General features: G+C 46.7%; 4 protein-coding genes and 1 long non-coding RNA gene across 6 annotated transcripts in view; 2 read left to right on the top strand and 3 right to left on the bottom strand.

The window, feature by feature from the left end:
• The window catches only part of LOC123093100 (uncharacterized), a 6,148-nt gene extending 3,526 nt beyond the window's left edge, over window positions 1-2,622 (top strand). Inside the window, exons 3-4 of one of the 2 annotated variants that reach the window (XR_006445044.1) lie at window positions 1,089-1,196; window positions 2,253-2,622. This is a non-coding gene — a long non-coding RNA (uncharacterized lncRNA). Of the gene's footprint in view, window positions 1-1,088; window positions 1,529-2,252 lie in introns of those variants that run through there. The other variant, XR_006445043.1, reaches the window with a different exon arrangement.
• Window positions 2,623-27,017: 24,395 nt separating this feature from the next.
• Window positions 27,018-29,139, top strand: LOC542931 (40S ribosomal protein S3a). The gene is made up of 6 exons (XM_044515008.1): window positions 27,018-27,183; window positions 27,304-27,409; window positions 27,954-28,091; window positions 28,172-28,357; window positions 28,456-28,656; window positions 28,782-29,139. Exons 1-6 carry the CDS (start codon window positions 27,125-27,127, stop codon window positions 28,881-28,883), a joined length of 792 nt encoding a protein of 263 aa, XP_044370943.1. The 5' UTR covers window positions 27,018-27,124; the 3' UTR covers window positions 28,884-29,139.
• Window positions 29,140-30,293: 1,154 nt separating this feature from the next.
• LOC123093099 (protein NPGR1) lies at window positions 30,294-36,190 on the bottom strand. The gene is made up of 6 exons (XM_044515007.1): window positions 35,953-36,190; window positions 33,797-34,099; window positions 33,437-33,713; window positions 31,925-33,141; window positions 31,694-31,841; window positions 30,294-30,850 (listed from the first exon to the last, which is right to left on the bottom strand). Exons 2-6 carry the CDS (start codon window positions 33,998-34,000, stop codon window positions 30,516-30,518), a joined length of 2,181 nt encoding a protein of 726 aa, XP_044370942.1. The 5' UTR covers window positions 34,001-34,099; window positions 35,953-36,190; the 3' UTR covers window positions 30,294-30,515.
• Window positions 36,191-38,929: 2,739 nt separating this feature from the next.
• On the bottom strand, window positions 38,930-45,129 carry LOC123093097 (surfeit locus protein 1). Its single transcript, XM_044515005.1, has 6 exons — window positions 44,909-45,129; window positions 44,697-44,800; window positions 44,353-44,597; window positions 43,111-43,288; window positions 40,077-40,360; window positions 38,930-39,253 (listed from the first exon to the last, which is right to left on the bottom strand). Exons 1-6 carry the CDS (start codon window positions 45,042-45,044, stop codon window positions 39,184-39,186), a joined length of 1,017 nt encoding a protein of 338 aa, XP_044370940.1. The 5' UTR covers window positions 45,045-45,129; the 3' UTR covers window positions 38,930-39,183.
• A 679-nt stretch (window positions 45,130-45,808) lies between these two features.
• Window positions 45,809-50,239, bottom strand: LOC123093098 (ADP-ribosylation factor-like protein 8a). The gene is made up of 5 exons (XM_044515006.1): window positions 49,940-50,239; window positions 48,633-48,714; window positions 48,403-48,557; window positions 46,251-46,412; window positions 45,809-46,164 (listed from the first exon to the last, which is right to left on the bottom strand). The coding sequence occupies exons 1-5, from the start codon at window positions 49,975-49,977 to the stop codon at window positions 46,047-46,049; spliced, it is 555 nt and encodes a 184-aa protein (XP_044370941.1). The 5' UTR covers window positions 49,978-50,239; the 3' UTR covers window positions 45,809-46,046.
• Window positions 50,240-70,971: the final 20,732 nt, after the last annotated feature.

Below are 70,971 nucleotides of genomic sequence, written 5' to 3'. Positions count from 1 at the left end.
GTGGTGAGAGGAGGATAGAGATACCCAATTGCCATGGGGACCAGAGATCAGCTGAGGTCACATAGTTTGTCTCGGCATTACAATGTGAGGTAAAGGAAGGAAATAAAGCGATGTTAGAATATTACAATCATATATCCAAACATATTTTGTGCAGTTGACCAATGGTGTTGTTTCATCGATTTTTACTTCTCTAGAACCACCTGATTTATTGGCACAATGCCTCGGGACATGCACAGTGAAGCAAACCAAATCAAACTGTAGCTGCATCTACAAAAAAATCATATCGCTCTTGATGTGGCAAGCTTTATCAAGTTCAATTACGCAGTACATCAGGCAAATCTGCAACCCCACAAACCACGAATGATGCAGCAAAAGTTTGTAATCCAAAAATTGATTGAGATTTCTTATTTTAGTTGGTTAGTTGCATCAGTGACATATCTCTAGAGATGTTGCATATTTTTGGACGATTGTTGGAAAATACCTTTATGTTATACCTTTCTGCTAAAATTTGTATTATTTTTCAAAGTAGACTCTGCGCTAGGTGGGGGTGTCATCCTCCATTTTTATGGCCATGACAAATGACAGTATCGGGATGCTATTTAACTTTGACTTTTGTCGACATGTGTTTTGATGCTACTTCAATTCTTTAGCGTATCGCGATGAGGCTGATACTGTTGGTTGTACACTGAAGGTTGAAAATGTTAACTGTTTTGAATAGACTATTTCAATATATTGGCACAGATTAGCAACAATACTTACTATGGTAATTACAATGCCATAGAATTTCTGAATTATTAGAATATTTTGCACTATTACACATTATTTAATAATCGGTGCAATCTAATGTTAATCCACCTAAATTTGTAATAGCTAAAATTTCTAACATGCCTCACGTCTTCATGTTTCTAGCTTCAAATCCTTAAAAACAAATTGTTCTACAACTCTCTATCTTGCTAGAATGGACTTGTTACCCATATATGTGTATCTACCTGAGAGCAAACTTTACATACTTAAAAAATGTACCTTTTGTCGTCAGAATCTAACTACATTTTTTGTTTATGACGATAAATATTTTCTGCCTGGAGCAGAAGGTTATAGGGGTGGCCCGATATCATGGAGACTTGGAGAGGCGCCGTGCTCGGTCCAGTGAGGAGCTCCGGGTCAACACTGTGGCTGCGTGGTGGGCATGAACCATGGTGACTGCCTTCCGGCTTTATTCTGTTGGCTCATATATTTGCCGCTGGCTATTCTTACAGAATCATGAATTAGACTTAGGAGAATTGGCATGTCATCACATGAAAAATTTTAAACTATGAGGTGCTACAGGTAAACATGGTGAATTCACACTTTTAAACTGCCTGGTGATTTTTTAAATCTCAGGCAATCAGAACATATGCATTTTCTTTGTTTCTCGCTTCATGTTTTGTCATGGACTACATGAGTTTCATGTATACCAGAATGTTTCCAAACCTGTGATTAACAAGTTCTGTTCCACTTCTAAATTACAAATATCTTATTGATGCTACCATATTGGTGAGTGTACTTGATGGTGATATTTTTTACCTCTTAAATGTTGAAATTTAGTTAATATTCCTATATGTTGAAAGTAGTAATAGTCCTTAGTTTTCATAGTGGTTCATGATCTTGGTGGTGCCTTTTTTCTTTGTTCTACTAACAAAAAAGGACGCATTCTATGTGAAATATTTGTGGTTTCGGAAATAAATTATGTTGTAAATCATCATTAACATGGCATGTGATTGCATCTTGCACTACTTTCAGCCAGCGAGTTGTCTAAACAATAAAGTAAACATGTGAATGTGATATATGGTGTCGTAACTAATGTGTGTTGGAAATAGATGTTCTGATCACTAGCATGATTTTGGATTGAATCTAAAATTTGTTTCAGTTTGTAAGCTAATCTAAAATAGGTAAAAGGCATATTAGGAGAGAAAACATTGTTATTTGCAACTTTACTCTCTTCAGGTCGCCGTTTTGTAAAGTAGTTTTGCCATCTTAGGACATGTGAGGAAATGCATATTTGGCCATTATTCAAACGAACATTTAGACCTCAATGTCCTATCTCGTTTCTTACAGTTCCTCATTATGCTAGCTCACAAATTAAGGGGGAAAGGAAGTGGTGTAGATATACAATTTAATCTCTACTATTAAAGGGGAGTACATTTAGTTTTATTAGTCACATCCCTCTCTCCCTCGTACGTAGATTTTTTTACAAATAAATGTTTCGATCGCAGGTTTTGTCATCCTTGAACCGGTCTGCCCTCAAACGAACCCCTTAGATGCAGCCAACACCTTGTAGCCCACACATTACTCTCTTCAGGTCGCCGTTTTGGACCGTGTAGCGGTGTCGCCCGAGAGCCACGCGACTACCATATCGCCCCTCTGGGAGAGCCATATTAGGGTGGATCTGGGCCCATGCCCGACGAAGAGGGGGTGGCGGAGGGAAGGACTGCTGGTGGTGGCAGTCATTTGGTGGCGACGACTGGTGAAGCGTGGAAAAGGTCGGAGAGGTGGACCATTAGGGGAATGTCAGTGACACCGCCGCTGCTTTCTCTCCTTCTCGAGACACCATCTTTGTGAGCAAAGGAGACCGTGTTGCTATCTCTGTTTTGTCACGGAATGTAAGCAACATCACAAGTTTTGCTATTCATCTCATGTTGAAATCGACAAAAGTTATTTTAGAAGAAAACATGTGAAAGGATGGCATAATATATATCATTTTGTATATTATGTCAGCAAAAACACATTGTGGTGTTTGCCCTCGGTTACGATGATGTGCATTTTTTGGCATCGAGAATAAGCTTGGGACACTATGGATGGGTGAAGAGGGAGTGGGCGATACCGTGAAGCGAAGGGGAGATGGCGGTGAGAGGAAGGTACATGTTGAATGCCATGGCGCCGAGGGGAGGAAGCAATGAGAAGTTTTGGAGGGGAGAGGTTTTGGAGGGGAGAGATGACGGCGGCGATGCCCGTGGCAAGGAGAGCAAGCGGATGGAATGTGGTGTGAGTGTGAGCATTGCGTCATACTATGAGAGAGTGAATTGTATTTTCCAAGACGAGAAGAAAAGGTGCGTGTTTTCTTTTTTAGGGAAAGGAACTATTTGCTATAAAAGTCATTTTGAAAAATAATTACCAACAAATGATTTACAGTTGAGCATACAGTTTATCAAAATTGGGTTGCGAATCACTCCACAAAGTATCATGATGCCACTAACTCCGACTAAAAATGGTCACTTGCTTGCATCCAGGACCAATGAATATATATTGTCTTAATATTTTAATATGTGTATATATGTTCACTTTTGTAGATTGGAGATAAAAATTGATGGCTTATTCTTTTAATATGTATACTTCTATATATTTTTATTTGTGCAACATATGAGAGAGATGGAGATGCATTATGTCATCGTTCAAAAAGAATCCATTGACAAGGTATCGAGACGATGTCGTTGGAAGGGGCCAAAAATTCACTGAGTTTTATAAAAAATATAAGTATGTATAAGCAATCAATACAAAAATTAGATGGTCCGTGGCAACGCACGGGCATTGTACTAGTAGGAGTAGAGATGTGAGTCCATGGATTATACGCACTCTCACATTTCCACAATTTGCTAGCCTCTTCGGTATCGTGCATTGTCCTTTTCTCACCTTGAGATGTAGTGCAAACTTCACCGGTGCATCCAAACCCCGTGATATGATACGCTCTACAAACATAAACCTCCTTATATCTTCCTCAAAACAGCCACCATATCTACCTATTATGGCATATCCATATAGTCATTTCAAGATATATTGCCATGCAACTTCCACCGTTCTGGTTTATTATGACACACATCATCATTGTCATAATGATTAGCATGATCATATAGCTGACGTAGTATTTGTGGCTCAGCCACCGTTCATATTTTTTTATACATGATTTGCTAGATCATTGCACATCCTGGTACACTGTCGTAGGCATTCATATAAAGTCATATCTTGTTCTAGTATCGAGTTGTAATTTTCTTTTGAGTTGTAAGTAAACAAAAGTGTGATGATCACCATATTCATTATTAGAGCATTGTCCCAAGTGAGGAAATAAAAAAAGGCCAAAAAAGCCCATAAAAAAGAGGGGCCAAAAAGAGCCCAACAAAAAAAGAGAAAAGGAAAAAAAAAGTAAAAAAGTAAAAGAAAAAAGAAAAAGAGAGAAAAAGAGATAAGGGGAAATGTTACTATCCTTTTCACACTTGTGCTTCAAAGTAGCACCATGTTTTTCACATGGAGAGTCTCCTATGCTTTCAATTGCATATAACTAGTGGGAATTTTTCATTATAGAACTTGACTTGTATATTCCAACAATGGGCTTCCTTAAATGCCCTAGGTCATCATGAGCAAGCAAGTTGGATGCACACCCACTTCATTTTATTTTTGAACTTTCATACACTTATAACTCTTAGTGTATCTGTTGCATGGCAATTCCTACTCCTCGCATTGACATCAACTGATGGGCATCTCTATAGCCCATTGATGTGAGACTTTATCCTTTTTGTCTTCTCCATATCAACCTCTATCACCATACTCTATTCCAATCATAGTGATATATCCATGGCTTGCACTCATGTATTGCGTGAGAGTAGAAAATGTTGAAGCGCGTTAAAAAGTATGAATCAATTGCTTGGCTAACACCGGGGTTGTGTACGATTTATACTTTGTGTTCAGAAGATGGAGCATGACAGCTCCATATGATTTTGTAGGGATAAGTTTCTTTACCGTTGATATTTTGAAAGACATGACTGTTTATTGGTATGCCTTATCATTATTGTTTTTATGTCAAACTATAGACTATTGCTTTGAATCATTCGGATCTTAATATTCATGCCACAAAAGAGAGATTACATGATGAACATGTTAGGTAGCATTCCACATCAAAATTTTTTGTTTTTATCATCTACTTACTCGAGGACGAGCAGAAATGAAGCTTGGGGATGCTTGATACGTCTCCAGCGTATCTATAATTTTTTATTGTTCCATGCTATTATAGTATCAATCTTGGATTTTTTATATGCAATTATATGTCATTATATATATATATATCATTTTTGGGGACTAACCTAACAATTTAGTGCCCGGTGCCAGTTGCTATTTTTTTACCTATTTTTGGTTTTCTAGAATATCAGTACCAAACGAAGTTTAAATGCCATGAAACTTTTTGGAGATTTTTTTCTAGACATAAGAGACATTGGAAGCTTCGAAGAGGGGTAGATGAAGGAGGGGCCCATGAGGCACCAGAGCGCGCCTAGGAGGGTAGGCACGCCCTAGTGGCTCACGGGGCCCACATTCACCTGTTTGACCTAATTCCGCCTCTATAAATTCTCTAAAATCAGGAAACCAATAGAGAGCCACCCGAAATACTTTTCCCGTCGTTGCAAGCTTCTATTCTCGAGAGATCTCATCTGGAGGCCTTTTCTGGTACTCTACTGGAGGGGGAATCCACCATGGAGGGGCTCCACACCAACCTTGTTGCCCTTACGATGATGTGTATGTAGTTTTACAACAGATCTACATGTCCATAGTTAGTAGCTAGATGGCTTATTCTATCTCTTTGATCTTCAATACAATGTACTCCTCGATGTTCTTGGAGTTCTATTCAATGTAATCACTTTTTGAGGTGTGTTTGTTGGGATACGATAAATTGTGAGTTTATAATCAGATTATCCATGAATATTATTTGAGTGTTTTCTGAACTCTTTTATGCATGATTATTATAGTTTTGTATTTCTCTCTGATCGATTTGGCCTGGCCAACTAGATTGATTTTTTTTTGCAATGGGAGAGGTGCTTTGTGATGGATTCTGTGACAAAAAGGGACATGACAAATATTTATATTGTTGCCATTAAGGATAAATAGACGAGGTTTATTCATGAGTGAGTTTACTTTGTCTACATCATGTCATCTTGCTTAAGGTGTTACTCCATTCTTTATGAACTTAATATTCTAGATGCATGCTGGATAGCGGTCGATGTGTGGAGTAATAGTAGTAGATGCAGGCAGGAGTCCGTCTACTTGTCTCGAACGTGATGCCTATATAAATGATCATCGCCATGGATATCGTCATGATTATTTGTGTTTCTATCAGTTGCCTAGTAGTAATTTGTTTAACCACCGTATGCTATCTTCAAGGGAGAAGCCTTTAGTGAAAACTATGGCCCCGGGTCTACTTTTATCATATATTAAAAAATACCTTACTGCAATTTTTTATTTATTTTATTTTGTATTTTAATTATCTATCTATCACTACGAGATTTGATCCTTGCAATTAACCGTCGAGGGATTGACAACCCATTGTTTGCGTTGTGTGCAAGTATTTGTTATTTTGTGTGTAGGTACTGCTAACGAGGTGTTGCTTGGTTCTCCTACTAGACTGATAACCTTAGTTCTTAACTGGGGGAAATACTTATTATCTGTATTGTACTGCATCATCCTCTCATCTTTGAGGAAATCCCAACGCAGCTCACAAGTAGCACACACACATAATGAGTTCATATCTGAAATCACGACACTTGAACCCCTTGTGACAAACGTTAAGAATATCAAAGTCATAGGGACATCAATATCATGACATAGAAGAAACTAGGGATCAAACCCTAACAAATCTGACATCTGTTACATAGTAGATCTCATCCAATTCCAGTCAGCCCCATGTGCCTACAGCGAGATTACTCACACATGAGATGGGAGATCACGATGGTGTTGATGAAGGTGGCGACGAATTCCTCTCTCCTTAGGCCCATGACATACTCCATATTAGCTACCAGACAAATAACAGAGGTGGCGGCATCTCCGTATAATGACAAAATCTGAGAAAAATACATGATCATTTTAGGGTAGACGGGAACTTATAGCCAAAGCAGAGTGTAAGCTGGTGCATGAGGGCCCCACGCCCCCTGGGGCACATGCCTTCCTGGTGGCCCCCTCTGGGTGTCCTTCTGGCTCTGTGGCTCTCTTCCCCCCCCCCCCCTCCCCCAAAAAAATTGAGTGCAATTTTTGGGCGATTCCGGACAACTTTATTTTCCGCACAAAAATAACACCAAGGGTAATTCTATGGAAAACAACGTAAGTCCGGGTTAGTTTTATCCAAATCATGCAAGTTAGAGGACAAAAACATAGCAAAAAAGTGCTCAGAAAAGTTGATGTGGTTGAGGCGTATCACTCACAATCTCAGATCAAGTAAACCAACTAACTATATCACAGACAACATCAACCGTTGTTAGCTTACTTACCAATTGACGACAAAAGAAAAATCTAGCAACAATTCTTTTGCCGCCTTCCAATCCAAAACACAAAATATCGCACATGTAAAGTTGTCATAGGGCAAAGTGGACAATATTCTCCAAAGCGGATGACATAGTTAACGCACATCTAATGGCGACTTTATTATTTTTTGTTTATTTTGAGGAAATACGTATGTTTTTTTTTTACAAATCCATGTTGTTGCATGTTGAATCCACACGCGTCGTTTGGGCCGCTACTGTAGCCCATGTCCATTTATATGTAGCTTGATTCGTCGCTTCACAACGGACACAAAGGTCCTTGGATCATGTGCCCTTTGCATGTTTGCCAAGGCTAAATTGCATGTGTATGTGATAAAAAATGTAAGACAAGAATTTGTTTCTCTTTGGCCAATTACAAAACTTGGTATTTTTTGTCTCACTAGTGGTGAAAATCCAACTGATCGACAAACGGCCTTCCCTTGGTCCTGTTGTAATTGCACTGGCGATACATTTGCGGCTGGGCACGGACACTTGTAGTTGCAAGTCTAGTGATGGACATGCAATTGACCGGCAGTGACACCTACAGTGCAATCTAGTGGTGACACCTGCAGTGCAACCTAGTGGTTGACACACAACTATACGACGAAAGACTCCAAAAAACTATTCGACAAAAACATCATGTTAGGAGCATGAAGTGCATTCTAGTGGTGACACGTGCAACCGCGGGTCTAGTGGTGGACATGCGAGTGGCCGATACAACCCCGTCTCCTCCTAGTGCAATCGTAGTTGCTCTAGGGGTCTGGTGGTGGATATGTAATTGGCCGACGATGGCACTAACAACTGCAAGTCTAGCAGTAGCTAGGCACACAACTGTTCGACATGAAGCCCGCAATGGGGCATGCAATTCCAGTTTAGTGGAGACACTTGCACTCATGTTGCACTGGCCAACAACAAACACCCCTCTTGCCCGACCTAGTTGTAGCCTGGTGTCGACCCTTGCAATCCTGTTGCAACTGACCAACAACAACACCCCCGGTCCCGTTGCAATCGTGTTGGGCCATGCATTTGCACTCGTTTAGCAACACCTGCAGTTGCATGTCTAATGGTGGGCATGCAACGAGCGACAATCCCACCTCCAATGCTTGCAGCTGTAATCCAGTGATGGACATGGGACTAGTGACAAGCCCTTAGTTGCGACCGCATCGTACCCATTGTAGTTTCATGATATGTATGCCGTATGCAGTTGCATGCAGGGTGTAACATTGACAGTTGCATTTCCATGCGTGGACATGCAACTGACCTCGATGTTTTTTTTCATAAAACTTGGAAAGACATTCCCCCCCATAGTGTGTCGTCTTAGTTTTTCTGTTCTCGTGCGATGGAAGAAAAAAGATATAAAAAACATGATAAATGTGTTTGTCCCCCCTCCCATTTTTGATCACGTGTGATGGTAGAAAAAATGAAAACAAAATGATTTGATTGTGTGTGTGTGTATAGCAAAAAAGCAAAGGGGAACCAAAAATGGAAATATAAAATGAATAGTACAACCCACAACAATAAAACGCAAAGAGAAATCTTGAGTCAAGGGCCCATAACACTCGGTGGACATGATGTAACACATCCCATGTACTCCCTCCGTTCCTAAATATAAGTCTTTTTAGAGATTTCACTAAAAACTATATACGGATGTATGTAGACATATTTTAGAGTATACATTCACTCATTTTGCTCCGTATGTAGTCTATAGTGTAATCTCTAGAAAGACTTATATTTAGGAACGGAGGGAGTATTAAGCTACGGTAACCCCTCTCTAATTATGCTAAGTCACTGTTGTGGTTAACAGTGTTTGATCAACATGAGTCCATATCTCATTTCAAAGTCTCCATCTGAATTAAATTCAAACATAAAGTCCAGAAATTACTTCACTAAACACTAGGAGAAAAATGTTCATAATATTACAAATAATCATTGAGTAATTGTCGTGGTGAAGCCAACATTTTATAAAGATATTAAATGCCCTAAAATAATTAAAATAGGGGCCAAAACAATATTTCAAATGCCTTTTCTAAATTATGAAAATGCAAACTATTTTAAATAAATGCCAAACTTTTGTGGCAGTGGCCTAAATTGCAATGCTAATTATGGTGCAAGTGTCATATTTTATGAAAATAAAATACTATTGAAAATTAAATACAAAACAAAATAAGTAAAAGAAAACAGAAAAGGAAATAAAAAAGAAAATAAAAGTAAAAGGCCAAAGTGCACTGTGCACTTACCGGCCTGCCCAGCACAGTGCGGCCCAGCCCACGTCGCCCGACCTTTCTTCAACCTCCTGCTCCTCCCCATCGCGCTGGAGCTCGCTCGTCCGTTCCCGCGCCGATCTCCACACGTCGGCCATCCACCGACCCTGCGCGCGGATAAGGAGGCCACCCTGGTGCCATAGGCTAACCCTAGCGCCCTTCCCCTCTCTCCCTCGCTCGTCCTCTCTCCCGCGCCCGGCACCGAGCCACTGCCGCCATGGCCACCCTCGACCTCGCGCTCATCGAGCTCCTCGCGCCCTAGAAGCATGCCCGATTGAACCGCCGCCATCCGCTACTTCGACTCCGCCCCCTGGATCCAGTCCGAAACCCCTGCCTCGACGTCGACGCAGTCTTCCCCAACATTTGGTCACCGCCCTCTGCCGCCTCGATTTGCTCCACTGAGTCCTCCCCGAGCCCGTTGTGCTCCTCTATAGGGCCACTGCAAGCCCCCCTCCGTTACCCCTCTCTTTGCCACTCGGATTCGGGTTGTTGGCTTGTCACACCGTGTAGCATGCCGCCATCGTGCACTATCGTTGGCCGGATAAGTGCATTGATTGCTCCATGCGTCGCTTGGACGCCGCCCGTGCCCGCAGATCGACGGATCTTCCCCCTAGCCCCAGGTCCGAGCTCGACCGAGCTCGGGCCGCCGCCGCTCATCGCTGTAGTGCTCTGCTCCGACCTCCTCCACTCGCACGGCTCACTCTGCTGGATGCGCGCTGCTCCGCCGAGTCAAACGCGCCCCTCCGCCATCCCTATGGTCGCGGGAGGGTGAGACCCGTGCGTCGCCGCCACTCCAGTAGTTCGTTGCTGGCGCGCGCATGTTTGAACCCCCGCCGGAGCCACTGACAAGTGGGCCGCGATCGCCAGTTAGTTAATTAGGGGCCTAACCACCTATTAGCACTAACCCGAAACCTAATCCTATTGACTCATCGGCCCCAAGCCTTGATTAAACCCCCCTTTTAATTAACCCATAGTTAAGCCCTCTGTCACTTACCGGTGGGGCCCTATCACTGTTCCAATGGATAGGGCCGGCTCAGTCACCCTGTTGACTTGGCAAGGGGGCCAACCAGTCAGCAGAGCTGACTCAGCAAGGGAGGCCCACCAGTCAGGCTCTGCTGACTGAGACCCAGTCTGCCTCCCTGGTACACTTATGTGTACACAGAGCTATGTGCCTTTAGCATTTAATATTTAATATACTTTCGAATTATTTTAATTATAGAAATTTCAGAAAATGTTTAAATCTTTGAAAAATCATATAAAATAATCTATAATTCAGATGAAAATAACTTATATGTAAAATTTGCTCAGAAAAATGTGACGAATCCGAATATGCTATCCATTCATCTGTCACATGCCTCTAACATGATTAACATGGATCCTTTCCCTCCAATTCATTTGTCCAAAAACTGCCAAACACCGGCAAAACATTCCCAGATGTTTTCCCGCTTAGTTTGTAATGTGTATCACTGCGTTAGGTCACCCCTAGCACTCATATTGGCATGCCATGCATCGTGATGCATTTGATTGCTTTATATTTATTGTTTCTTCCCCCTCTTATCTCCAATAGACCCCGAGACTGACGCTACTCCAGAGTACGGCTATGCCCCTGACGTTCAATCCCTTTCAGCAGAGCTTCCAGGCAAGCAAAACCCCCTTGATCATTCCTATATCGCCCATTCTTTTCTCTCTCATGCTTGCATTAGAAATTTATATTGTATTTGATTGCTCCTATTCTGATGCATAGCCTGATCTTGTAACCTGCTATTGTTACCTACCTGTTTATCCTATATGCTTAGTATAGGTTGGTTTGTGATCCATTAGTGACCGCTCACCTTGTCCCTATTGCCCCTACTTCATCACCGATGACTCGATCAGCATGATCGATGTCCAAAGCCCGACACATCATCTCACACCCTCTTGACTCTGTAGATCTACTATCGAGTGTCAAGGGTAATACCTCATATAGCACTCCTGATGATATCTCTGTAGTGTAGCTAATCGAGCGTGGATTACGAAGGGTGATTCCTTCTTCACCACTCCTGATGACGACTTTGTCGTGCAACACCTCAAGTGCGAATCCTTTGAGGGTGATTCCTCCAAGTCACCTTGACAGTTACATCGAATGGAATCTATCGAGGGTGATTCCTCGGATTCCCCCTTGATGTTATGGACACACGGTTACTTTGACTTTACCCCATAACCATGTTGAAGTCGGGTCGGCCCCAAGGGGTACCCGCGAGAGAAATGTGAAGTCGGGTTGACCGTGAAGGTACCTGCGAGTGATGTGGAGTAGGGTTGACCAGGAGGGTATCCGCGAGATAATTACACGGCACAACTAGGCATTCTTGGCCCTTGTCGTAAGTCCGCGAGACGAGGCGACGGGACCACAGATCGTGGATCATTGATCGTCTCCGCACTCTCCCAAGACACTCACGTTTTGGATATGTGATCCGAGTAGGCCTCTAACCTTTTCGCACTGACCACCACGAGAGAATAAGTATGGGAACTCTACGTCATACATTTCTTCCGAAAGCTCTTTAGATGCCACAATTGAGCGGCACGCGCTCGTGTGGTCCGTCTAAGCACCTGCTTTGTATAAAGAGGTAGCCGGGACTGATCCCGGTCGTCCTCACAACGTGCATGATTGCAAAGGACGATTGGCCCATGACCCCTTCGCATTTAGGATGTAGATGTTGGAAATATGCCCTAGAGGCAATAATAAAAGTATTATTATATTTCATTGTTCATGATAATTGTCTGTTATTCATGCTATAACTGTATTATCCGGAAATCGTAATACACGTGTGAATACATAGACCACAATATGTCCCTGGTGAGCCTCTAGTTGACTAGCTCGTTATGATCAACAGATAGTCATGGTTTCCTGGCTATGGACATTGGATGTCGTTGATAACGGGATCACATCATTAGGAGAATGATGTGATGGACAAGACCCAATCCTAAGCATAGCACAAAGATCGTGTAGTTCGTTTGCTAGAGCTTTGCCAATGTCAAGTATCTCTTCCTTAGACCATGAGATCGTGTAACTCCCGGATACCGTAAGAGTGCTTTGGGTGATTATAAAGGTGCACTACAGGTATCTCCGAAAGTGTCTGTTGGGTTGACACGGATCGAGACTGGGATTTGTCACTCCGTATGACGGAGAGGTATCTCTGGGCCCACTCGATAATGCATCATCATAATGAGCTCAAGGTGACCAAGGTGTTGGCCACGGGATCATGCATTACGGTACGAGTAAAGTGACTTGCCGGTAACGAGACTGAACAAGGTATTGGGACACCGACGATCGAGTCTCGGGCAAGTAACGTACCGATTGACAAAGGGAATTGTATACAGGGTTTGATCGAAACCTCGACATCGTGGTTCAACCGATGAAATCATTGAGGAGCATGTGGGAGCCAACATGGGTATCCAGACCCCGCTATTGGTTATTGCCCGAGAGTCGTCTCGGTCATGTCTGCGTGTCTCCCGAACCCGTAGGGTCTACACACTTAAGGTTCGGTGACGCTAGGGTTGTATGAATATGAGTATGCAGCATACCAAATGTTGTTCGGAGTCCCGGATGAGATCCCGCACGTCACGAGGAGTTCCGAAATGGTCCGGAGGTAAAGATTTATATATAGGAAGTCTTATTTTGGTCGCCGGAAAAGTTTCGCACTTTATCGGTATTGTACCAGGAGTGCCGAAAGGGGTCCGGGGGTCCACCGGGGGGGTCCACCTGCCCCGGGGGGCCACATGGGCTGTAGGGGGTGCGCCTTGGCCTATATGGGCCAAGGGCACCAGCCCCTAGAGGCCCATGCGCCTAGAGATAAGAGAGAGGGGAGAGTCCTAAAGGGGGAAGGCACCTCCGAGGTGCCTTGGGGAGGATGGACTCCTCCCCCCCTCTTGGCCGCACCCCTTCCTTGGAGGAAGGGGCAAGGCTACGCCCCCCCCCTCTCCCTTGCCCATATATAAAGGGAGGGGAGGGAGGGGCAGCCGCACCAAGCAGCCCTGGCGCCTCCCTCCTCCCTGCAACACCTCCTCCTCCTCCCGTAGTTGCTTAGCGAAGCCCTACCGGAGTTCTGCTGCATCCACCACCACGCCCTCGTGCTGCTGGATCTTCATCAACCTCTCCTTCCCCCTTGCTGGATCAAGAAGGAGGAGACGTCATCCGCTCCGTACATGTGTTGAACGTGGAGGTGCTGTCCGTTCGGCACTAGGTCATCGGTGATCTGAATCACGGCGAGTACGACTCCATCAACCCCGTTCCATTGAACGCTTCCGCACGCGATCTACAAGTGGTATGTAGATGCAATCACTCTCCCATGACTCGTTGCTAGATGAACTCATAGATGGATCTTGGTGAAACCGTAGAAAATTTTTTAATTTTCTGCAACGTTCCCCAACAGTGGCATCATGAGCTAGGTCTATGCGTAGTTCTCTTTGCACGAGTAGAACACAATTTTGTTGTGGGCGTGGATTTTGTCATCTTACTTGCCTCTACTAGTCTTTTCTTGCTTCGGCGGTATTGTGGGATGAAGCGGCTCAGACCAACCTTACACGTACGCTTACGTGAGACCGGTTCCACCGACTGACATGCACTAGTTGCATAAGGTGGCTGGCGGGTGTCTGTCTCTCCCACTTTAGTTGGAGCGGATTCGATGAAAAGGGCCCTTATGAAGGGTAAATAGAAGTTGACAAAATCACGTTGTGGTTATTCGTAGGTAAGAAAACGTTCTTGCTAGAACCCAATTGCAGCCACGTAAAAGATGCAACAACAATTAGAGGACGTCTAACTTGTTTTTGCAGCGATTGATCATGTGATGTGATATGGCCAAAAGTTGTGATGAATGATGAATTGTGATGTATGAGATCATGTTCTTTGTAATAGGATTCACGACTTGCATGTAGATGAGTATGACAACCGGCAGGAGCCATAGGAGTTGTCTTTATTTTTTGTATGACCTGCGTGTCATTGAAGAACGCCATGTAACTCACTTTACTTTATTGCTAAACGTGTTAGCCATAGAAGTAGAAGTAGTCATTGGCGTGACAACTTCATGAAGACACGATGATGGAGATCATGATGATGGAGATCATGGTGTCAAGCCGGTGACAAGATGATCATGGAGCCCCGAAGATGAAGATCAATGGAGCTATATGATATTGGCCATATCATGTCACAACTATATAATTGCATGTGATGTTTATTATGTTTATGCATCTTGTTTACTTAGGACGACGGTAGTAAATAAGATGATCCCTTAAAAAATTTTCAAGAAGTGTTCTCCCCTAACTGTGCACCGTTGCTACAGTTCGTCGCTTCTAAGCACCACGTGATGATCGGGTGTGATGGATTCTTACGTTCACATACAACGGGTGTAAGACAGTTTTACACAGCGAAAACACTTAGGGTTAACTTGACGAGCCTAGCATGTGCAGACATGGCCTCGGAACACGGAGACCGAAAGGTCGAACACGAGTCATATGAAAGATACGATCAACATGAGAATGTTCACCGACGATGACTAGTCCGTCTCACGTGATGATCGGACACGGCCTAGTCGACTCGGATCGTGTAACACTTAGATGACTAAAGGGATGTCTAATCTGAGTGGGAGTTCATAATTTGATTAGAACTTTATTATCATGAACTTAGTCTAAAACCTTTGCAAATATGTCTTGTAGATCAATGGCCAACGCTAATGTCAACATGAACTTCAACGCGTTCCTAGAGAAAACCAAGCTCAAAGATGATGGCAGCAACTATACGGACTGGGTCCGGAACCTGAGGATCATCCTCATAGCTGCCAGGAAACAATATGTCCTAGAAGGACCGCTAGGTGACGCTCCCGTCCCAGAGAACCAAGACATTATGAATGCTTGGCAGTCTCATGCTGATGATTACTCCCTCGTTCGGTGCGGCATGCTTTACAGCTTAGAACCGGGGCTCCAAAAGCGTTTTGAGCACCACGGAGCATATGAGATGTTCGAAGAGCTGAAACTGGTTTTCCAAGCTCATGCCCGGGTCGAGAGATATGATGTCTCCGACAAGTTCTACAGTTGTAAGATGGAGGAAAACAGTTCTGTCAGTGAGCACATCCTGAAGATGTCTGGGTTGCACAATCGTATGACCCAGCTGAACATTAACCTCCCAGATGAGGCGGTCATTGACAGAATCCTCCAGTCGCTCCCACCAAGCTACAAGAGCTTTGTGATGAACTACAACATGCATGGGATGGAAAAGACCATTCCTGAAGTGTTCTCGATGCTGAAGTCAGCAGAGGCTGAAATCAAGAAAGAACATCAAGTGTTGATGGTCAATAAGACCACTAAGTTCAAGAAGGGCAAGGGTAAGAAGAACTTCAAGAAGGACGGCAAGGAGGTTGCCGCGCCTGGTAAGCCAGTTACCGGGAAGAAGTCAAAGAATGGACCCAAGCCTGAGACTGAGTGCTTTTATTGCAAGGGGAAGGGTCACTGGAAGCGGAACTGCCCCAAATACTTAGCAGATAAGAAGGCCGGAAAAACCAAAAGTATATTTGATATACATGTAATTGATGTGTACATTACCAGTACTCGTAGTAACTCCTGGGTATTGGATACCGGTGCCGTTGCTCATATTTGTAACTCACAGCAGGAGCTGCGGAATAAACGGAGACTGGCGAAGGACGAGGTGACGATGCGCGTCGGGAATGGTTCCAGAGTCGATGTGATCGCCGTCGGCACGCTGCCTCTACATTTACCTACGGGATTAGTTTTGAACCTTAATAATTGTTATTTAGTGCCATGTTTGAGCATGAACATTGTATGTGGATCTCGTTTAATACGAGATGGCTACTCATTTAAGTCTGAGAATAATGGTTGTTCGATTTATATGAGAGATATGTTTTATGGTCATGCTCCGATGGTCAATGGTTTATTCTTAATGAATCTCGAGCGTAATGTTACACATGTTCATAGTGTGGACGCCAAAAGATGTAAAGTTGATAACGATAGTCCCACATACTTGTGGCACTGCCGCCTTGGTCACATTGGTGTCAAGCGCATGAAGAAGCTCCATGCTGATGGACTTTTGGAGTCTCTTGATTATGAATCGTTTGACACATGTGAACCATGCCTCTTGGGCAAAATGACCAAGACTCCGTTCTCCGGAACAATGGAGCGAGCAACCAACTTATTGGAAATCATACATACCGATGTGTGCGGTCCAATGAGCGTTGAGGCTCGTGGAGGATATCGTTATGTTCTCACTCTCACTGATGACTTAAGTAGATATGAGTATGTCTACTTAATGAAACACAAGTCTGAGACCTTTGAAAAGTTCAAGGAATTTCAGAATGAGGTGGAGAATCAACGTGACCGAAAGATAAAGTGCCTACGATCAGATCGTGGAGGAGAATATTTAAGTCACGAATTTGGCACACACTTAAGGAAATGTGGAATCGTTTCACAACTCACGCCGCCTGGAACACCTCAGCAAAACGGTGTGTCCGAACGTCGTAATCGCACTCTATTGGATATGGTGCGGTCTATGATGTCTCTTACTGATTTACCGCTATCATTTTGGGGATACGCTATAGAGACAGCTACATTCACTTTAAATAGGGCACCGTCTAAATCCGTTGAGACGACACCGTATGAATTATGGTTTGGGAAGAAGCCTAAGCTGTCGTTTCTAAAAGTATGGGGATGCGATGCTTATGTCAAGAAACTTCAACCTGAAAAGCTCGAACCCAAGTCAGAAAAATGCGTCTTCATAGGATACCCTAAGGAAACCATTGGGTATACCTTCTACTTAAGATCCGAGGGCAAGATCTTTGTTGCCAAGAACGGATCCTTTCTGGAAAGGGAGTTTCTCTCGAAAGAAGTAAGTGGGAGGAAAGTAGAACTCGATGAAGTACTACCTCTTGAACGGGAAAGTGGTGCAGCTCAGGAAAATGTTCATGTGATGCCCACTCCAACTGAAGAGGAAACCAATGATGATGATCAAGGTACTTCGGATCAAGTTGCTACTGAATTTCGTAGGTCCACAAGGACACGTTCCGCACCAGAGTGGTACGTCAACCCTGTCCTGGAAATCATGTTGTTAGACAACGGTGAACCTTCGAACTATGAAGAAGCGATGGCGGGCCCAGATTCCAACAAATGGCTTGAAGCCATGAAATCCGAGATAGAATCCATGTATGAAAACAAAGTATGGACTTTGACAGACTTGCCCGATGATCGGCGAGAGATAGAAAACAAATGGATCTTTAAGAAGAAGACGGACGCGGATGGCTATGTTACCATCTATAAAGCTCGACTTGTCGCTAAGGGTTATCGACAAGTTAAAGGGATTGACTACGACGAGACATTCTCTCCCGTAGCGAAGCTAAAGTCCGTCCGAATCATGTTAGCAATTGTCGCATACTATGATTATGAGATATGGCAGATGGACGTCAAAACGGCATTCCTTAACGGGCATCTTAAGGAAGAACTGTATATGATGCAGCCGGAAGGTTTTGTCGATCCTAAGAACGCTAACAAAGTATGCAAGCTCCAGCGATCCATTTATGGGCTGGTGCAAGCATCTCAGAGTTGGAATATTTGCTTTGATGAGATGATCAAAGCGTTTGGGTTTATGCAGACTTATGGAGAAGCCTGCGTTTACATGAAAGTGAGTGGCAGCTCTGTAGCATTTCTCATATTATATGTAGATGACATACTCTTGATGGGAAATAGAATTTCTGGACAGCATTAAGGCCTACTTGAACAAATGTTTTTTGAAGGACCTTGGAGAAGCTGCTTATATATTAGGCATCAAGATCTATAGAGATAGATCAAGATGCCTCATAGGTCTTTCACAAAGCACATACCTTGATAAGATTTTGAAAAGGTTTAAAATGGATCAGTCCAAGAAAGGGTTCTTGCCTATGTTACAAGGTGTGAGATTGAGCTCGGCTCAGTCACTGACCACGGCAAAAGATAAAGAAGAGATGAGTGTCATCCCCTATGCTTCAGCCATAGGATCTATTATGTATGCCATGCTGTGTACCAGACCTGATGTAAACCTTGCCGTGAGTTTGGTAGCAAGATACAAAGGTAATCCCGGCAAGGAACACTGGACAGCGGTCAAGAATATCCTGAAGTACCTGAAAAGGACAAAGGACATGTTTCTCGTTTATGGAGGAGACGAAGAGCTCGTCGTAAAGGGTTACGTCGACGCTAGCTTCGACTCAGATCCGGATGACTCTAAGTCACAAACCGGATACGTGTATATGTTGAATGGTGGAGCAGTAAGCTGGTGCAGCTGCAAGCAGAGCGTCGTGGCGGGATCTACGTGTGAAGCGGAGTACATGGCAGCCTCGGAGGCAGCGCATGAAGCGATTTGGGTGAAGGAGTTCATCACCGACCTAGGAGTCATACCCAATGCGTCGGGGCCAATCAAACTCTTCTGTGACAACACTGGAGCTATTGCCCTTGCCAAGGAGCCCAGGTTTCACAAGAAGACCAGGCACATCAAGCGTTGTTTCAACTCCATCCGTGAAAATGTTCAAGATGGAGACATAGAAATTTGCAAAGTACATACGGATCTGAATGTCGCAGATCCGTTGACTAAACCTCTCTCGCGAGCAAAACATGATCAACACCAGAACTCTATGGGTGTTCGATTCATCACAATGTAACTAGATTGGTGACTCTAGTGCAAGTGGGAGACTGTTGGAAATATGCCCTAGAGGCAATAATAAAAGTATTATTATATTTCATTGTTCATGATAATTGTCTGTTATTCATGCTATAACTGTATTATCCGGAAATCGTAATACACGTGTGAATACATAGACCACAATATGTCCCTGGTGAGCCTCTAGTTGACTAGCTCGTTATGATCAACAGATAGTCATGGTTTCCTGGCTATGGACATTGGATGTCGTTGATAACGGGATCACATCATTAGGAGAATGATGTGATGGACAAGACCCAATCCTAAGCATAGCACAAAGATCGTGTAGTTCGTTTGCTAGAGCTTTGCCAATGTCAAGTATCTCTTCCTTAGACCATGAGGTCGTGTAACTCCCGGATACCGTAAGAGTGCTTTGGGTGATTATAAAGGTGCACTACAGGTATCTCCGAAAGTGTCTGTTGGGTTGACACGGATCGAGACTGGGATTTGTCACTCCGTATGACGGAGAGGTATCTCTGGGCCCACTCGATAATGCATCATCATAATGAGCTCAAGGTGACCAAGGTGTTGGCCACGGGATCATGCATTACGGTACGAGTAAAGTGACTTGCCAGTAACGAGACTGAACAAGGTATTGGGATACCGACGATCGAGTCTCGGGCAAGTAACGTACCGATTGACAAAGGGAATTGTATACAGGGTTTGATCGAAACCTCGACATCGTGGTTCAACCGATGAAATCATTGAGGAGCATGTGGGAGCCAACATGGGTATCCAGACCCCGCTGTTGGTTATTGCCTGAGAGTCGTCTCGGTCATGTCTGCGTGTCTCCCGAACCCGTAGGGTCTACACACTTAAGGTTCGGTGACGCTAGGGTTGTATGAATATGAGTATGCAGCATACCAAATGTTGTTCGGAGTCCCGGATGAGATCCCGGACGTCACGAGGAGTTCCGGAATGGTCCGGAGGTAAAGATTTATATATAGGAAGTCTTATTTTGGTCGCCGGAAAAGTTTCGCACTTTATCGGTATTGTACCAGGAGTGCCGAAAGGGGTCCGGGGGTCCACCTGCCCCGGGGGGGCACATGGGCTGTAGGGGGTGCGCCTTGGCCTATATGGGCCAAGGGCACCAGCCCCTAGAGGCCCATGCGCCTAGAGATAAGAGAGAGGGGAGAGTCCTAAAGGGGGAAGGCACCTCCGAGGTGCCTTGGGGAGGATGGACTCCTCCCCCCCTCTTGGCCGCACCCCTTCCTTGGAGGAAGGGGCAAGGCTACGCCCCCCCCCTCTCCCTTGCCCCTATATAAAGGGAGGGGAGGGAGGGGCAGCCGCACCAAGCAGCCCTGGCGCCTCCCTCCTCCCTGCAACACCTCCTCCTCCTCCCGTAGTTGCTTAGCGAAGCCCTGCCGGAGTTCTGCTGCATCCACCACCACGCCGTCGTGCTGCTGGATCTTCATCAACCTCTCCTTCCCCCTTGCTGGATCAAGAAGGAGGAGACGTCATCCGCTCCGTACGTGTGTTGAACGCGAGGTGCTGTCCGTTCGGCACTAGGTCATCGGTGATCTGAATCACGGCGAGTACGACTCCATCAACCCCGTTCCATTGAACGCTTCCGCACGCGATCTACAAGTGGTATGTAGATGCAATCACTCTCCCATGACTCGTTGCTAGATGAACTCATAGATGGATCTTGGTGAAACCGTAGGAAGAATTTTAATTTTCTGCAACGTTCCCCAACAGTAGGCCGGTGTGCTGAACTCTCTGATGAGCCTAGGTAGGACTACGATGTGTCAATCAGCCGAGGCCGGACATGACCCAGGAAAGTGTGTTCGGTCGGAGTTAATCAAGCGTGTTGGGTAAGTTTGTTCACCCCTGCAGGGAAGTTAATCTATTGAATAGTCGTGTCCACGGTAACGGACGCTCGGAGTTGTATCTCGATGTATACAACTAGAATTGGATACTGGAGACGTGAAATGGATATGATGGCCCCGGGATTGCTTTCTCGCAGGGGGTCGAGGAAGGATCTCTGAGCCTTACTACATTAAATTGTTACTTTATAATATGCTAATCCACACTCTTCTAATGCTGCAAGACGCTGCAATATGCTAGTCTTTGATAGGCTAGTCCTTCCCTACTCTTCTAACATTTCTGTAGTTCAGTCCAAAGATCCCTTTGATATAGTTTTATACTTAGTATAGATCTGATATAAGTCTTGCGAGTACTTTGGATGAGTACTCACGATTGCTTTGCTACCCCCTTTCCCTTCTACCCGATTGCTGCGATCAGATGACGATCCGGGAGCCAGCTGACACCGCCGACGACTACTACTACCCCAACGGAGCCTACTACTACATGGAGACCGCCGACAACCAGGAGTAGATAGGAGGCTCCCAAGCAGGAGGCCTTGCCTTTTCGATTTGCGTTGTTGTTGTTGTTGTTGTTGTTGTTGTTGTTGTTGTTATTGTTTTTGCTAGCCTTCTTAAGGCAGACTTGTTTACTTATGTCTCTACTCAAATATTGTTGCTTCTGCTAACCCGTTTGCATTCGAGCTTATGTATCCGAGCCATCGAGGCCCCTAGCTTGTAATATAAAGCTTGCATGACTTTAATTTGTATATAGAGTTGTGTTGTGATATCTTCCTGTAAGTCTCTGGTCTTGATCTTGCGCATTTGCATGTATGATTAGTGCACGATTAAGTCGGGGCGTCACACATGAGTTGCGTGCTGGAATTGCATGTGTAATTGGGTTGGGAGGAGTTGCATGTCAAGTGTGAACATGCAACTGCGTCGGGGTGAGTTGCGTGTTGAGAGTGGACATGTGAAAGAACATGCGGTGCCCCCATGTTTGGTTTTGGCAATTGATGACAATCTCTATGGACTAATGGTTGCCTTGAGCTATATTTGAAGGGTTTGTCCATAGGCTTTTCTTGGAGTCCATTTGTTGGTTTCAAGGAGAGTTTGTGATGACCACGGTGCTATTAAGGAATTATCCAAAGACCGGTCATGTGAGTGTTGAGCTTATTGCAAGCATGTCTTGAAGAATAAGATTGTGTGATGATTCATCTCCACCTTCAAGACATCATCCAAATGAAGAGAGTTGGAAAGATTCAACACACAAAGCGCACAAGATGTACCGAGGGATCAAGTGATCCCATGGTATGGTAAGCATTGTCCATTACACTTTGTGTGCTAACCCATGGTCTTCGTGAGAGTTCTTTGTGGAGTTAGGTTGCGGTGTGCAAGTTCAAGTGATGCATCACGAAGAGATCAAGTGCTTGAAGCTTGCCGTCCATTGTGGTGACAATGGACTTGTGAAGATGAGCGGAAGAGTGGCTCACCCATAGTGGAGTATGGGGGAGCAATCAACTAGTCTTCATCGAGCCAACGCAATCAAGAAAGGTGGTCCATCTTGAGGAGGAGTAGATCGTCATCATCTAGCTCAAGTGGACTTTGTGCAAGGCAGAGGTTTGCCCTTGTTAGGTTTTCTATGTTACCGGTCTCATGGTGGTAGTTGGGAGACCGGGTTTTAGGATCGATTGCCGTACTATGAAGGGGGGGCTCTCGATGAGTTGCTTGATCGTATCATTCGTAGAGAGCTCAAACCATTGCATCCTTGCATCATCTTTATTGGTTCTTGTTTGGTTCTTCTCCTTGTGAGATTTGGAGCTTTTGGTCATTTTCATGACAAGCTCGAGTTCATCGAAAACGGAGTTCACATGCATCTTCTATGATGTTTTCGACGTTGGAGGTTCTGCCGGTTCTTCTCTGTTGGAGGTTTCTCTCCTCTCTTGTTAGGCTTACCTCCCCTGCCTCTTCTTACTATAACCAGACTCTATTTTGATGCTACTCATTGTCTTGTATCCAACAAGCTTGAGTTTGCTCAATTCGGAGCCCATTTGTAGAAGTTATGGCAGTTCTGGTTTTATTGTTTCCCTCTGTTGTCGTCTCTGCAAAATGAAGGACTCCTAGTGTTGCCGATCTGGGGCATGCGGTAGTACTGCTCTCCGGAGTGGTAGTACCGCAGGCCCTTGCGGTAGTACTGCAGGTGCTCACGGTAGTACCGCTCTATGGGAGCGGTAGTACCGTGGCCTCAGGCCAGGCACAGCTGCTCGAGCGGTTGTAGGGGCGGATGTAATTTTTTACATCCGCGCCCTACGCGGTAGTACCGCGCCGCGGGCGCGGTAGTACCGTGGGCTCTAGCCAGGCTTAGCAGCATGAGCGGAAGTAGGGGCTGATGTAATTTTTTACATCCGCGCCCTACGCGGTAGTACCGCTCTTCGTGTGTGGTAGTACCGTGCCGGAGTTTTGCGCAGGTCCTCCCTCAGCGGAAGTGGGTACGGAAGTAATTTTTTACTTCCGTGCTTTCTCTGCGCCTACTGTTGCCTGCCTTACGGTAGTACCGTAGGGGCGCGCGGTAGTACCGCTCCGGCGGTTCTACCGCTCGTTGCCCTGTGCAACAGGTCTTCATCTGGCCAGTACTGCACATGCGGTAGTACCGCAACCTGCAGCGGTAGTACCGCAGCCAACCGCGGCAGTACCGCAGCTCCGTGCGGTAGTACCGCGTCGTGCGGGCTGAGTGAGGGGATAACGGTTGGATTTCTCCCCACCTATAAAAGAGGGTCTTCTTCCCCTTTGAGACCTAATCTCTTGAGCTCGTGTTCTTTCCCCATTGTTGACCTTCTCCGAGCTTGCTAACTCTCAATCCCTCCATGGATTCTTGCTAGTTTTTGAGGGAAAAGAGAGAGGAGATCTAGATCCACGTTTCCACCAATCACTTTCTCCTCTAAGTGAGGGGAACCCCTTGGATCTAGATCTTGGAGTTCTTCGTGTTCTTCTTTCGTTCTTCCTCTCATTTTCCTCCCTAGCATTAGTTGCTTTGGTGGGATTTGGGAGAGAAGGACTTGGGCACTCCGTGTGCCCTTGCCATTTTATTTGGTGCATCGGTTTGAGTTCTCCACACGATACGTGGAAGTTACAAGTTGAGAAGCTTATTACTCTTGGGTGCTTGGTGCCCTTGAGCTTGTTCCTCTTGGGTGCTTGGGCGCCCTAGACGGTTGGTGGTGTTCGGAGCTCAATCATTGTGGTGTAAAGCTCCGGGCAAGCGTCGGGGTCTCCAATTAGGGTGTGGAGATCGCCCCGAACAATTTGACGGGTACCGGTGACCGCCCCCAAGGGTTGCCAAAGTGTACGGGTTCGGTGACCGCGCCCAAGGGTCGCCATTTGTACGGGTTCGGTGACCGCCCTCAAGGGCCCCTTAGTGGAATCGCGGCATCTTGCATTGTGCGAGGGCGTGAGAAGATTACGGTGGCCCTAGTGGCTTCTTGGGGAGCATTGTGCCTCCACACCGCTCCAAACGGAGATTAGCATCCGCAAGGGTGTGAACTTCGGGATACATCGTCGTCTCCGCGTGCCCCCCTTATCTCTTACCCGAGCCCTTTACTTATGCACTTTACTTTGTGATAGCCATATTGTTCTTTGCCATATATCTTGCTATCACATAGTTGCTTATCTTGCTTAGCATAAGTTGTTGGTGCACATAGGTGAGCCTAGTTGTTGTAGGTTTTGTGCTTGACAAATTAACCGCTAGGTTTATTCCACGTTTGTTCAAGCCTCTACCGTAATTATTTTAAAACGCCTATTCACCCCCCCTCTAGGCGACATCCATGATCTTTCAACATGCAACTGAGTCGAGGCGAGTTGTGTATCGAGAGTGGACATGCAACTAGGTCGTTTGAGTTTCAGGTCAGGCTTGGACATGCAACTTGGTGGGGGCGAGTTGCGTGTCGAGGGTGGAGATGCAACTAGGCCAGTTGAGTTTCGGTTAAGGAGGGGACATGCAATTGGGTCGGTTGAGTTTCGGGTCAGGGGTGGACATGCATCTGGGTCAGGGCGAGTTACGTGTCGAGGGTGAACATGCAACTGGGTCAGTGAATTTCAGGTTTTGGATGGACATGCAGCTGAACTTGGGTGAGTTGTGTGTCAAGGGTGGACATACAACTGGGTCAGTTGAGTTTTGGGTCAAGGGTGGACATACAACTAGGTTAGGGCGAGTTGCGTGTCGAGGTGGACATGCAATTGGGTTGATGCGAGTTGCATCTCGAAGGTGGACATGCAACTATATTGGTTGAGTTTTGGGTCAGGGGTGGACATGTAACTCAAATACAATTCACTTTGATCAAGTAGCACTCGGGTATAGGATTTCCTGTGAAAACTGGTTCGGTTGAGTTTCGAGTGAAGGGTGGACATGCAACTTGGTCGGGGTGAGTTGTGTGTTGATGGTGAACAAGCAACCGAGTCGGTTGAGTTTCGGGTCAAGGATGGACGAGTAACTAGGTCACGACGAGTTGCGTGTTAGATGAACATGCAACCGGATCAGGTGAGTTTTGGGTCAAAGGTGGGCATGCAACTAGGTCGGGGCAAGTTGCGTTTTGAGAGTGGACATGCATCTGGATCGAGGCTAGTTACGTGTCGAGAATGAACATACAACTAAGCCGGTTGAATTTTGTGTCAAAGGTAAACATGCATCTGGGACAAGCAAGAGGGTGTTGAAGGTGTACATGCAACTGGGTAAGGGGAGTTGCATGTCAAAGGTCTAATAATGACTACTTTGTACTAATCAAAACTGAAAACTAAAAGTGAGACAAAATTGAAATACTGAAAATAGATAGTCGAAGACAACTCAACATCCAAAACCAAGAAAAAACAAATGGCTAAAATTCTAAAATTAAAATTGAAAAAGATTCAATGAAAATATGACTTATTTCCAGTTCTACAATGTGCGCAATTAGAAAAACAAAGTCACGCCCTATAAAAAACAATGCACATATACCCACACTGGCGCATACACGCAAGACAATGAAAAAATGGCCACCGACACGACACAGAAAAATGGCCTGAAACGCAAATGCTAGTGTGACATGAGGCACCGTGCACGCGAGCAAGACAATTTTGCACAAATCTTACATGCCTGATGGCGTGGTGGACAACTTTGATATGACATAGCTAAAAATCATATAGATGAGAATTAACAAATCCAAAAAACAAAAAAATGCAAAGAAAATAAAATTTAGAAAACAAAACAAAAAACATGAGTTTGAAAACTAATCAATGGGAAAAAGAAACAAGAAACGCCAAATAAAAAAAGAACAAAAATTTGTAAAACCCCCAAAAAAGAAAAGGAGAAAAAACAAAATACAAGTTGGAAGCTTCTAGCCCAAAATCGTTACATGAGAGGTCGCAGGTACACCTCCTATAAAAGGTCCGACTCTTCAGTTCATTCGTCGTGCCACACTTCGTTGCAAAAAGAAAAACCCACAACAACAAGGTGAGCAACACATGCAACCCATATAACCCACAAAACACAAAAATGCCCATGCGAGATGAACACAAAAAGCAAACATGGCCCGCCAGGATACAAACACGAGCCCGACAGCAGAGGCAAACCTTTTGCACGAATCTAGCAATAACTAATTGCGTGGCGACGAACTTAGATGTGCAATACTTAATTCTCATTTTAGCCTAAAAACCTAATTCTCATATGTGCTTTAGCAAAACTGTATTTTTTTAGACAAGTATTTATTTTTGTCCAGCCCAAGCTCCCCTCGTGCGTGGCAGGCAACCAAAAGAAGAGACGGGCTGAGCCCATGCTATACACTGTTGGGCCGAGCGGAGTTAGAAGCTTCAACGCAATCTCTCCGAAGAGCCCACATGGGCTTCCCCGCATCCCATCCGTCCATCCACCCGGCATCCTCGCGACCGCACGATGGAATGGAAACCCTCGAAGCGCACTATATATACCTCTCGCCTGTGTAGGGTTTCCACCCCTCGCGCCCCAGAAGCCCCGACGCTCAAGCCCCCAGACGCCGCAGCGCCGCCACTCCACCCGCAGCGGCAACCATGGCGGTCGGCAAGAACAAGCGCATCTCCAAGGGGAGGAAGGGTAGCAAGAAGAAGGCGTGAGTGCCTCCCCCACCCCGCTCATCCTCTGCACCATCGTGATCTGGGATCTGTTTCTTCTTCTCCTCATTCGTCATGTGCTGATGCGGTTTCTTGCCTGGTTTCTCGTGGTTTTGCAGCGTCGATCCGTTCACCAAGAAGCAGTGGTATGACATCAAGGCGCCGCTGCTGTTCACCAGCCGCAACGTCGGCAAGACCCTCGTGTCCAGGACACAGGGTACCAAGGTATGCTCTCCCCGGCCTTGCATCTGCGCTTGCGGTGTTTGTCACTTCCATTGATGTCTTCTGTCCCAGGGATTAGCTGTTTAGTAGTCTGCCTGGTCTCATATATGCGATTGTGATCTATTTAGTCCTGTTGGCATGAAATGGATTCAACCTTTTTCTCAAGGTTGCCTTGTTGTGTTAAGAGCTGAAGGACGTGATAGACTAGAATGCAATCGCTATTTACTGATAATTGATTTTAGTTCGCGATTTACTATTTTGTCTCACCAATGTCTCAGTGTTGTAATTTGTGACAATTTATTTGTAGTTGTAGTTATAGTCCACTTGTTTTTAAACTAGCACCCAGCATTCAAGTGTTGTTAGTCGTTTGTGTTTGGTCTAACCGATTCCTCTGACTGTGTTCCTATGTCGTATGTGTAGCAGTAGGCACACTGAATCTCGTTTTTAAGCCTTTGCATTTACATTCATTTAGGAATTTGTTCAATGTTTGTTTGTTGTTGTAAAGTTGAACAGTATTAGCTGACTGCACATTTCATTTTTGTTTTAGATTGCCTCAGAGGGTCTGAAGCACAGGGTGTTTGAAGTATCTCTAGCTGATCTTCAGAACGACGAGGACCAGGCCTACAGGAAGATCAGACTCCGTGCTGAGGATGTGCAAGGGATGAATGTCCTCACCAACTTCTGGGTAATGATTTCTCTGGCATTGCCTTTAACATGATGTTATATTGTGTTTTTGCTTTGCTAACCTGTTCCTCCTCTTGCCAGGGCATGGACTTCACCACTGACAAGCTCAGGTCCCTTGTGAGGAAGTGGCAGACACTCATTGAGGCTCATGTGGATGTGAAGACAACTGACAACTACATGCTTCGCATGTTCGCCATTGGCTTCACCAAGAGACGCCCGAACCAGGTGAAGCGCACTTGCTATGCCCAAGCAAGTCAGATCAGACAGGTAAATTAGTCCTCCTCCTTTTGTATCTTTGTATGGATAATGTTTTGGTGATCATTGAGGTGATTGTTAACAACTCTATCTGTGTTTCTTGCTTGTAGATCCGCCGCAAGATGGTTGAGATCATGGTCAACCAAGCTGCAAGCTGTGACTTGAAGGAGCTTGTGAACAAGTTCATCCCTGAGGTGATCGGAAAGGAGATTGAGAAGGCTACCTCAAGCATCTTCCCCCTCCAGAACGTGTACGTCCGCAAGGTGAAGATCCTGAAGGCCCCCAAGTTCGACCTGGGGAAGCTCATGGAGGTAATTGTCTCATGGCACAACCATGTCTACTGAATATAGTGTTAGCTGGGCATTAGATAATATTGTTAATTGTTTGTTCTCCATGTCTACTGAAGTTCTAATGTGACACATGTTGCCTGTTCCAGGTTCACGGTGACTACAAGGAGGATGTTGGTGTGAAGCTTGACAGGCCTGCTGATGGGGACGAGGTCATTCCTGGTGCGGAGGAGGTTGCTGCTGCTGAGTAGAGAATAGAAGTCGCTATTTTGCTGCTTCATATCTAGAAGATGATATATGTGCCACTTGGTGTCGTGAACTTTGTAGTCAGTTTTGATGGCTGATTTCTTGAGTACTTGTGTCGACATTCCTAGCCAGCGTTCAGCTATCTTATTTTGTTCGTGTTACTTTTCTGGATGGAGGTTATGAGTTGAAACTAAATATTTAGTTTATTCCTGCCGGTGTGTTTTTATGTTTGAATAGAACTTATGCTGTGTTGTTTTGTTAGTTGTATCTCAGTACCAACTTTTTGTTCGCGTGCATACGAGATGTTTGCAGCTTGTATGTAATGGCTACAGCTTCTCCTAGCCAAGGTAGTACTCCGTCTTGAATTGCTTGTAGAAGTGACGGGAAACAGCCAATTTGGCGTTCCCCATTAGTCGCACAGAAAGTGAAGTGGAAAAGGCATGGATCGAACAGCCAATTTGCGCTTTCCACTATTTTCAGGCTAATATTTATGTCGACATTGTAATTTGGGATTGGATCCACCATACCGCAAAATGGATAGATTGATGTAGCGACAAGTAATGTGGGAGTATTATATTGTGACAAGGGTTCCAAAACTGCTGTGGCATCAGCAGGTAATTTTGAAGAGATCAAACTGGTAAGCTGCAATGAAGAAAATATTGTTGGCATTATCAAAGTTTCAATGAAGTGGCAGTACTGACTTAAAGAGTGGAAATCTCTACTCCTTTGAAGGTGAAGTACTTCATGTGGCTAGTTTTGAATATTGAGTAAACGTCACTGGGATACTGATTGTAAACTCTGGTAAGATGGGAGACATCACAAAACATTCTCTTCACTTGTCCACTGCCCATTCAGTGTGGTGCATATCCTTTGCTTGGATAATTTCACTCACCAGTCTATCATGATCGTCTTCCTTCCATTTCCTGAACTGAACAGATCCAAGCCTAAACCTCCACTGCTTCCATCACTTCACAGAGCAGGTTTTGTTTTAAAACTTCGGGTTAAGTGCAGAAAACCAATGTAATGTTCCTCAAAGAAAAGCTGGAGATATTCCTATCTGAAATCCCAAGTACTACTACATCAACTACTGCTTTAACAGTAAAAATCAGGGTCGGCGCCAATAGAGGGCGGTTGCACTGATCTTTATGGATGCAGTCATGTAAAAAAGTCGGCATTTTCATCTAATGGCGGGAATGCTATTTTCGTTTAGAAAGAGACCATGGTTTGGTATTTTAGTTCTAGGACTGGATTTCATTGATTTCTGAGATTTTCACATTAGTGTAGTGGAAACCTTTTCCCTGTGAGATGGAAACAGATTCTTCGAGCAATGGAAACTCACTCTACCAAGCATATCTCTTTCATTTATGTTCTTCCAATAGAACAAAACTGAATGTGCAGCACAGGGAGTTGCAACATTAACAGAAATACCTACATTCACATAATTTACCATAACTGCTCATCCACAAAACAAAATTGGTAAAGGATGTCCATCTAAGGAAATGGGTATACTACGTTCACATAATTTACTGGTTGGAGAGCCAAGGATGCAATGAGATTTCTAGAGCAAAACCTGTGCTATTTGGCAAGGCAATGTTTACTTTCTTTTCCTTTTTGATATCTGGCAAGGCGACGAGTTCCTACTGCAGCAAGATGGGCAGTTGCTCGGAGAAATCCTGAATAGGTGACAACTCTAGGAGCTCGTAAGCTGCCTGGAAGCAGTCAGCGGCCTCAAGCACCGATCCTTCAGATTTCAGGACGAGTCCGAGCCCCATCCAGGCTTGATGGTTTGTTGGCTCTAAGCGGGTGGCGCTGCGAAGGAAAGTTCTCGCGATTGACGATGATTTCGCTCCAAGAGTTCTTAGAATGCTTGCCATAGAAACCATGCTAGGGACATAGTCTGGATTGATGGAGAGGGAGAATGAGAATGCCTCGAGGGCTTCTTGGTGCAAGGACTGGGCCTCCAATATCAGGCCTGGAAAAGCACACATGTTAGCGCTTCTGAAAATCATAGAGCAGAATGAACAACAGCAAGTGTAGCAATTGATCCACAATATGAAAATGACAATAGCAAATCTAACACAAACATGCCTTTGGCTACCCATTCAGATATCTGGGGTCACCGTTACTTTTTGTAGTTGCTCCTGACATGCAATATCATTATGTCCGTTACCCGCAAATATGTAAACAACGTTTAATTGATCGATAGTGAATTATAGCACTAAGCCAACAGAGTTTCAGGGACAAATCAAATCTCCTTAACGTCCACTCATCTTTGCTGTTGCTGACAATTTCTTGATGTCAAGTGAAAACAAATACCATTACTTAAGCACATGCAGGTAATATCAACCTCAATTGTATGACCGAGCCAGAACTCGAAGATGATAGCAAATAAATACAATGTTCTTTTGGAAATCTTAATATCTGCACATAGCTAGATTAATACTTCAACCATCATCAAGAATCTGGTGATCGTCATGTAACATGTACATCCGAGGGCTGACAAAGTTGGTGTTCCTAGCTTGTTCTATTATAGCCTGTACAGTATGTACTTGCTTGAGGTTGTTTTGGCCAAAAATAATTTGTCCTGATATTATTCGGAGTGGTAAGGTTTAGAGGTTAAAAGCCAGCACACAGTTTTGGTAAAGGCCGGGTATGGGTGTAAGTACCAACTCCAATGCTTACTAACTAATTCAGAGTAATTTTTTTATGTTAGGCATGTAACTTACTAGAATGACGGTAAGCATCAGAACCAGGCCTCATGTGGAGCACAATTAGCCACAAACGACAGCATAGTCAAGGTTGTAAGAATATTTACCTTTGACATGCCAGCACTTTGGAGATAAGAAATCGATGGATTTTGCTTTGTCAAGGCAGATGTTTGAGTCATTCCATGCTTCAAGCTTTGTGTATATTGATGCCAAATCTAACCATGCTTCCATCTCTAACTTATGCAGGGATTTAACCTGTGTAGGCCAAGTGGATATTAAAGAAAGTAGACACATGCTATCATCATTTGAGTTTCGGTAAGAAATGTAAGTGGTCGTACCTTATCATAAGGGGTCAATTTCCAGATTTCCTTCTTTGCTTGAATGATTGCAAGCAAAATCCTAAAAGATTCCACAGCAGACTTGAATTGTCCACGGGAGGACTGAATTAGTGCTTTTAGCCTCAAAATACCCATTTGATCCTCTTGCTCAGCCTCATCTAGTGCAATATCAGCTACTGATTCAGCTTCTTCCAAATTCTGCTGTGCAGATAACGCTAGAATCAACAGCTTCCAGGTACTCACTGAACTTCCTGTCACCATTTCGAGACATTCCGCTGCACTTTCAATGGCTGCATTCAGTTTGCGCTGCATTGCATTTTCCCAAGCAAGGCTGTACAGTATTTCAGGATTATACTTCGACGTTGCCGCAGCATCCTGCAACAGCCTCAGTGCATCATCTTGCAATCTCATTTTTTCTGTGTGAGAAGTGGACGACCTAGCAAAAGGTCCATAACAAACACCAAGGAAATGATTCACAGCACTGATGAAATGCATATCATGACTTCTGAATGACTCCCTGGCTTTATTTGCAAATTTTATTCCTTCAGAAGCATGCTTTGGGTTCTTACAACATAGTTTGGCTCCTAGAAGAAGAGATGGAATATGAGGTTTCCCCTTCCTTTGTAACACACGGAAACCATTCCTTATGATGTTTAAGGCACTATCATCCATGCCAGCTGCACTGTAGCAAAGCGCGAGAACGTACCATCTTTCTGATCTGCCATAGGTTCCGGGTAACAACATCTCTAGATGCCTGGCCAAGACTTCATAATGACCAGACAATGACAGTGCGTACATCAAATGGTTCACGAGATCAGGATCCCACTTTATTTCTTGGAAGGCTAGCTTTCTGATAAGTACAAACAGCAGCAAAATTGCTTCCTCGATGTTGTTCTCCGGGGTTGCCAAGTTCTGTTGCTGACTGAACTCTTGAGGAGACTTCACTTCAATACCACAGTACAGTAGAGTCACCGCTAAGTCTTTTTGTAAGTTGGCGGACCTTTGAGAATCCAAATTCCAGGGCCTTGCAAGAGCTCTCCGATATGCAGTTATGGCCTCCTCAAAACAACCACTTTTCATCCATAGGTTAGGAAGATATTCGAGAGCCGAGTGGAACATGTCTATCAACTTACAGTCTTCGGAAGTACCTTCAGGAACACCATTCGGCCATGCAGACTCTACAATATCTATGATGGTTCTGCATTCTTCTGCAGCATCTGTCATGTAAAGGCAACATTAAATCAAAGAGAAACTCAGATTGGATGTTGCAGAGATTTTAACTGAGGCATATGCATATAACTTGTATGATGGACAAAGAAATATAATATGGCCTTATCCAATGCAATTACATAGGTTTCTGTTTCTGTTTAATCCTATGAAATACTAGGAAACAAAGCCCTCATACATTAGACTTTTATTTTGGCAAAGCTTCTAAAACTACTACGGCAATTTCAGATGGTGATGCTAAAGTACAATGCAAGAAATCACATAGATAAGAACTTCAGTCAGTACCTGTCACTCTACCAAGTCTTTCCAAAGATCTCGCTTTAAGCAATATGGCTTCCAGAAGCAAACTTACAGAATGCATTGACATATGCACTAGCATTCCATTCACTTGTGAGGTTTTCCTTCTTGAAGAACGTGGAGAAACTTTAGGCTTGGCACTTTCAGTAACAGCACTGGTCATTCGTGGTTTGAGGCTTCTTATATCAATGCCCTGAAGGACTTGCAATGCCGCATCAAAGTTTCCTCTCTGATACTCCAGTCTACCCAGCAATGCCCGGGCCTCCTGTTACATAATCAGATAGATCCAACAGTGAGCAAATCAGCAATGTAATCATCTTCCTTGAAGAGAGAAGGATTCAGGCAAACCTCATAATTTAGCGAAAGAGTCTCTCTTAAGTCCGATTCCACTTCATTCACTTGGCTATCATCAGGCGTTGCTTCTCGTTTTCCTGGTCTCGAACAAGAACCACTTGCCGAGAAATCCCGTGTTGCGAGAGATTCCGGTGATCGGGGCATCTCTTCAAACTTCGATTGGTCCCCGCTGCACGTGCATAACATGATTGCAGCCATTTGCCCCCCGTGGGTAATTTTACTTAACCTGAATTAAAAAATGTAAGTTATCCTCTCTCTTAGGATCTTCCCTGAGGCCAATGGTATAGATCACAGAACCTGGCAAGAAAAAATGAATGATGCTCAGTACACATTGTAATAAGGTTGCACTAGTTGGGGAACTAATCACATGAGCAAGCATATAGCAAGTTAGCTACAAATGACAGTAACACATCAAGACAAACTAAATCTTGAAATGTATGTGAAGCTAGGAAGAATTCCCTTTCCAGCTAAAATTATCAAATCATCTACGAAAAAGTTTCACTTCTCGGGTGTTTACAAATCAGACAACATTGGTAACAAGGACTGGATTAGTGTTAGCAACTTCTTGAAGCCTCATTCAGAGTTACAGACATAGAACAATTATACAGGACTGGATATACAAAACAAGTAATCAGCAGGGCAAATATTCAGTGAGCCAACAGGAAGGCATATGCATGCTTGAGGAAGACAGCTGCAAATGTGAGCTCCCAGGAAGACCACGAGTCCAAAACCTCGTGTCCTACAAATGTCAGCAAGGACGTAGCGTCACCGAATTCCTACTGGCAGCAACTGAGCAATGCCACCACCCATCACGCATTACATGCATTGGTTCCCTCATAATCCATAAAGTATCCCTGATTCGTAACGTTCCTGCTTCAGGAAGAAGCAGTAAACGAAAAATAATTTCAGCAGTTCCTCCCACAATCCTGAGAAGAGCTGTATGGTGGTGCCAGGAAAGAAGCAGCTCACAGTGGAATTAAACCTGTATAAACACACACGCACATGAAAGTACCAACTGAAACCCAATGACATTCTCCTTATGCCCTCCTTGGCTGAAGCAACGAACTCTCACATTATACCAGTGTAACACATGAGCACAACATGTAGTGAGTTAGCTACAAATGAAAGCAACACACAAAGACAATCCAAATCTTGGAATCTACATGAAGCAAGGCTTAGCCATTCCCTTTCCATCTCAAACTATCAAATCATTCTCCGAACAATCTTTTCTTCTTGGGTAAACACGGCGAATCAGAAAACATAAGCAACTACATGGTTTAGTGCTAGCAACTTCCTGAAGCTAGCAGTAAGGCCTGTTCAGAGTTACAGACATAGAACAATTCTACCGAACTGGATCTACCAAACATGCAATCAACAGGGCAAATATTGAGTAAACCAACAGGAAGCCCCACAAATATTTCAGGAAGACAGTTGCAAATGTGAGCTCCCAGAAAGACCACTAGTCTAGAACCTAATCTCCTACAAATACCACTACCATTTTCAGCTAGAACGCAGCGACACCGAAATTCTACTAGCAGCAACTGAACAATGCCACCACCCATTACGCACTGCATACAACTGGTGCTCTCATAATCCACAAAGTACACCTTATAATGTTCCTGCTTCGGGAAGGGACGGCAAACGAAAGCAGAAATTCAGCAATCGCTCCCACATTCCCGAGAACGAGAAGTGTAGGTAAAATTGATTTCTCGAACCTCACTGCTACGATAAGAATACAACTAACGCGGTGGTTTCTGCCAGCAAAGCGGCAGCAACCCAGAGTGAAATTAAACCTGTATAAACACGCAGACACACACGCACGCCAAATTACCAACTGAAACCCCATACGCCCTCCTTGATTGAATCAACCAACTCTCACATTCATCCAACCGATTCACATTCTACGCAACGGAGCAGAGCTTCACCCGAGAATTCCACCCCGAGAAACCAACACAAGGCGCCGATCCTGCTTCCATTCCCCCACCCCGCAAAACTGACGAACCGCAACAGACACAGCCGCAAGCCCGTAACCAACCTCAACGACGCCCACGGAACGGAGGCGGCGCACCGTCAAGCAGGTGGCGCGCAGCAGGGGAGCGAAGGCACGGAGGAAAATAATTGGGAAGGAGGAGGGAGGAAGCAGCCCGTACCGTGAAGCGCGCGCGCGTTGCGGCGAGGAGGATCGTCGTGCGCGGTGCGACCCACGGAAGAGGAGGCGGCGGCGGCCGAGAGCGCAGAGGAATCCGCGGGGAGCAGAGCAGGTAGATTGGAGAATGATGGCGATGCGAGGAGGATCTCTCTCTGCGCGCGCCGCGCCGCGCTGCACACCCAGAGGAGAGGGGAGGTGAGCTCTCGCTTCTCTTGTGTCGTTGGAAGGCAGGAGAAGGGAGGGGTCCGCCCGCCCTTTTTACCATTTTACCCCCGTGCCTTGTCCTCTGTACCTTCCCTACACGTCAGCCCGCCCGGCCCGGTGCGTCATACCCGAGGTCCAAACTGACTGACTGCCCGAGGTAAATCTAGGCGAAAGCTGTGTGAATTTATCTCGGCCTCGTCGATGGAAATGGTAAACTAATCATCATCATCAGATTAGCAAAATGAGCGTGCCCAGCAAACTAATCATCCTCAAATTAGCAAACGAGCATCTTAATTTAATTAGAGCAACTCCAACGGGAGACCCATTTTATCCGTTTGGTCATTCGGACATAAAAATTGACCCAACGGGCAACCCAAACGGACAGAGCGTCCGCCTGCAATCCGCATGCTGTCCGTCCCAACTCAATCTGGGCCCAAATTTGAGGCACAAATGGGTCCACGACGGACAAAAGCGAACGCTCGCGTCGCTCGCTCTGGTCCGCTCCTGTCCTCTCGTGTCCGGTCTGGTCCCACCTTTCAGCGACCCAGCTGCAACTACCGTGACTAGCACGCCGGCGCAAGCTGCGGCTGCGACGCGGGAGGAAGGCTGCGGTTGCGGGGCGGGCGGCTGGCGGTGCAGGCGTGTCTGGAGGAGGCAGCGGCTGCGGCAGGGCGGCCGACCGGCCGCTCGCCGCATTTAGAGAAGGCAGCGGCTGCGCCGGGGCGGGCGGCAGGGAGTGCAGGCCGCATTTGGACGAGGCAGCGGCTACAGCGGGGTAGGCGGCCGGTAGTGCCGACAGTGCAGGTCGCGGCGGCACGGAAGGAACGCGGCGACGACGGAGGAACACAATGGCACGGGAAGAAAGCTCCACACCGGCAGCCTCGCGACGGCTACGGAGGAACACGACAGCGCGGGCAGAACGAGTGCGCACGGGGAGGCGAGCTCGAGCTCTGCTGCGAAGACGGACGTGCTTGCGAGCGGGACAGGATGGATTTTTCGGCATCGTGCGTTGGGTACATCTACGGGCTGAGAGTGTGCACCTCATATCCCCGCTAGGCGGACAGACGACCTAAACGGACAAAAAACGAGCATATAATCTGTGTCCGTTTGGGTCACCCGTTCCGTTGGAGTTGCTCTTAATGCCCAGGCTGGACACGAAATGAAGATCGACAGCAGTACTACTACTAGTACCTTCAGTTAGTTAATGAATGGGATCATAGGACGGACGTATTAAATGGCCTCCTTTCCGCGCTGCCATGGGAAAGGAAGGGAAGGACCCGGAAGAGCAGAGCAGAGCAGGCGTGGCGTGCCTGCTGTGCTGCGCTTTGTTGACAAAGGAAGCCGGCGAAGCTGAGCGTGGCAGTGATCGCTGCCATGATTCAGCGGCTCCAACTCCGATGACTACATTGCTAGGCCTTGACATTTTCGACCCCTTCCACATCTGCCTCCCCTCCCTGCTAGCTGCCACTCGCCTCGCCACAACCAACCCAACCCAGCCAGCCAGCGGTACTACTACTGCTACCGCTAGTACAGAGTGTTACTATAGACAGACAGCGAAAGTGACAGCGAGTGAGGAGATGATGACGACGGCTTCTACTGGCCTCGATCGGCCCTCGCACCACTGCAGCTGCAATCTTGTCACGTTCCTTCTCTGAGACTCTCGGCGTGTTCTTTAGCCTGTGGTAATAATAATGGCCACCCTGCGGATCATGTGATCTCTTGTTCCCACGCCTCCGAGATGAGATGAGAGTTACTGGTCGACATGGGACGCATGCCGCATTGCAAAACACATGCAAGTATGCTGGTGTACCAAGGAGGGAATCGTGGTTGGAAGAATCCTATGTAAGCCCGAGAAACATGTGTCCTCATCTCTTGGCCTGGCTGGCTGGCTGGCTGCCTGGTGAGGAAGTAGAATCTTTCTTGTTAGGAGCAGTGTCTTGCCTTGTCATTTAGGGCGATCTTCGGCGCCGCGGTACATTACATAATAAATGGCGAGAACTGACCACAGAGTGTCATCGCAAGGCACTGGTGGTTTACGGGTTGGTGGTTCAAGGGCGATCGATTGATTGGGCGTCCTCTCGTAAGATTAGCGCGGCTGTACGAGCGGATATAGACGGCCATTTAAGCAGCTGCAGCACGGCGTACCGTGCACGGGTAGCAGCCAGGGCCAGGCTACTGCCACCATCACATCAACTCCTCCTCAAGGTACCACTCTAATTATTTTTTCTACAATTACACCCTACCATCACATCATCACATGCATTGTTGACCTGCTTTCTCCAGACACATGGTACCACTACCACACCAGTAGGCTGGCTGTAGGGTACCAGAAAAACCATTTGCCCTATTCACACCTGCCTGATACAAGAACATCGCCGGAGGAGACGCAGAGGGAAAAGTGACACCACCAGCAGCCAAGAGATGCAGAGGACAAGCAGAGAAAACAGCATCACAGCCAAAAAAGAAAGATGGAGGCGAAGAAGAGTAGAGGGCCATAGGTTCTCAAGTCAAGAGCTGTGCTGCGTTTGAACATGGATTCGGCAAAGCACTGCAGAAATTCTGACGCGAGAGCGCCATCAGAAGGGGATTGATTCCCCATAGGGACAGGACAAACCCTGTTCGCTTTGCTGCTCAGCTGACCTCGGAGCAGCCGTCTTGGTAAGTGGCGGTGGTGGTGGTGGAAAATGACTTGTCGTTTAAAGTTATAAATGGGCCAACCCAGCGCATCAATGTCTCTGCCAACAGTCGCCAATAAAACAATTCAAAAAACATTCTACGAGGAACTGGAATAGTTAGCAATGTCTTCTTCCTTTCCCTGGATGGTAGGCTAACAAAACTTGTGTAGCTCTGTAATTCTCCGAGCTCAGTCAGCTGAGCGATGCCCGGTATCAAATGCGAAAACAATGCCCGATATGAAATACAGATGTAACGCTTGCACGCTCCTTCTGAAGCACCATGAACTTAAGCTTCATATATAAATAGTTACACGTTGGAGGAAAGGCTATTGGGCTTCGGTCCTGCACTCCTGCTATAGCCTCACCTTCTTTGCCTTTATCCGCTTTGCGGCCATGTAAGTCACAGCAGCAGAAAGAGTGTACCTGGTAATCACAAAAGATAAAAGTGGTCGCAAGACAGCCACCATCAACAGCATAATTAAGAAATATGAATGGGAATGTGCAAAATCGTCCGTGCACTAATGAACTTCTGAGCTGATCACATATTGCCGGTATAGACTGGGATACCTAAGGGATTTCAAGAATGTAACACCGGATGCTATTCTCTGATTTCTCCAACACATTCTTTTCCTATCCTAGATCCTAGTGCTTCAGTCAAAATGTTAGATCATGATAGAACATCCCATAATTCTGTAAGTTGGCACACAAGCATTATGCTATGGCTGCAAGTACCACGTGCAACAACTCCAAAGACGGTTACCAGATGCATGATACAAGTTAGATTCATCCAAGCAATAGGCAAGATACCAACTCATCATTCGAGTATTACTGTACTGGAGGTGCATAGCTTACTAATAATCTTTTCCCCCCTGTATGGATAAGCAATTAAGTCAGAGAAGAAAAGAAAACTGATTTTGCATGTTCAGCGCATATGTGCTTAGACAGACATCGACTATCATGGTATGGTACTGAACTTTCAAACTCAAGTCATCAGATAATAACAGCAATTTGATTTGTAGCTACAATAAACCTCAAAGCAATTGCGTATGTCGGATACAGCCAGAAACTGCCCTCGAATTTTCTATGAGAAGCACAACACTTCTAGGTTCTAGTGACAGCAGCCCAAAAGATATAACTGACGCAAAATGGTATAATACAATATCCCTGATTAGATGACTCTTGAAAATACTATTATATATTCTGTATACCCAACTGGAGACAAGGTTGATGAATTGGGGGCACTTACCATGTAAAGGTGTATTTCAGATGGTCATCTGGCATCACCGAGTGATGAATCAAAGCATTGGCATCTTTTGGAAGAGGATAAGGATTACTTGCAGAGATGTCTTCATTCATATCTTCTATATAGACAGTGTTCTCAGGGAGGCCACATGCACGTGCAATCATGGGGACATCCACGTAAAACCACTGGCCATTACTAGGTTCATTAGGTGGAACAAATATGCTGGGCTTCTCACTTCCTCGGATTACTCCAATAACTCTTACAGGAGGCTTTACAGGTTTTTCAATCTGTACAAAGTAAGATGCATCAATTTTGTGTCTGCCAAGTAAAGGGTATAGTTACATCGTATAAGATAATGATGATACAAATAAATGAAATTCCTAAATATATAAAATAAGATGCTCCCTCCGATCCAAAATAAGTGTCGCAGTTTTGAACTAAGGTTAGTTCAACCTTAGTTCAAAATGCGGCACTTATTATGGATCGGAAGGAGTAATGAATATGTTATGACCGGCATATTAGGGGCTTAGCCCAGTTAGTTGTGGCCCAGTTTATCTTATCGTTATTAGGGGCTTAGCCCAATTATCTTATTAGGAGGATTATATAAACTCGTGTAAGGATCCGTTTTGGGATTAAGCAAGAAACAATCATATTTGCTCGGCTTCCTTAGGGAGCCGGGAGACCTAACCCTAGCCGCCGCCCCTGCTCTCTCTCTCTCGCGCGCGCCCCAGTGCCGGCGACCACGCCATCCCTCCTTCCATCCCTACAACCCGAGACCACGCCCTGGTAGGGATCCGGTTCCTACCAATTTGGTATCAGATAGCTTCGGTGCGATCATGTCCTCACCGCCCCCCAACCCGACCCTCCTGCTGCCAACCGTGACGACCGCCCCGATGGCCAGCGCCCCGCTCTTGCCGGTGCCGGTCACCTCCGCCGCGACCGTCCCCGTCGTCTTCACCCCAGAGGAGATGACGGTTGCCATCCGGGATCTCACCCAGGCGGTCACGAGCACCTACACGTTCCTCGCGAGATCCTATGGGCCGCAGCCGCCTGTGCCCTTCGCCACCGCCCCGCCGCCGCCGCAGCCACCGTGGCAGCCGCCATCCTCGGCGACCCCCGTCGCCGCCGCCATGCAGCAGCTGCCGTGGCAGCCGCCACCAGCGACGAACCCCGGCGCCTCCACCATGCAGCCGGGGCAACAACTGCAGCCACCACCACCGTCGACCGCGGCCCTGGGCATCCCGACGACGGGCCCGGGGGTGCCCATCCACCAGGTCCGATTTCCCCTGTCGTCTTCGTTACCGGCCTGGCTCGCTGGGTCCCTTGAGCCGGTCTACACGACGGCCTCGGTCGGGCCGCACGTGCTGCCCCCGCCGGCGACGCACCCGGCCATGCAGTTTGGCGGGTCCTCGGGCTACGCCAAGCCCTTCGCCAGCGTCGACGAGCCCCTGTTCCAGGGCGGCACCCTAATGCCCGCCTTCTCGGCCCCGTCATCCTCGCTGCTCCGTGCCGACGAGGCGCACCCGCCCGTCGCCCACGTCCAGACGCCGCCGAGATTCTCCAAGTTGGAGTTCGCGACCTACGACGGCACCGTCGACCCCCTGAATTGGCTCAACCAATGCGACCAATTTTTCAGGGGATAGCGCACGCTCGTGTTCGACCGCACCTGGATCGCCTCGTATCATCTCCGAGGAGCCGCGCAGACGTGGTACTACGCCCTCGAACAGGACGAAGGCGGCATGCTACCATGGGAGCGCTTCCGCGAATTGTGCCTCTTGCGCTTCGGTCCGCCTATACGCGGGAGCCGTCTTCCGTTCCTCACCTCGGTGCAAGACTTCGCCGACCGCTTCCAGGCACTGGCGTGCCACACCCCCGGCGTTTCGGCTCGTCAGCGGGCTGAGCTCTTCGTCGGCGGCCTACCGGACCACATCTGCGTGGACGTGGAGATGCGCGGGCCACAGAACCTCCAAACGGCCATGTACCACGCTCGCGCGTTCGAGCATCGCGCGGTGGCCATCCAGCAGGCGCCACCGCCCTGGGCCGCTGGGCCGCCACCCTAGCCGGAAGTTCCCGCGCAGGGTCGGCCTGTCCAGACTTCCGCGGCGCCCCTCGTCGCGGCTGCGGCACGCCCGTTCCGCAGGCTCACCCCGTCCGAGCAACTCGAGCGTCGCCGCCAAGGGTTGTGCTTCAACTGCGACGAGCCCTACGTACCGGACCACGTCTGCCCACGACTCTTCTACCTGGAGGCTGCAGACTACATTGAGGAGGACCCCGCCGCCGCCGGGCTCGGCGACCAGCCCGCCCCAGTTGACGCGGAGGTGTTTGGCAACCGTTGATCTTCCCCGCCTTCCAGCTCGAGGACGAACTGTTTGTGCAGGCGGGGAGAGATGTTATGACCGGCATATTAGGAGCTTAGCCCAGTTAGTTGTGGCCCAGTTTATCTTATCGTTATTAGGGGCTTAGCCCAATTATCTTATTAGGAGGATTATATAAACTCGTGTAAGGATCCGTTTTGGGATTAAGCAAGAAGCAATCATATTTGCTCGGCTTCCTTAGGGAGCCGGGAGACCTAACCCTAGCCGCCGTCCCTGCTCTCTCTCTCGCGCGCACACACAACGACGGCACCCCAGCGCCGGCGACCACGCCTTCCTCCACGCCATCCCTCCTTCCATCCCTACAACCTGAGACCACGCCCTGGTAGGGATCCGGTTCGTACCAGAATACCATGGTGGTTTTTATATGTGTACAAGTGTGGCAGCATGTATTGACTCAAAACTGACATAAGACCCAACCAGCTCACTTACATACTAAATATTCTAGCAACCATCAATAACTGCATTTGTGAGATTAAAAGCAGGTTAAGTTAACAATTATACATAGAAGTTATCCTTTAATGGACTGCAACAGTGTTATCATTTAGAGAGTTCAAGAACCATCGAACTCAGAAAATATCAACAATATGTAAAAAAACACATGATAGCCTGATCAGATGAGCAAACTATTGATATGCATACATTTGGTTGGGGCTGTAAATCACCTCTGGAGAAGATTCAGGCTTCTTAGACCAAAATTTCCACCAAGTACCTTTTTCATTTGTCTTTTTATCAGCCTCTTTCACATCTAAAGTTTCACCAAGGTCCTGCTGATCCTGCATGCTTTTATCACGCCAAGCACGAGGAATCCACCCTCTGTTCACAAGGATGGGTGACTGCAAACTGACAAAACATTTCTTAGAAACAAAAAGTTTTAGATAAAAGGGGAAGTGGTGAGACATTAGGGTTTATTTCTATGGTCAACACATTCAGCATAACATCAATTAATTCTTATTTGTTGTGATCGTGATTTGCGGGAGACAAAGCCTAACCAGTCTCAGGTAATGAGATTGCAGCTTGATCGCTCAAAACTCTGCAGGCACTGAACCTAGCATGGATATAGGTAGATATATTTGGCAGAAGCGAACGCCCAAGTGAAGGCTCCTTTAGTATCTTGAAGTACAGTTTAACAACTAGGGTTGGTCCTTTAATAGACTTGTATATAGCTTTCTTATTAATAATTAGTAAATGGGTTGTCCACAATATGTGGAAGTATAGGAATTTCCATACAGAATTGCTTTCGTTTTATAGTCTTTTACTCCCTCCGTCCGGAAATACTTGTCGGAGAAATGGATGTACCTAGATGTATTTTAGTTATAGATACATCCATTTTCATCCATTTCCGCGACAAGTAATTCCGGACGGAGGGAGTACTTTTTTACTTTCCTTTTGAAACTAGAGGTCCTTTCCTCATGGATTACTAATTAAGTGACAAAAACTTGTTCAGGAGAACAGCTAAGAGGAGTTACAAGACAAAGATCTAATGCTTCACTTCTAGGCACAAAAAACTCCAAATATGCAGAACCCAATATGTACATAGCGGTTAATTTCACTATTTAGTTCATGCTTTCTCTGCTGATTTTATCTTTTCCCAAAGATAACATGTGCAAGGGTACAAAAAGAAGTCAATTTAGAACAAAGAAGCATGAAAACTACTGACAACTAGAGTTCAGGTTGTGTTTTTATTCCTTGATGAGTTTGATACCTTGTATTGTGAAAGGATATGATAGGCGTAATGGTAATCAGATTCTAAACCTGACTATGGTAAAACTGGAAATGGCTTTTTGTCCAAGTGGAAGTGTAGAACTGAATTAAGACGTCAGCTCAAAGGAAATGGACAATGTGAACTGTGAAGAAACTAGAGTTTCATTTGCAACAGGACAATGCTGCTTCAAAAAATAATTTACCTGCCAGGCTCAGTCGGCCGAGGTATCAACGGAGTGATCACATAATACCCATTTTCAGTCACACCGGAGATGCTCCGGGAGCGAGGCCCGAGGAAGACCGACTTCTCCGTGTCGAAATCGCCCTCACACACGATCTTCCGGAACTCCAGCACAGCCGGATCACTCGAGACAGCAGAGGAGACGGTCTCGTTCCACGCCACGGGCTCCATCTCCAGCCTCCGCGTCCTGTACTCCAGCATCTCTAGCTGAGATGGCGCAGGAAACAGCACAGAGTGAGGATTTCCAGGGTTAATCGTGAACCATACGGCCAGCCTAAGGAGGGGGTGCGTGAGTGGGGATGTGACCTTCTCCTGCCGCCGGAAGAGCTGCCATGTGCCGAGGCCGAAGGTGATGGCGCCGGGGGCGAAGAGGAAGAGCTTCGACCACGCGCCCGCCTCCTTCCCTGCTCCTGCGCGAGGAAACAAATCTGGTTAGAATGTGGCGGCGGCGGCGGCGGCGGCGGCTTGACTTCGAATATGCTCTGCGAGACATTTCGCGAGGCGGTAAGGGCGAAGACCTGGGAGCAGCGGGGCGGCGGCGGGCGGAGGTGGTGGCTGGGGCGCGTGGGAAGTGGAGGGCCGGGAGGGGAGGAGGCGGTGGCCGCCGCTGCCTCGCAGCCGGAGGCCGAGGGTTTTGGAGAGCGACGCCGCCATGTTTGGCTCTAGGAACGATTGTGGGGAACCGAGGAGAGGACTCGCCCGTCTGGGCTTCCGATTCAGAACTCGGGATGACCCGAGGCGACAACTTTCCTTTTCCTTTTCATTAGTTCAAAAAGAAATTTCCTTTTCCTTCGATTTCTTTTGAGGTGATTTTCCTTCGAATTTGGAAGACGTGTGATTCATATAGTTTTGACAGATGCCCAGATTTGGCCAAGTGGTCAGCTTGGTAAGCTATCAACAAAACAAAAAAAATTGCAATCAAAGATGCCCATATTTAGATTTGAATGTTAATTAAAAATCAAATCCCCATAGCAGCGAAAAGAAACTATATATAATAATATATAAAAAGGAAGCACATTTGAATGATGGGAAAATGTCAGCACTGTGTCACGTATTAAAAACATGTTTTGTGGCAAAAAAAAAAGTGTTACAACATGTTTTCTTTAAATATGTTAATACATGTTTATAGTGCTGAGAAAAGCGAGCACAAAAAATTGGGTTTTCACAGCACAAAATGTTTCTTTCAAAAAAAACTGCAAGCATGCAAGGACTCCAAATTTATATACTGCCTGTATGATGTTTCAAATTTTTCTGACACTTAAATGTATTTATCTTGAATTTAGAGAAATTTAAGGAACCCAACCCATGTTAGGTGCAATAAGTGCCTATCGTTCAATCGCCCGCAGAATTCAACATTTCATCAGATTGACCGACAAATGCACAAAACCATGCAGAGATCCAAATTCACCAAGCAAGTATGCAGCATCTAAAGACTTCTGTAAGTTGTAGGCTTTTTGTAGCAGCCTAACAGAGCACACGCGTCCAAATGCCAGATGCAGTCAACCAACAGATTGCTAAAACAGGTTACACAATTATCAATTATGAACACATAACCTTTCTGATTAAGACCTCTCACATAATTTACAGCCCCAATGCTAAGTACCATGCAAAAAACAGAGAGAGAATCTGCAGCACTTCAAAGGCAACAAATCTGGATCAGTTCTTCTTCTTTGAGTGCTTCACCAGCCAGTCAATGACAGAATCAATGTTGGTCGAGTTCTTGCATGATATCATGAAGCAGGCCACTTCTCGATCAGTCATTGCCTTCAGACCCCTGAAACGCAGCATATGGTTCGTCAAATAGGGTATCGATTGATGAGTAATTTGGATCTGTTCATAGTAGCTTCTGTGTGTACTTACATCAATTCTGTGAAACTTTGCTTAGGGAAAGCTTCAGGCTTGTCGATTTTGTTGCCAATGACTAGTAATGGGATACCGGTCAAAGATGGCTTGCTCAGAAGGTCATGGAGCTCACTTTTGGCAATAGCCATGTTCTCCCGATCTGCTGCATCAACAACATACCTGCAGATGCAATTGTTTAAAAAATCATCAGCAATACACATTTTTTTTTCTTATAGTTTGTTAAAGCCTCCAACAGAAAATACTGATCAAGCGTGCATAAAAAACCCTAAACCCGATCCAGTTGTTATGCAGCTGGCTATAATAATATATATATACATACGTCAAGTGGGAATGAATCAGAATAGTAGACCTGGCGAATAGATATACTAGGCGAATAGAATAATCAGGAAAAACAAACAAGGAATCCTAGATCCAGTCTAAGTGAAAGGACCAATTAGTAATCACAGTCACAAGTCAAACTCACACTTATCCTTGCCATAAAGAGAATTATGACAACGAAAGTAGAGTACAAGATTCTTATAGTAAGTGCTTAGACTAGATAATTGAGGAAAAACGAATTTACACTGATACCATAACATCTGTGCCCCAAGGTACCCAAACTAATCAGGATACACTTTATTGGGAGTGAATGCCAATACAGTGACAATATAAAATTATTCAAGTTCTAGGATGTCTAGCAGTTCAATTCACCAAATATATTAGTAGATAAATTTAATATACTAATTCAGCAGTGCATTTATCTGTATTGACGTACGTTACCCGGATCCGGCAGGAAACTGGCGTATCAGGGGTTAGATACGCCCGGATACGAGAATTTGTCTGGACACCCGCCGAAACGTATCACATACGTATCCCCGGATTTTTCTTTTCCAAATCCAAAAATTAAACTAAATCGGACATTGGTGGGATACCCCAGAATACTTGTCGGACACGAAAAAACCGGGAAAACCCTAATCCATGTGTCCATCCATACCTGCGATCCCCTCTCCCGGTCTCCCCTTTTCTCGTTTCATCCCTCCCGGCCTGGGCTTCGAGCCACCGACGCTCCCTCCCCTTGTTAGGGCACCGCCGCTCACCGCACAGGAGAAGGAGATACCCAGCCACCAGCCCACCACACCAGAGAAGGAGAGACCCAGCCAGCATTGCTCCGTCATTCCCATTCCTAGATCTGAGCGCCACCACAGCAACCTCCCTGCCCGGATTAGAGCACCACCATCCGGCGACTGCGTCTGAGCGCAGCCGCCATGATCCCTTCCCGCATCTTAGCGCCTCCACCCCTGCTCCCTCCCCCTGACCTGAGCAACGCCTGTACGAGGAAGGAAGAGGACAGCATCCACTGCTCCCTCCCCCTATGGCACCGCACTTGAGAAGGGAAGACTAGCAGCCACTACTCCGGCACTGCACCTCACCAAATCTGAACGACATTTTCTTAGCCATGGTGAGTATGAGATTTTATCCTATGTGCCCTTGCTTGTAAAAATTATTTTCTCATTGTCTACTGTTGCATGTGCCTCGCACTATTTTAGGATGTGCTGGCAAATGATCTAAGCAACAGGCCTTTGTGGAATCATGTAGGCATTATGGAGGCAGATGCATGGGGTGGAGGGAATGTCCGATTCAGATGTACTGTAAGCATTGTACACAAGAATACAGAGGAAGCTACAACAGAGTTCAAGCACATTTGCTCAAGATATCCGAGAAGGGGATCAGATTGTGCCCAAATGTGACTGATCCTACTCTTCGGCAGCTTCAAATTAAAGTTGCAGTGGCTGGAGAAAACTAGGATCATATTTATGGTGCATTTTCCATCTTCCTATCATATTATTAGTATTCCTAAACTGACATATATATTCATATAATAATTATTTCCTATATATTATTGTTATTATTATTTTATATATATACAAACATATCCCCATATCTGTGTTTTTGAAAAATTGACATATTGTGCTATCTGTACCCTTATCACTGTATCTGGACAATATAGGTGTTAACCAATGCATATAATTAAGCATACAACAAAACGAACAAAATGTGAAAAAGATAAAGACATGTGCAACAACCAACAGCAAAGAATCTTGTCAGGTGAGTAAAAGAGCAGTGCTTTTCTTTACGAAAATTCATAAAAATAGACAGTACAGAAACATACACAATTGCAGAAACAGCACGGCAGTATCTCTCCCACATGCTCCGGAATCTTGGCTGGCCTCCAAGATCCCACAATTTTATTGTGACATTTCCTTTGGTTACCTTTCTCATATTGAATCCTACTGTGGGAATCATATCTTCGCTAAAACCTCCTGTCTGCAGAATAGGCCGTCGATGGTAAATCAGCACAACTCCAGGAAATGAATAGTGACAAGAAAGCATGAAACTTACAGCAATAACATTCACAAGCGAAGTTTTCCCAGCATTTTGGAGCCCAATCAATGAAAGCTCCATTTCTTGCTTGAAAAAGAGGCTGTAGACGCACAAAAGAAAGGGTAAATACTTGAATCAAGCTCCAATGAAGAAAATATGAGTAACTAATTACGTCTGTGCATTTATTTTCTTGGCACACAAGTCAAAACTGTGCTCCACCACTTAATGATGGCATGTGCAAGAGATCCTTTAACCCAAGCCCCTAGTTTATATATGTGTAAGAAGCAAAGCCTACCTGGCAGGTAGGTAGAAATGAAACAAATCATAGCATACAGCCCACTGGCAACTCATTTTCATTCCAATGATTAGATTCCAAGAGAAGCATTACTAACCTTGGGCTAATTCTACTATGGAAAATTTAATGGTATGCATTGACAAATTATCACAAACTAAACATTTAAGGAAGTTTATGACGAGGATGAACATTACGTGGTATGTGTGGTAGCCCTATCTTAGTCAACATAACGACATAACGAGTAGAATTTACTACGTGTCACTTACAGGTGGAACCAGATTTCTTAAGAGTTCATTGAGCAGAACAGGGAAGTTCATTAATTAATGCATATTGGAAATGGCCTTTTTTTCTCTCTTGACAAGATAAGAGTCCATAAGAAAGCAGGATAACAAAAAATATTGACCATAGCTATCATGAGAAAATGTCGTATGACTTCTCGCCCTAGGCGATGTTAGCAGGGGATAAATTGACCCCATCACAGAAATGATAAGAATGAATTTCGTGTCCCTTCATCTCTCCTATCGATAGGCAGGCATACACAATTAAATAGTTCGATCGACGTGTTCAATCAATAATGCGATCGCCATGTGTAGTCGATGGCGAGAAGTTCTGCCATACAAAGATACCACAAAGCGCCTCGAAGCCACAAGACTCCATAATCTGAACTAGGCTCACGTAAAATAACCATAAGGACCAACTTTCCTTATGATTACCGGCACTATCAGATGGAGAAAAACAAATAACACCATGCTGCTGCTAACCAGCATCACCTTCATACAGGTCAAAGCTTTCTGTCAAGTGCCAACCGTCAAAAACAACTTCCTACGAAATATACGGTAGCACGAATATCGTTCAACCTGCCCCAGCAAGCATCCGATCCAGCGAGCAGCCAAGGCATGCTAATCCTAGACCGACCCGGAATTCCCAGATCTCCCGCACGCGGACCCCCGCGCCCGTCCCGCAATGCACAGCGCGTCAAACTCGATAATCTGAACCCGCCCGCCCAGGGCGCATGCTTGTAGAACCATACCTGCGGAGCCAGTTGAGGAAGGCCTCCCAGAACCCCATGGCGGCCGCGCGCGGCGTGCTCCCTCTCCTCCGCGAGGAGGAAGGGGATGGATGGTCGCGGGGAGCGGAGGCGGTGGCGGGAGGGCGAGGGCGGATTGCGAGGCGGAGGAGGATTCGGTGGTGCGGGTGGCCGCGCTTACTTTATTTGGAGGCGCGGATGGATGGGGCGGAGCGACAGGGAGGCCGGAGGAGGAAGAAGAGAGGGGAAAGAGCAGGGTATTATTGGCGTCCACCAATCATCAGGCATCCCGTGGCCGGGTGGGGTTGGGTTGGTGCCTTGTTTTTCTTTTGTTTTTTGATAATGTTATATTTGGAAAAAGAATTGGTTTATCTACATCCTTTGTAAACGGGGTTTCACCTCCGAATAGGACTGTTGTTAGTTAGGATAGGACTCCTTCTCTGAGTGATGACTAAGCAACAGTTTACTGTTTCCTTTACCGCGGCCAATGAATTTGCGGAGTGCTACGTCAAGGTTCAAGAAAGAGTACATACAGTAAACTGTAATCCATGTATATAAGCTCTCTTTAATCTTTTTTTTCAGCTTGTTGTTCTTCATGTCTACACAAGTACTGTTATCTTCTTCTTGTCCCTGTGCACTATTGCCCCCTCGCCTACGGCCTCCGCCTTTTTGTCCTCAGTTTGTCACCAATGCCACCTTCATCAATCTTCGACAACTTGACCAACATGACTCGTCTTCTCGTTCTCCTAACCAACAAGATGATGGATGACCGCTCCGTGATTGAGCAGACTCATGAAATTCAGTCACTCACTAAGTAACTTGAGCATTCCAATTGTATGTCGCCGGACAAGTTCATTACCAGAGGCGTCATTGCCAAGCTTTCTCCTTCATGGAGGAATTTTTCTCCCTCTATGAAGCACAAGAGACAAACAGAATTTATTGTCATCAATCTTAGTGGCGCTCTTGATGTGGAAGAGAAGGAGAGGGAAATTCTAGTGCCAACTTGGTTTAGAAGAAGAATTACCAACCCCACGATTCAAGAACAAGAACCTGGATAGCGTTCTACGTCCTGGAAGAACAATTATGGGCTTGGGAGGTGCTACAAGGCCTACCGTTAGACACGTCGATTCGACAAGGGGTGTCGTTGGGTGCTGCAATGGCGACCACCTCGGCCCCTTGTCGTTGCAAACAGGGGGCAACGTTGTTGTGAGCGACGACATGTGATGCCTCGAGATCGAGCGGGAGCGGCGATCGTGATGCTCTCATGGTGGGAGGGACAACTAATGAGTCCAGTTTCTTACCACTATTTTATCTTGTGTTTTGTGTCATAATCAAAGGTTTTGCCAGAATTTTACCACGACCACACACGTCTTTTTGTCTATTTTCACCAGGATCTCAACCATGAGGATTTTTGAGGCATAAGGAGGAAAGCCCAAGAATATGAGGTAAAAATTACGTCAATTTATGTGATAGGAACCTACCATATGAGGCCATCATTAAAACAGGAAGAAAACTCGGCGCACATGAGGATCTAGAGAAGAAGACAATGTCTCGTACGAGCATGAACGCTTGTACCAGTAGCCGTAGCTCCACCTGGTCAACTACATTACCCCTGTGTCTTCATCAAGAGGAGAAGATACCGTGATGCCAGAAATTCCATCATATCGAAGAACCCTAGCCTCCAGAAGGGATTCAGAAGGGAAATCGACAAGAAGGGCTCCGCTACACCGTCACTTCATTCAAGGAGACTCTCACATCAACCATCGACACCACCATCCCCATGTTCATCTTTTTGTAATATTGAACCCTGGTGGATTATTGTGTGTATTACTTTGATATATTGTTCATGATCACCACAGTTATCCATTCGATGCTAGTTGTTTCTATGTATGAGTAATTCCTAGTTCTCGGGCATATGGAGGAACCCTAGTATGTTCAGGTGTTAACAGCGGTAGGATATGAAATCCTCGTCTAAATGTTTGAAGTAATAACCTTCATGAATGTTGTGTAAGGCCCCCACTCAACATTTTCGCCATGGAATGTATTACCATCGTTGTAAAGGTACGAATGTGGAGGTAAAGAGGTGACAATAATATCCTCTCATCTTGAATCGAAAAAAATTCCTCTCATCTTTACCTTTGCAATTGTCAAGGAATAACGGAGAACCGACCATTCGTTGCGTCCACGGGCCGACCCTTTAGTATCTTTGCCATAACCTAAATGTGTGTGTGTGGGGGGGGGGGGGCGTGATGTCGCTTGAAACTGCGTCGGTACTGTTAGGGAACGTAGTAATTCAAAAAAATTCCTACGGTCACGCAAGATCTATCTAGGAGATGCATAGCAACGAGACGGGAGAGTGTGTCCACGTACCCTCGTAAACGGAAAGTGGAAGCGTTTAGTAACGCAGTTGATGTAGTCGAACGTCTTCACGATCCAAGTACCGAACGTACGGCACCTCCGTATTCAGCACACGTTCAGCACGATGATATCCCTTGAGCTCTTGGGGTGCCCCAAGGGATAGTTCCGTCAGCACGACAGCGTGGTGACGGTGTTGATGATGTTACCGGCGCAGGGCTTCGCCTAAGCACTATGACGGTATGACTGAGGTGTTAAACTGTGGAGGGGGGCACCGCACACGACTAAGAGATTGTCTGTTGTGCCTTGGGGGAGGCCGGCCAAGGGGGAGGCGCACCAAGGAGGGGGAGTCCTACTAGGAATCCAAACCTAGTAGGATTCGCCCCCCCCTTTCCTATTCCAAGTGGAGGGAGGAGGGAAGGAGAGGGTTAGGGGAAGGAAAGAGGGGGTTGTTGAGGGAGTCCTGGATTAGGGGGTCCTCAGACAGCCGGACTATGTACTGTGGCCGGACTGTTGGACTATGAAGACACAAGATAGAAGACTTTGTCCCATGTCCGGATGGGACTCTCCTTTGCGTGGAAGGAAAGCTTTGGCGATGCGGATGTGAATATTCCTTTCTCTGTAACCGACTTTGTGTAACCCTAGCCCCCCTTCGGTGTCTATATAAACTGGAGGGTTTAGTCCGTAGGACGACAATCATATCCTCATAGGCTAGACTTCTAGGGTTTAGCCATTACGATCTCGTGGTAGATCAACTCTTGTAATACTCATATTCATCAAGATAAATCAAGCAAGAAGTAGGGTATTACCTCCATAGAGAGGGCCCGAACCTGGGTAAACATCATGTCCCCCGCCTCCTGTTACCATTAGCCTTAGACGCACAGTTCAGGACCCCCTACCGGAGATCCGCTGGTTTTGACACCGACATTGGTGCTTTCATTGAGAGTTCCGCTGTGGCGTCGAAGATAGGCTTGATGGCTCACCTTGTTATCAAGGACAACATCACCTCCGGGGGAGCCCTGGCCTCAAGCCAAACCCTCCGGTTGGGCGGCTTTACCATGGTCGCTCGCTCGGCCATCGGGCCGATGATGACTTCTCGTGCCATCAAAAATCGCCTCTGCGTCAGCTCAGAATAATCCGAACAGATGGATCTGACGGAGTTGTCATCTTTAAACGAACTCCTGGATCGCATCGCCGCCTTGGGAGTCACTACGGACTATGATCGGATTGGGCTTAAACCCGATCAGATAGAAATTGAATCTCCATCGATCACCCATTAGATAGTGGTATTGGAGGAGCAGTGCGAAGACTCTTCCCCTATGTTGAGGACGAACTATGTTTGGATCTCTGAGCTCACAGAGCCGGATACTCACTCGCGGGAAGACATGCCCCGTACTCCGAACTTAGAATCAGACTGTGGGCCTGAGAAATTGGTTGATATCCCGGAGCCCGAACTATTAAGCTCGAAAGTTTCTCAAGCCCTAGAACCCAAATTGGGTCAAGGTTCGGACTTAAATCCACCCACCCACCCAGATATAGGCGATCTTACCCACATCAAACATCAGTCCCGAGAAACGATCCATCACTTTTGGGCTAGATTCCTCCTTATCAAGAACAAGATCGAAGACTGCCGTGATGAAGACGCAATCTCATTATTCTGCAAAAACTGCATGGACGAGGGAATCCTCAATGCAATCAATCGCCATCACGTACCACACTTCGCTGACCTGGCAACCATAGTACAGAAGTACTGCGTAATGGAGAGCGCCTGGATAACTCAGGCAGCCTCATGGGAGCCACCGGTTTCCACTAAACCCCTCGTCCAGACAAAAAGGGTGCACCCTCATTGGTCGCCTGATCCAGTAACCAAAAAATCAAAGCCCATTACGGGGCGCGGAACCATCCTAGAGGGATGGCTCGATAGGCCATGCAAGATACACACAACACCGGATACCATACCAATCCACATCCTTAGAGCATGTTGGATACTCCGGCAGGTGGCCAAGAGCGGCGAGGATCTCCTCATCAAAAATATCGCAGAGCAACATCCCACGGAAGACAACAACCATACAGTCTTGACAATCTTCGAGACTTTCGCCTCAAACAATAGGCGCAAAAGGGCGCTCCGCGGCCTCGACGAAGTCTGCCAAGTTGCAGCAATAAACCCCTGGAACGACACGGCCATAACTTTCAATGCCAGTGATGAACCAAAATTCAGAACAGTCCGGGCACCCGCCGCACTGGTCCTCGGTCCAATTGTGGACGGTTTTCGGCTTACCAAAGTTCTCATGGACGGCGGTGACAGACTAAACCTCATTTATGAGGAAACTCTCAACAAAATGGAAATAGATAGGAGCCGCATTGAGCAAAGCAGCACGACCTTCCGAGGAATTATTCCCAGTCGGGAGGCACGGTGTGCGGGAAAAGTCACACTGGATGTGGTATTCGGCACGCCGAAGAACTATCGGTCCGAAGAGATAACCTTTTAGGTGGCCCCTTTTAACAGTGGATATCACGCCCTTTTAGGGCGAGATGCATTTGCAAGCTTCCAAGCTATACCCCATTACGGGTACATGAAGCTCAAGATACTCGGGCCCAATGGAATCATCACACTCACCAGCGATCTGAACATAGCACTCCGCGTCGAAAACAAAACTGCCGCTGTCGGTGTCAAAACCGACAGATCTCGGGTAGGGGGTCCCAAGCAGTGCATCTTAGGATCAATGGTAACAGAAGGCAAGGGACACAATGTTTACCCAGGTTCGGGCCCTCTCGACGGAGGTAAAACCCTACTTCCTACTTGATTGATATTGATGATATGGGTGTTACAAGAGTTGATCTACCACGAGATCGTATGTTGTGGTCTAAACCCTGGAGGTATGATGAGTAATGTCATAATCTATCGACTAGCCTGGCCTCGGTTTATATAATGTACCATAGGCCTAGGGTAACAAAAGTCCTAGCCGAATACGCCGGTGGGGGAGGAATCCTTGTCTTGATCACCAAGTCTTATGGAATCTTCCTTGTATGCGGCAACTGTCCGAACTAGCCCATGAGTATACGGCCATGGGGGTCCTCGGCCCAATCTAACTGATCGGGGGACGACGTGGTGAGTACCCCCTAGTCCATGACACCGTCAGTAGCCCCCTGAACTAGTCTTCAAGTTGGGGACGCTCCTCGATTCTTCCAAACTGTTCTTCATCTTCGGTCGTCGGTCTTGAAAACTGGTTCAACAAATCTTCTCATCTTCGATCTTGAGGATCGCGAAGTAAATCCGCAAAGTTTATATGTCGGGTATCCGAGGAGCCCCTTTAAGTTTCCGGCTTTTATCAATGCCTTGTTATTATTATGCCACACCTCATGTTTGAAGTTATTCTGAGCGGTAGTGTCCTCTTGCATCCGAGCTCCAACACCAGATTGCATTCGAGGTATCTTTTGCAGCCAAGCACCAATATCGGACTGCTTCCGAGCTCCAACGTCGGAATTTATCCAAGCTCTAACGCCGGACTGTGTCTGAGCTCCAACGCCGGACTATATCCGAGATGTCATAGATCATCTTGGTTCAAAAAGTTGAAGGAGTTTAGCTGAGCTTCATACCGAAAATTGCCCTCTACGGAGCCAGCCACTAGCGTCCGAGCTTTATGTCGGACTGCTTCCGGGGTGTCTATTGTAGTCGAGCACCAACGCCGGACTGTATCCGAGCTCCAACGCTGGACTATGTCCAGGATGCACCTGAAGGAAAAGATGAAACCGCTGATCCTAGTAGCCCCTGAGACTCAGGTCGATGCGCAAAATCAGCCTGAGGATCAACTCCTAGCTCGACAGCATACATAGGAATAGAAACACGGTGTGCAAAGTCCTCGAAACTCAGGTTGGGTGTGACCGACCAACCTGAGGATAATAATCTCCTCGAAAACTATATTGCACTTTTAATTTTCTGCATTGGATTGCCGATGCAGTAGCCCCCGAGACACTGGTCGGGTGGCAACACCAGATTAGGGGATCGATATGCCCTTTTAATATTTGTAAATAATAAGCCCGAAGCCTAGTAGCCCCCGAGCCTTAATGCAGGCACGGGAGGCCGAATTAAGGATCGATATCCATAGTAAAATCACAAGGTATGTGTAATGACTCTATGTATCCAAGTACTTTATGTCATTAATGCTCGGATCCGCATTGTACAAAACTTTGTTGATCGGCCATCGGCTTCAACCTCCTCGGCCAGTAGCCGGGGAGTGTTTGTCCCACTTTATAAAGCCTTTATGAGGGCAAAGATCTGCGGCATAGAAGGCAATCCGGCCATACGGTTCTATAAACAAAGCTACGCAGAGAGACATGTCATATTATTGTTTAACATAAGAAACATCGTCCAAAGAAAATAGTCCCGCTATCGGTTCCTTTCTTTGGGTTGTCATGCTAAGCATGATCATGAAACCTCGGCTCCAATCAATGTGGGAGGAAAATACTGAGGATTTAGTTCGGGAAAAGCTTACAAACTCTGTGGTCTAGATGAACCCAAATTTTCACTTCCGTTGCGACCGTTTTTAATCTGAAAGTGGCCCATTGTCGGCTTCTACCCCCTTGTAGATGCTACGCAGGGTGTTTCCTAAATAACAAAACAACCCTTAGCCGATGTCTCGGTGCCCAAAGGCGGTTGTGTTGGCGGAAACGAGGTAATCAGATATGCGGGCTTTATGACTTTCACTTAGTCATAGGAGCTTAAAGTTGGGAGGCCAGCAAGTAGCCCCCCGCTTAGTGTTCGACGACAGCCTAGGTCAAGCCGTAAACACTTCGGCCAATGTTATGAATGGCCCGTCATTTAATATAGTCATCGGATCGTTGACCGGTTTATGCTTTATTATGACAGTCAGTTTTCGGCTTTCTCCACCGAGGTGCTTAACCATGCGAGCTGGAAGCACAATCGCAGTGGTTCTCCTTTTGCACACCTAACCGAACAAAGCGGAATGTAGGAGGCAAGCACAGGAGCCGGGCAACCTAACTATCGACCGAAGACACAATTTGAAACCCATGCATATATAGCAATATCCGAGAATTTTTGCCGAATCTCTAAAGGTGTCCGGCATTGCACTGCAAGACTTATGCGGAAAACACACAAATAGTTTAAAAGTGCCATAAACTTGGAAAACCAAGAAACGTCAGTAAAAGCTTGACGTCCAAACAAGATCAAGTGTTTGGTGCCAATCCGAAAATTGGTCTTAGAGAAAAAATTGTGCTTCTGTCATGCTTTAACATGACACATCCTATCTCAAGACTTCAAGCGGGTCAGCCTACAGCTTCAACCTCCTATCCCAAAGGTGGATGAGAGGGAAATCGGGCTATTGACCACACACTTGCGTCGAGAAAAGGAGTGATAGGAAAAAAAACTTTGCAATGACTAGGAAGAAGAACACTTATTATAAAACAGCTCATATAAATTTAAGAGCCCCCAAGTGACTTGGGTAAAAGAATGACTGTATGTACCGAAGTACTTATATCATATCTATGTTCACCCGAACTTTAAACGCGTCTTAACCGACCGTCGGCTTCTCCCTCTTCGGCCAAGGACCAAAAAGTGTTATGTACTCCACCTGTCGAGAATATCGACGGTGTTTCCGATAACCAGGCAATCAGGTCATAAGGCTGTAACAGACAAAGCGCGCTCAGGGAACTTATGCTATATTACTGACAAAGTGTAAGAAGCATCTTTGACGAAAATAGTACCCCCACCAATACCTTTCTTCGGTGCTCATTGTTAATATGAGACTTGTGCAATAGATTTTTTGTACTCATGAGTTCCGTTGTGTGCCAACCATAATTGAATAACAATAAGAGAGCTAGCTTTCGGCTTCACCCAATCTGAGGTCCAGCTCGGATGAACTGATCGTGATAATCGCAGAGGTGCTCCCTTTAGTCCCTAGCCGAACAATCGGGAATGTAGGGGTAAGCACAGGAGCCAGGCAACCCAGCTTGCAAGTCGCTTAAGTCAACATGGTGCATATTATGGCGTAATACACGAACAAGGAACGAAGCCGTACAAGTATAATCATATGCAAGAGGAAAAGCTCCATCAAGGGAGCCCCCAATTAAACGGGGTATTTGAATTTGTGTGTCACAAACAAAGTTTGGACAGGGAAGTTTTTCACAAGCAACTTTTTGCCAAAAAGGTAAAGTGCTTGTCCAAACCGAACAAAATTTAAAACTGAAAGTTTTTGAGCATGAAAGAAACTTAGCTGGTTGATATGTTCAGCATTGATGACGCGGTCCGAGCTTGATGTGGGACAGGGTTCCAGCCCCCAGGCTGGTCCCAAGGTGGCCGAGCAGAGAGTCCGGCACTCCGAGAAGATGAAGCCCCCAGTCCAGCCGCGGTAATGGAGCAGGCCAGTGTGCCAAGGCAACAACACGGCTCAGTCTGAGTCGATTGGCTGCACAGATAAAATAGTGCAAACCAAAAGAAATGACAAATAAAGATAATAATGTAAAAAAATTCTTCTACTTGTTTAATACAAGTGAAGTAAATAATGAAAGAGATATGGCCTGAGCATCGAGGTCAGCGTCGATGCAGGGCGTTGGCGTGACGCAATGGAGGCATGACAAAGCCCGAATTCACAGGTCGGTCCGAGTTCCGGATACGGCGTTCGCCGAACTATGCACGGAAATTGACCGAACCACCTCGCAACCGTCATTAATGCAGCCACCATTTGATAGACCTGTGTATAGATGATGGAACAAAGCAGAGTAATAATTCCTTGGGAAAAATAAACCCGAACAAGCAAAAATTGCTGGGACTAAAAGCACCTGGTTTATTTGTTGTAGCGGTTCGAAGAAAGGTTACTCCCAAAATTGGGACTCGATCCGCACACCCATTGCCTGATGGGTGATGAAGCGAAGGCATGACGATGCTGGCAAAGGCTGGCTCGCCGAGGCAAAGCCCGTGGTCTAGCTAATGTGATGAAGCTGGTTGGCCGGTGACGCCAGAGTCTCCGAGGTAAGTTGATGAAGGAATGACGAAGCCCCCAATCCAGGCGAGGAGACGGAGCAGGTCGGTGAGGAGATGTGTCAGCCGAGGTGTTGAAGTAGTTCGGCGTGATGGACATCGGCTCGATAAAGCAACAGTTCGGCCATGCCGATGCAGGTCGTAGCTTGTGACGTGATCAATGCTGGCTTGATGAAGTGACCGTGCGATGATGCCGGTGTGCCCGCTCCGTGTAATCCGTGGGGTGGCGATGTTGGTGACGATTTATCCTTCGCGATGCCGAACTATTGTTCGGCTGGCCGAGATGATGATCCGAAGAAATTGAGCTCGGCTCAACAAAGCGACGACGTGTCTAATGCAGGTCGGCCGCCGTGGAGTGATGTTGTCGGGCTGGTTTGACACCGGCGCGACGGTGAAGTTTGAATCGCAAGAATACTTTTAATACTACTGGGATGTGTTTGAGAATAAAACACAACACCCCATACGAAAACTTCCTTAAAAAAGGATGTCCGAGATCCCGTTCATAAAGAAGATGAATTCGGGTCGGATTCGTTCTCGCGCAGAAAACAGATCTAAAAAGTGATGCCCTAATTGGAAGTTTCCCGGAGTTTGGACGTTCGGATCAAGCTGAATTTTTGGCAGGTGGTAGATGTGGGAATTCCACAGCAAATCAACGGTTGGATCTTCCAAAGGACATCCGAGCTGGATGCTGGACACCACGCTCTAAACTCGTCCGGATTCTCGTCCAGATTCAACAGGGCTCTGGTATATCGGAGATTCCTCCATCGGAACTCGACGAAATTTTTGTACGGTTGTTGTAGACTTAATTCCGCATAATTCCACCGAAGGAATCATTTAGGCGACACTCGAGGAGGTGGTGGCGGCGGATTTGTTGTCCAGAAAAACAGCATGGTCGCCTGAGGGCAATGTTGACGTTGAGCCCCCGAGCTCCATGGATGACTCCTCCATGATCTTGATAAAGATCAGAGTTGGTGTTGATGAAGGCCCCCATCCGAACATGACGATCGGATGTAGGGTGCAGTCCTCGGTCAAGCCAAGGTGACCAGTCGAGCTGGTGACGAAGAAGCCGACGTCGCAGTTGACCTGCAGTCGAGCCATTGATCCTTTCGCCGATCACACAGCGGAACTCTCAATGAAAGCACCGATGTCGGTGTCAAAACCGTCAGATCTCGGGTAGGGGGTCCCAAGCAGTGCGTCTTAGGATCAATGGTAACAGGAGGCAAGGGACACAATGTTTACCCAGGTTCGGGCCCTCTCGACGGAGGTAAAACCCTACTTCCTACTTGATTGGTATTGATGATATGGGTGTTACAAGAGTTGATCTACCACGAGATCGTATGTTGTGGTCTAAACCCTGAAGGTATGATGAGTAATGTCATAATCTATCAACTAGCCTGGCCTCGGTTTATATAATGTACCATAGGCCTAGGGTAACAAAAGTCCTAGCCGAATACGCCGGTGGGGGAGGAATCCTTGTCTTGATCACCAAGTCTTGTGGAATCTTCCTTGTATGCGGCAACTGTCCAAACTAGCCCATGAGTATACAGCCATGGGGGTCCTCGGCCCAATCTAACTAATCAGGGGACGACGTGGTGAGTACCCCCTAGTCCAGGACACCATCAGCCGCCCTAGCCCTTGAGGCATTGTCTGAAGCCCTCGCGGCCGAAGAATTAACCTCATTGCGCTCCAAGTGGATAGGGACGACGTGATACTCGACGAGCGATCCAAATCCACCTCCTTTAAACCAGCAGACTAAATAGTCAAATTCCAGGTCCACCCAATGGACTCCACGAAGACAGCATCCATCGGGGCATAGCTGGACCCCACGGTCGATGCCGCACTGCGGGTGTTCTTACACGAAAACTGGGACATATTTGCCTAGCATCCTTCTGATATGCCAGGAAACCCACGCAGACTAGCTGAACATAGCCTAAACATACTGAAGGGATATAAACTGGTCAAGCAAACATTACGACGCTTTTCCGAACCCAAACGACAAGCCATGGGAGAAGAGCTAGCGAAGTTACTCAAAGCCGGATTCATTAGAGAATAAAACACCCAGACTGGCTAGCAAACCTGGTGATGGTACCAAAGAAGAACAAATCCTGGCGCCTATGTGTCGATTTCAAGGACTTCAACAAGGCTTGCCCTAAGGATCCCTTTCCCCTCCCTCGCATAGATCAGATCATCAACGCTATCGCAGGACACGACTCACTATGTTTCCTTGACGCATACTCCGGATACCATCAAATCAAGATGAAGGAGTCCGACCAGGCCGCAACAACCTTCATAACCCCATACGGGCCTTTCTACTTCAACACCATGCCTTTCGGGCTCAAAAACGCCGGTGCCACCTATGAACGCATGATTCAAACATGCCTGGAGAAACAAATCGGCAAGACAGTTGAAGCGTACGTGGATGATGTAGTCATCAAAACTAGGCACGTCGAATCCTTAATAGACGATCTGCATCTCACATTCGACAACCTCTGAACATATGACATCAAGCTCAATCCGTAAAAGTGTGTTTTCGACGTTCCCGCTGGAAAACTCTTGGGGTTCATCGTTTCCAATAGAGGAATTGAGGCAAACACTGCTAAAATACGAGCTTTGTCACCGTTGGCCACCCCAACAGACCTTAAACAGGTCCAAAAATTATCCGGATGTGTGGCAGCTTTAAGCCGCTTTATCTCCAGACTAGGAGAAAAGGCATTGTCATTGTATCGCCTTCTCCGGCGCACAGAACACTTCGAGTGGATGGACGCGGCAACAACCAGATTGGAAGAAATAAAGGCTCTTCTAGCAAGCAACCCAATCCTGGCCACACCAAACATCGGCGAACCTATGTTATTATACATATCGGCCACACACCAAGTCATGAGCGCGGTGCTCGTCGTTGAACGAGAGGCGGACAGACACAAATTTCCGCTCTAGAAGCCGGTGTACTACGTATCCACCGTCCTCACACCATGCAAATCCCGGTACCCTCATTACCAAAAATAGCATATGCGGTTTTTATGGCATCCCGGAAGCTACGACACTACTTTCAAGAGTGTCCGATTACGGTGGCCTCCGAAGTACCCCTCAATGACATAATAAACAACCGCGACGCTACGGGCCGGATTGCCAAGTGGGCCATTGAGCTCCTTCCATTCGACATATCATACAAACCGCGCAGGGCCATTAAATCTCAAGTATTGGCTGACTTTGTCGCCGAATGGACAGAAGCCGAACTCCCTAAAGAGTACGACACATACTCTAGCTGGATCATGCACTTCAACGGCTCTAAAATGCTGGCAGGCCTAGGGGCAGGCGTTGTCCTAACATCCCCTACCGGAGATACTGTTCAGTACGTCCTACAAATATTGTTCACGGACTCCAACAATGCAGCCGAATACGAAGCCTTATTGCATGGTCTTCGGATGGCCGTCTCCATGGGCATACAATGCCTGGAAGTGCGCGAGGACTCAAATCTTGCAATATCTCAAATAAATGGAGATTTCGATGCAGAGATCCAAAGATGGAGGCTTATCGTAACGTCGTTCTCAAAATGTCGGCTCGGTTCGAGGGGCTCGAGTTTCACCATGTGGCTCGAGAAAGTAACCAAGCATCGGATGTCCTTGCCCGCAGCAGCGCTAAGCGCGACCCCGTCCCACCTAACATCTTTCTGGAAAGGCTTTTTAAGCCATCCGTGGTGTGGCAAGGGGAGAGCGGTAACACCAATCCGGATCTGAATACAACCCCAGATTCCGAACACACTGTATCATCGGGGGCTCAGCCACCGAAATTACACCATCGGCCCATCTCATCATGGCAGTCATCGCCCCATGGACCGTACCCTTCTTAGCCTACCTTAATAGGCGAGAGCTTCCCGAGGATCAGAACGAGGCACGCTGCATTGTGCGGCGCTCTAAAGCCTACAAGGTCCAAGAGGGAGAACTCTATAAGAAAAGCGCTACCGGAGTACTTCAAAGATGCATCTCCAAGGAAGAAGGGCGGCAGCTCTTGGCTGAAATTCATGCTGGTCTCGGCGGTCACCACGCCGCAGCCCAGGCTCTTGTAAGCAAGGCCTTCCGTACAGGTTTTTACTGGCCAATGGCCCGAGCAGACGCACAGGACCTTGTCCAACATTGCGTCGGATGCCAGCTTTTCACTAATCAAAGCCACATGCCACCCACCGCTCTACAAATAATCCCCATTACTTGGCCTTTTGTGGTCTAGGGACTGGATATGGGTGGACCCCTTAAAGGAGGGAGCCATAAGAAAAAAATATCTGTTGGTCATGGTGGATAAATTCACTAAGTGGATAGAGGCCAAACCAGTCAAAACGGCCGAAGCCGGGCCAGCGATAGATTTTATATCCGGTGTTCTGCACCGTTATGGTGTCCCGCACAACATTATCACTGACAACGGCTCCAATTTCATAGCCGATGAGGTGAAAGCCCGGTGTGCTAATTTGGGCATTAAGCTTGATTATGCCTCCGTACACCACCCACAAACCAACGATCAAGCCGAACGAGCTAATGGTCTTATTATGAGCGGCATCAAACCCAGATTAGTGCGGTCTTTGAAAGAATCAGACAAGCGCTAGGTGGAGGAGCTTGACTCCGTACTCTAGAGGCTGCGGACCATGCCCAATCGTTCCACCGGATATACACCCTTCTTCATGGTGTACGGCGCAGAGGCTGTGTTACCCTGCGACATTATTCATGACTCACCTCGAGTGCGCATGTATGAAGAGAGAGAGGCCGAGCTGGATCGGCAGGACAACTTAGATGCCTTGGAGGAGGAGCGCGACATCGCTAAAGCCCGTTCCGCATTTTATCAACAACAGGCTCGTAGATATCAAAGCAGGGAAGTACGGGCCAAGACTTATAACATTGGCGAACTCGTTCTACGCTTCCCGGAGAAGAATTCGGACAAACTCAAGTTCAAGTGGGAGGGTCCCTTCATCATCGACGAAGTTCTCACCGGAGGAGCGTACCGCCTGCGTGACGCATCAGACAACCGCCTGGAGCCAAACACATGGTACGCGACCAGACTCACAAAGATTCTATGCCTAGCGCCAGACTCTTCGTTCGTCTCCTTTTTCCTTTATTTACTTTTCCTCTCTTCTCACTTTTATTTACTAAGGTGTAAAGCTCTTGTATGGCTCAACCGTACACCTACAAATGCATACAATTCTTAATATGTATGTCAATTATACCTGGGGGCTTCTTGTACAGAAGCTTATCTATAATACCTAAATAGCTCATCCTCACTATCCTATTTCTCTTAACATGCATCGTATCCACATCATCAACTAAGCCACATCAGCATTCACGAGCTTACAGGAGGGACCAACTACAAGGTGACTAGCGTACAAAGTGTACGACGGGGAATGACAGGGGAAACGCTAATGGTTGGTCTTCTCCACACGTCATACAGGGGAAACAACCACATCCCCACTGACGGATTTGCTTCTCCCGTTGGTCTTCTACACGACAGCCCCTCTCTACATTCACCTCTGCATCTCCTTAAATTTCCACTACTTCCTTCCAAAGAAACCGATCGATTTCCTTATCCCTCCTCATGCAGGGGTAACTAACGCATCTTCTCTACATCTCCTTAAATCTCAGGACATACAGGAGGAGGGACGTATTTTAGGTCTCCTCCGCCAGCGTTGGAGCTGAGTACTTCATGTTCTCCACACAGCGCCCCTGGCCGAGTGTCAGCCGGGTTGCACCCTCGAAAAATTATCATTAATAGGACGAATTTGATGTCTTTGTTGTGGTCACTCATCGCCCATTGATGCCATATGTGTTAGCGGGAACATCTACAACCCTTGATGAGGATGTCGCTTCCCCTTTGCGGACCAGTTTGCTCCCAGAGCGTCAAGACAGGGATTCTTATGCGTCTCTGCTTCCTATCTTCCGCCATGCAGTACTTCATATATAGAGATTACAGAAGCAGGTGAATCGGATTAGCCGTCGTTTTTTCTAAGATATTACATTTGATGTTAGTTTTCACAACTCCACCTTAACAGTGCAGAGTGTATGTCTGACTTCAATGCTTGAAAATCAGATTGTTTCTATCGGGACTGATCCGATTTTTGCTATAAGAAATTGCTTGGGTGTTTCTTAACCATTACCTGCATTGTCGGTCTCTATTTTCCTCCTGGGCAGTACGATGTTGTACATCTGAATTTGCATTAGTCATAAAATAGCTGTCTTGCTTAGTAATTCTACATACACAGTCCCCGCCGTCGCCGTTCAGTTCCTTCTACCATGTCTCAGTTAATCAAACCCTTTGTTATTCGCGGTGGTACGCATGCAGATTATGTCCTCACGTTGTGGCCTTGGTAAGTACAGTATTATGGAACCCATTATAATTAAATAATGGATGGAGATGGATCATTTTTGTATGTCTCATTTGCACTCTAGTGGTCAAAATTTCTTGCCATTCATTCTCTTAAACAATTTTTTTTTGCGGTTGTCTTAAACAATTTCTTGCTACTGGCATTGACTTCAGACAAATTGCTTTCTTCAGCTTTGGTCCGTTCATTGTTCAATAAATAAATATTGGTACTGATAGAAATCCATGATTTTATCCTTTGCCTTTTCAGGAGCACTACCGTTGCTAATTTCTCTACATATCAAGTGTTTGCCAAAATGAAAACCGGTCAATACATTTGTATGGCTACATGTGTGAGCTACAGAGTTGCATTGAACAAAACATCACATGCTTGATTGCTCATATCTACAGACGAAGTTGAATTAACTGGTTAAATTTTTGACATGTTATCTTTTTCTGTCTACCCTCATTTACCGTTTCATTTGAAGGCGTTCAAAACATTGGTCTGCTATCATATTTGTGATTAGATGAGATAACAATGTTATATGCTCATCCATCTTCTTGGGGACAATCGAATGTTAATATTTTATGTATATTGTTTCTTTAGTAGTTCGCCTTGAAGGCAACATAATTGGTTATCAACAGTAAGAAGATGTACTCTTTTGTGACACGAGCATAAGAGATCTTCCTATTTGAATGGTTCCCGATGGAAATCCAAATGTCGTGCTACCGAATATTGGTCTGTCTTTCTTAAGTTTTCTATAGGAGTGATCATCTGTTTTAACTAAGTAGGCAAACTAAAGTTATGCATTATACCACTATGCTTGCTTATGAAGGAATTTAGTAGGCAAAATAGGGTGCTGGAAGACTTTGCCGAACTAATTTCTAACTAGTTACAAACAATCATTTCTTTGCGATGCGCCTTTCTTCCATGCAAATGAACAATGTATGTATTGGGTCAACACATGCACAAATAGGATATGGAGAGTTTGTCAATCGGTATTTCTTCTGAATATTGCCCACTCTTTTGCATACCTCCTCTATTAAACAAATCCCATACGTTTTAATAAGTTATAATTTGTCACACCGCATGTTTCAATGCAACACTCATTTACATACCTACTCTTGCTGCAGGACAATAAATCCGCAGCAACACATTCTTACTCCTTTATCTCCCCATTGACATCCTCCCTTTTAAGCTCTTTGCCATACCAGCACCCCGCAACAACGCGCGGGGCATTGTCTAGTTCTTATTATTTTCCGAGCATCAAGCTCACCGCATATGTGTCTTTTCCACGTATGCACCTTTTCTTCGCGATTATATGCATCGATATGACTTAAGTTTTGGCCGAGCTGGGTTGCCTGGCTCCTGTGCTTATGCCCTACATTCCCATTAGTTCGGCTAGGGCATAAAGGGAGCACATCTGTGATTGTTACTGCCGGGTCATTCGGATGTGTACCTCAGACTGGGTGAAGCCGAAAGCTAGCGTTCTTAAGGGAATATTCGGTAAACGGACTAAAGATGTCTTTTACTTGTCATTTTATGAACCCCCAGATGTTATGTATGCTGTGGTTTTTCAAACACAGTCCGGACATGCACATTAATGCATGCTTACCCAGGGGAAGGAACCCTTAACGGAACTATTCACTACAAAAAAAAGACACGTCCATGACATTTTGAGCCGAACAATTTTTTTTCTGTCATACTTATGACACTTCTATGACGATAATTGTGACAAAACCCGGTATCATCATAGATATGGTGGGCTCCTACTTCTATAACAAAAAATCATGATAGAAAATGGGCTTTTCATCCTGGGTGGGCCGGAGACGCAGCTGCATGACATTTTTTGGGCCATCCATGACGGAAAAAAACGTGGTAGAAGCGAGGGCGAGGAAAATTTCGGGGAGTTCCCGGTTACGGTGGGTGATGGGGGCTGAGCGATGCGTGTTTCTCTCGTACACGTACACGCGTGTGTGCGAGGCGTTGGGCTCTAACTGAACCCGAGCGAGGCGTCGCCTAACTGAACCCGAGCAATTGCACTGTAGGCTACACGTTACTGAACCCGAGCGATCGAGCGATTCCTTCGCTACTGCTACTAACTGAAGCCGATCGATGTTGCCTTTGAATGAACAGTGAGTGTTGCAGGAGGGGGGGGGGGTGGATGAACAGTGAGCGGTGGGGGTGGATGAACAGGACCCCGTGGCATTGCCTCTGGATGAACAGGACCCCGATTGATCGAGCCGGTTGGGGCTGGATGAACAGGACCGTGTGGAGGGCTGAATGAACAGGACGACCCTGTGGAGGGCTAGATGAACAGTAGACGATGGAGGGGTAGATGAACAGTAGCCCGTGGAGGGGTGGTTGAACAGTAGCCGGTGGAGTAGCGCGTGGTGGAGGCTTTATAAACAGGAGCCCGTGGATGAACAGTCGCAGGTGGAGGCTGGAGGAGGTCGACGGTGAATGAATAGTAGCTCGTGGAGGCTGGAGGAGGTCAGCGGTGGAGATGAACAGTATCCCATGGAGTCCCATTCTGCGGTACGCCACACCCCTCTCGATGAACAGGACCCCTGTTTCGACAACACAAGTCCGTTTCCTCTTTTTTGTGGTACACCACACCCCTCCCGATCAACAGGACCCCGTTTAGAACCATAGGAGGTCCAACACAAGTACGTTTCCTCCGTTTTGCGGTACGCAAGACCCCTCCCGATGAACAGGATCCCATTTCGAACGTGGCCGGTCGAACACAAGGCCGTTTCCTCCGTTCTGCGATACGCCAGGCCTCGTTTCCATCGCCTGTTCCGTCCAAGCCCACCCGATGAACACGACGACGCATTCCATTCCGACCCAGCCGGTTGGTTCCCCATGAACACGACGACGACGTTGTTTCTCTGTTTCGACCCAGCCATGTACATGAGCCCTGGCCGTACGTATGCGCGAGTAGGCGTTCGAGACCCCACCCGTATGTACGTACGTGATCGTATTTACTTTCTTGCACCCTGGCCGTTGTACGTACGTGTACGTGCTACGTGCGCGCCTCTACTACGACACGTGCACACCTCTACTATGACACGTGCATGCCTCTACATCGACCAGTATGTACGTACACGTTCGCGACCGGAATGACAACGCTACGTATGCTTTGACCAGGTGGGTCCCGACTGTCAGACATTTCCTTGCGTGCGAAGATGTAGCTGGTGGGTCCCAGCAGTCAGGGGGCGAATCATTTTTTTGCCCGGACGCACTTCCTTGCGTGCGAAGATGTAGCTTGTGGGTCCCAGTAGTCAGGGGGGCGAATCATTTTTTTCCGGACGCACTTCCTTTTCCTTGCGTGCGAAGATGTAGCTGGTGGGTCCCAGCAGTCAGGGGGGAAACATTTTTTTCATGAAATAAGGTGGCCCGTCCGGTGGGTCCCTGCTGTCAGGTGGAGGAATAATTATTTTGCGCGTAATAAGAAGGCACTTCCTTGTGGCTTCATGGACCCAGTTGTCAGCCTCTCCACGTACAATACTCTTTTGATGGAAGTCGTTCCTTGATCATGTTGACCACGCAGCGCCGAGAGCACCAGGGCGGTAGACGATGGCGAGGCCTAAGAAGGGGACGACGCGGAGCCGGGGAAGACGCGGCAGTGGATGCCCACACGTAGAGGAGTATGAGGGTTCACTCGTTCGGCTGCGGTGTGAGACTGCCATCGCCGCAGAATAACATGGGGTGTGGGTGAGTAGAGGGATGGCCTGGCCAGCGGCAGGAGTAGTAGGGTCGGTGAGGCCTCCACGGCATCACAGCCGGCCACGGGAGGTAGGAGCACGCGGCACGACCGGCGCTACTTTGGGCGGCTGGAGCAAGAATACCAGAGGTTGAAGAAGCACTACGACTGTTGGATGGACATCGTACGGTCACTGGAGCTAGAATCGTTCATATTGACTAAGTTGACAAAGCCCTCCGTCCCAGTCAACTTAGTAGGCTCACAAGTCAGCCTCCCACCAAGGTGGGTCCGAGCTAGCAGGGGAAGTATTCATTTTTTCTGTGTAATAAGGAGGCACTTATAGTGGGTCCGAGCTGATAGCGGGGGGAACATTTTTTTTGCGAAATACGATGGCCCGTCAGGTGGGTCCCAGCAGTGAGGGGGGAAACATTTTTTTTGCAAAATACGGTGGCCCGTCCAATGGGTCCCTGCTGTTAGGTGGAGGAATCATTATTTTCCATGTAATAAGGAGGCACTTCCTTGCTGCGGCCATGTACCTAGTTGTCAGCCTCTCCACATATAGTACACTTCCGATGGAAGTCATTCCTTGACCATGTTGACCACGCCGCGTTCCATTGCATGCATGCGTCCATGGACGTGGTGCGTCCCCACTGTCAGCCTCTCATGTACAGTCATCTTCCGATGACTCTCGGTTGCTGACCATGTTGACCACACCGTGCCGAGCGCACCAAAGCCAGTGGACGAGGCGAGGCCCCAGACTGGAACGACCCAGAGATGGGGAAGACGGGGCAGTGGAGTGGCATATGGAGAGGAGTGGGAAGCTTGACTGGTTCGGGTGCGCGGCAGCACAACCGCGGTGCCGCCCACGAGAGACAGGAGCAAGAACAGAGGTTGAAGAAGGAGCACGGCTCTTGGATTAACATCCAACGGTCCATCTGCTAGAATCATTTGTTGATTAAGTTCACAAAGCCCTGCGTACATGTCCGCTTAGTAGGCCCACAAGTCAGCCACCAAATCTGACGGGTCCCAGGTGTCAACAGGAGGAATAATTTTTTCGCATAACAAGGAGGCACTTCCTTCCGTGCGAAGATACAACCGGTGGGTCCCAGCTGTCAGGTGGAGGAAACATTTTTTCCAGCTTAATAAGGAGGAACTTTCCTTGCTTGCGACCATGGACCTCGTGGGTCCCAGCCGTCAGGCTCTCCACGTACAACCCTCTTCCGATGACTCTCGTTTGTTGACCACGCCGCACCGAGCGTAGCAAGGCGGTGGACGACGGCGAGGCCCCGGACGGGAACGACTCAGATATGGGAACACGCGGCAGTGGAGTCGCAGATTGAGAGGAGGAGAAGGGTTATAACTGGTTTTGGTGCGGCGTGGGGCTGCAGTCAGTGGAAAATAACAGGAGGTGTGGAGGGGTGGAGGGATAGCCTGGCCGGCGGTGGGGTAGCGCTTTGCAACGATGCGTGCTAAGCAGAGCCGCTAGCCGCCGGAGGCCAGACCAGGCGGTCCCGACGACGCTGGAGGAAGAAGACGAGAGATTGAAGGTGCATGTCGGCCATTGGATATAAATACAATGGCTGTGGATGTCATAATCATTTGTTGACCAAGTTGACAACGCCCTACGTAGGCTTCGACCTATTAGC

This window comes from Triticum aestivum, chromosome 4B (genome assembly GCF_018294505.1).
Source record: "Triticum aestivum cultivar Chinese Spring chromosome 4B, IWGSC CS RefSeq v2.1, whole genome shotgun sequence".
NCBI classification, from domain to species: Eukaryota; Viridiplantae; Streptophyta; class Magnoliopsida; order Poales; family Poaceae; genus Triticum; species Triticum aestivum.
The sequence above is the reverse complement of the archived record's forward strand: the minus strand, read 5'-3'. Positions and strand labels throughout refer to the sequence as shown.

Bases quoted from the DNA above. Each gene is read 5' to 3' on its own strand.
- LOC542931 (XM_044515008.1), top strand. From the start codon at position 27,125: ATGGCGGTCGGCAAGAACAAGCGCATCTCCAAGGGGAGGAAGGGTAGC. The intron at 27,410-27,953 runs GTATGCTCTCCC...TTTTTGTTTTAG, and splicing joins CCAGGACACAGGGTACCAAG to ATTGCCTCAGAGGGTCTGAA. The intron at 28,657-28,781 runs GTAATTGTCTCA...TGCCTGTTCCAG, and splicing joins ACCTGGGGAAGCTCATGGAG to GTTCACGGTGACTACAAGGA.
- LOC123093099 (XM_044515007.1), bottom strand. From the start codon at position 34,000: ATGGCTGCAATCATGTTATGCACGTGCAGCGGGGACCAATCGAAGTTT. The intron at 33,714-33,796 runs GTTTGCCTGAAT...ATTATGTAACAG, and splicing joins CTCTTTCGCTAAATTATGAG to GAGGCCCGGGCATTGCTGGG. The intron at 30,851-31,693 runs GTAAATATTCTT...GTGCTTTTCCAG, and splicing joins AAAGTGCTGGCATGTCAAAG to GCCTGATATTGGAGGCCCAG.
- LOC123093097 (XM_044515005.1), bottom strand. From the start codon at position 45,044: ATGGCGGCGTCGCTCTCCAAAACCCTCGGCCTCCGGCTGCGAGGCAGC. The intron at 44,598-44,696 runs GTCACATCCCCA...GCGCCATCTCAG, and splicing joins TCTTCCGGCGGCAGGAGAAG to CTAGAGATGCTGGAGTACAG. The intron at 43,289-44,352 runs GTAAATTATTTT...ATGTTTTGTCAG, and splicing joins CGGCCGACTGAGCCTGGCAG to TTTGCAGTCACCCATCCTTG.
- LOC123093098 (XM_044515006.1), bottom strand. From the start codon at position 49,977: ATGGGGTTCTGGGAGGCCTTCCTCAACTGGCTCCGCAG. The intron at 48,558-48,632 runs GTAAGTTTCATG...CCTATTCTGCAG, and splicing joins CGCTTGTGAATGTTATTGCT to ACAGGAGGTTTTAGCGAAGA. The intron at 46,165-46,250 runs GTAAGTACACAC...GCTGCGTTTCAG, and splicing joins CAAAGTTTCACAGAATTGAT to GGGTCTGAAGGCAATGACTG.